Source organism: Amaranthus tricolor, chromosome 16 (genome assembly GCF_026212465.1).
Source record: "Amaranthus tricolor cultivar Red isolate AtriRed21 chromosome 16, ASM2621246v1, whole genome shotgun sequence".
Lineage (NCBI taxonomy): Eukaryota > Viridiplantae > Streptophyta > Magnoliopsida > Caryophyllales > Amaranthaceae > Amaranthus > Amaranthus tricolor.
The window spans coordinates 6,892,916-6,965,004 of record NC_080062.1 but is presented as its reverse complement, the minus strand read 5'-3'; the positions used below and the strand labels follow the sequence as shown (position 1 = coordinate 6,965,004).

Below are 72,089 nucleotides of genomic sequence, written 5' to 3'. Positions count from 1 at the left end.
GATTGTTCAAAGAAGTCACAATCCATGGTGGTATAAATTTTGTTATGGAGGGGATCATAACATCGATAGCCCTTCTGAGTAATGTCGTACCCAAGAAATACACACTTGACTGCCCATGGTTCAAACTTGGTTCGTACCCTAGAGGGAAGGTGGACATATACTACACACCCAAATATGCGAGGAGGAAGGGAATGAGAAGAGGGAACAAGGCAAAAGTATGGAGGGTGGCAAGAGGAGTTTGGAAATGGAGGGTTTTAGTAGGGAGACGGTTCATGAGATAGGTGGAAGTAGCAATAGCCTCGGGCTAACAGGCATACGAGCCTCAAACACGAGATCTCGTGATATCTCATGCAGAGTACGACTTTTGCGTTCAGCAACCCCATTTTGTTGGGGAGTTTCTGGGCAAGAGGTTTAGTGGACAAGACCATGATCGAGAAAAAATTGTTTCATAGCAACAAAAATATATTCACCACCAATATCTAAGCGAAGGATCTTAGGTTTGCATGGAATTGAGTAAGGATCATGTTATAGAATTTAACAAATACATCAAAAACTTCATATTTGTGTTTCAAGAAATAAACCCAGCATATACGGGAACAATCATCAACAAATAACACAACATACGGGAAAATAGGAATGTTTATGGCTCTTAGCCAGTACACAAGTTTCACAATCTAGGGACGTAGTACAACTATGAAGAGAAGGAAAAAGTCGTTTTAGATAACCTAGGGACGGATGACCTAAACGACGATGCCAAGTCCACAATTGGTGAGCAGGAGATTCGTGAGCAAGCATTGCACTACTATTTTGAATTACGCCATCGACATAGTATAGTCTACCTTGTTCAGTACCACGCCCAATGATCGTCCCTGTCTGAGCATCCTGCACAATATAATTTTCAGAGGTTAGGAGCACAGTACAATTTATTTCCTTGGTTAACTAACTAACACACAATAGTTTATGAGACAGACTGGGAATTAACAAATAATTTTTAAGATGAAGAGAAGGAGAAATATTGACAGGCCCAGCTTGGTCAACCGATACGCATCCCCCATTAGCTGTCTGGATATGGGTTCGGTTAGTAGGATGGGTTGATAAAAAATCATGGGGATCAAAAGTCATTGTATCAGTTGCCCCGCAATCAAATATCCATTGAGAGTGGGGTTTATGGCTAAGAAGGCTTGTGGATATTATGTGGTGTGGGCCAGAAATATTAGTGGGTTTTGTATTTGGGCCTAAAGGTATGGGTTGTATGTGGGATTTGGGAGTATGAGGAGGGTTGTGGGGTTATAAATAAGAGAGTGAGTGAGAAGGGGTGTGCTTCCCTCCCCATGTGTTGCGGCTGTTTCTCTCTCTTCCCTTCTCTGTTTCTCGCTGTTGTTTCTGTTGTCTATTTGGTTTGTGGTCACAGTTTCCTCTCCTTCCCCCTTGCTGCAGCCCCTCACTTTACCTAATTCCACACATGATGATGGTTGGTCGTCAGTAGTCAGGTAAGCCTGGCCGCCGGCCGGCCTTGCCGGTGCCTTGGTGGCGGCTTTCCGCTTCTGTAAATCGTTTCACCAATCGGGGTACCCCACAAGCTTGAAACATCCCTCCTTAGTATGCCTTGAGCCACCACAATGAGTACATCGGAGTTTTCTCCGATCATCCTCTTCTCAGTTTCTCTGGAGGGTCTTGTTTCGCATGGCTAAACCCGATCCGATCTCTGAGGGACTCGTTTCCAGTGATGAGACGCCGTTCATTATTCTCCGGCGTGCTATTTCCCGTCTGATTGTGGCGTAGGCTGCCTCCACAGTTGGTAAGGGGTCATTATTGAGGATGTCTCTTCTTTCTTTGTCTAGATTATCATTAATCCCAGTGAGAATTTGATAGTCTTTGCCTTTGTATATACTTGTTAAATTCTGTAATGTCCTTCGAGCATACCATTGGATTTGGCATTCTCCGGTCAATTTCTCTCCATAATATATTGAGTTTACCATAGTAAACCTCAATGGTGTCATTGGCTTGTCCTACAGTTGCTTCCTTTGAACTTAGATCAAAGATCTGGAGTTCGTCTCTACCACATCCCAAGAGACTTTCAATTCCTTGCCATAGGCTTGGTGCAGTTGTATAATCCAGGATTTGATTAACAATTTCTCCATCTATGTTTTCAATAATCCATGCTATGACCATGGTATCCCTCTGTTCTCATTGAGCATAATCAGGGCCTGACGGTGGTGGAGGTGCGGCAGTGATGTGACTGAGCCACCCTCGACCTCCAATGGCTACGTGCATTAACTTGCACCATTTTGTATAATTGTGATATGTAAGTTTTTCTGAGATTTTGACAGTGGTTGGATTTTCGATTTGGTTGGTTGTTTTGTTGAGTTTCTGAAACATCTAGAACATTTGTTCCATCTGTTCCATGGATATTACTTGTTTCTGTGTTTGTTCTTCTGAAAAAATCAGCCATTACAGGTAAAATACGGTAGATGATGAGTCCTTCCCGGATCTAAACCCTATGGCTCTAATACCATGAAGATTAAACAGTTGCGGAAATTAGGGTTTTGGAAATAGTTTTCTGTATATTTAAGGGGTAAACCATTCTCCAATATATACATGAACACTAGCTTCTATTCTAGGGAACTAATATTATATACATTAATTAAAATAATTTAAAATAACTTAAAATAATCTAAATATATGAAAGTTTTCCCACATATGCCAAAGTATATGTCAACATCTTGTAATCAATTAATTATGGACTTTGTTTAAGACATATCAACTTCGTTTTATAGATACTATCATTTAATAAGAAACTTACACCAATAAATCGTAATTGTGATTAAACATTTAATGATGTGTCTCAATGTTATGTTAGTACGTTTTTATACAACTAGCCTGGCATGTAACTTCACTCAAATTATTTTTAGGAGCATTGATTTCAACCCAACTACTTGGATTATGTATTAGGTATGGTGATACTTTATAACCTCAACAATTCCACGAATTAGAAAATCAATGTAATAATGGTACAAAGGTTAAAAAACAATGATAACAATTGATTTTAGTAATAATTAAAGAAAGTGATGGGAAATGGAAATAATGTTTAAAATGAAAATATTGCAAAGTAATAAAAATAAGCTAATATATAAATATTGGCAATCTTATGAGGACAAAATGAATATTGATTTAAAATTAGTTCTAGGCAAATTTAGATTTATAATATACTATTATTCTGAGCAAATCAAAATTCACTTTAACGTTAATCATGTTTTGCTCAAATCTATTGTGTTAATTTTTAGACTAAATTAAAACGAATTAGGCTTAATGGATTTAGAGTTCAAATGGGTTAAAGTTGGCAATCTTATGGGGACAGAGTGAGTATTGATTTCAAATTAGTTTTAGCAATATTCAGATTTATATTCTACTATTATTCTGAGCAAATTGAAATTCACTTTAAAGTTAATCATGTTTTACTCAAACCTATTGTGTTTAATGAATTTAAAATTTTTAGACTAAATTAAGACGAATTAGGCTTCATGGATTTAGAGTTCAAAATGGGTAAAAATTTGATCTTGTTTATTCTCTTATTTAAAAAGAATGTAGAAATGAGTCATGGATAAATTCAGTTTTAATAGGGATTTATGGGTTATGTTTAGGATTATGGGTCGGGCCTTGGTAGCCTTTAATTTGAAAATATTAGGCACTAAGGTTTTGTTTGGATGGAAAGAAATAAAGAAAAAGAAAAAAAAAATTTGAAGGAATAAAAATTCTTTTGTTTTGAATAGTAAAAAAGCAGGAAGAGAATTTGAATAGAAGGAATTTAGAAGTATTAAATCCCTTCATTTTTTTTACATTTAAAATTCTCTATAATAGGAAAGATTTGAAAAGAAAATAAAATTTCTTTCTTTTTCTTTCCCTTCTTATACAAATAATGGAGTATTTTTCCTCTTTTCTTCCCCTTTCTTTCTATTTTCTCCTAATTATTATCGGTAAGAAAGATAGAAAGTTGATACTTGATGATTTAAAAAGAGAGAGAAAAATCGATAATGTCTTAGAGGACAAAAATGGAAAATAATGTGACGAATTTAAATTTTTAGTTTGGATGGTAGAATGTGGAATGTGAAAATAAAGGAAGAAGGGAGAATCCGTTCAGAGCCACTATAATATATATTGATTCATGTAGTCGATCTTATTTTTTGATATAAAGGTTTTGGCATTATTAACGTATTGTTGTAAAAAATATATATAATCTAAATATCTAAATTACAAAATTGCAGCATAATGAATATTTGGATTACATACCTTAATAATTTAAATTCAATAAAGTTGAGTACTATCTTACTTAAATTTACACATGTTAATAAGTAATACCAATGCAACTAGTTAATAGGAGTATCAAAGAATTATGTGTTTGTCCGGTGATTGAAAAAATTTTCTTTCATTTTTGTGATAAAGGTGAGAGATTAATTTTCCTCTTCTTGTATGAGATTATCTCAATCAGTACTGAATCAGAAAAATTAAATACTAATTGTTACTCTCATTATCCTCATATTAAATAGATTTTCGTGCCAAGTACGATTTATGAGTTATTTAAATAAAAAATTATTTTATCTTATATACTTCATATAATTACGTTATTATATGACTCCTAAATTATATTAAAACTATAAATTGATTTGTTTAAAAAACTGTAAAGGTATTACTATTAAATTGAGATACATATTACTTATATATATAAAACATAATCATAAAATTATGCACTAAACAATACCTATTATAAGTAATTACATAGAAATAATAGAAAATATCAAGACATAGAAAATAATAAATAATTTAAATGTTTAATGTCTTTGTAAAACCTTAAAATAAATTTCCTGCCTGAAAAATAAATTTTTTACTATAATAATTAACATATAACCTAATTTATTTATTTATGTATTATAAACTTGTCAAACATAGGTGATAGAATTATCATTTGAAAATTATTTCACCGATATCTTATCCTAATTATTTACTTAAATAATGTGTAATCTATTTAATTTGTGTATTTTTTTAAAAAAAGTCATGTAAGTAATATAAAGGATTATTTATGAAATACTATTTCCAAATTATTTTCTTTACTTAATTTATCACAAAATTAGTTTAATGAAAATAAATTTTTTACATTTATTAATATGTTATCCGATAATTATCCATTATAATTAATAGATATTGCATATCTTAATTGATTGCATATGGTCAAAAATTAGTAAATATAGTACTCCCTCCGTCCCATTTAATTTGCAATATTTTTCATTTTGGTTCATCCCACTTAATTTGTATTATTTCTATTTTTAGATTATGGTCCACCACTTCCTTTTAATTTAATCCATATATTTTAGCTCTTTTTTAATTTTCTCCGCACAATTCATTTTCTCTCTTCATTTTATTACCATTATCCACATTTTTTTAAAAAAACAATAATTTTCTCTTTGATGCAAATTATACAAGACAGAGGGAGTATAGTTTAAAAACCATTTGTATCTAATCAATTAAACAAATCTAATCAATAAGATATTATATAATACGCTAAAAAATATTTGCCTTATAAGGACATGAAAAGAGCGAAAAAATATTTTTATCGTTCAGTCGACATGTGTCCTAATTGCTTTCTTCATTAGTATATTATATAAATATAAGACACTTTATTTTCGTCAATCATTTTAACTTTGTAATATTTCCTTTCATGGAAATATCCATGTCCGTACTTTTATCTCATTCACATATATAATATCTCTTTTACTATTGTCTGATAGACGGTGAAAATAAGTTTCTAAAAAGAATTCTTTTTGATCCTTGTAATATTTTGGTGCATTGCTTTATTTCTATTTAATTATTTCTATTTATAATTCAAAGTCCTAACTGAGGAAAAATATATTTCCATAAGACCATAACTAACTAAAAGATATCATACAATATATAGAAATTAATTCATTAATAATTGAAATTCTTATTATATTACTCCCTCCGTTCTTTTTTGATCTTCTACTTTGGGTTTTTCACACATATTAAAAAAGATAGAATCTTTGGGTTGTAGTGGGTATTATTTTGATTAAATAGTAGTGTGAAGTAGTTATTGTATTGGAAGTATGAGGTTGTAGTGGGTATTATTTTAATTAAATAGTAGTGTGAAGTAATGATTGTATTGAAAGTATGAGAGATAAAATAATTATAAATAAAAGAAAAGGGTATATTAAAAGAAAAGAGGGGTTTTAAGGGGTAAAAGTGGGATAAAAACTACCCGTTATAATAATGTAGAAGATCACAAAAGAACGGAAGGAGTATATTTTTTTCCATCTTTTCCTTAAATTTCCTTATAAAATCTTCAAAATCCAACTCGCATAAATATTTTTTCATCCTAGAATTAATATATGAAAATATTTTCTTCCTCAATATTATTATTGTTTATTGTTTATACTTCTATTAAAATCTCACATAAAATGATGAGAATAAAATCAAAGGCGCCATAATATATAATGGTCACCATCAAATTCCTCAACAGAAGTGTTTTTTTTTATTTCTAGAATTAGTATATGGAGGTGTGTAATTAACAATATACTAACATGCATAGTTGGTATAATTCCTAACATAATAGCTAGGCTGAAAGATACAGGTCACATAAGTCTCCCTCCAACCCATAGCATTTGCTACACATAAAATTCATAAATTTATAATTTTTTAAATGGGAGAGTCTCCTGATGTTATTTTTATTGGTTTAGCTCATAACTCATATACATTTAGAGTGTTAAAGTGATCACTTACAATATAAAAGTAATCAATTAGAATTTTAGTTTAATTATATGGACCCATCTAAAAGTGAGACGGTCTCATATAAGAAAATCTAAATAAATTAAAATAATTAAAAAAAATGAGTAAAAAGTCGTAATTTTTGGGGGAATTGGAACAAATATATGAATATGATGAAAAACATAATTAAATGTATAAACGGGAATTAAAGAAAGAGTGCTTCGTAATGGCTGCTTATGAAAATGAAACTAGCAGTCATCATGCAAGAATCAATTCTTAAAAGAATATTAAGAAATTTTAAAAAGGGTTGAAAATTAAGTTTGAATTAGAAATGTAATATGGTCAATTTTCATCATTATCATGTTGGATGTCTACAAATATGGAGAATATAATGATACATGTTTATACATCTAATAATTGGGATTATCTTTTGTTAGTCGATTTTGCATGAAAAAGAAAACAATGACTTCGAAAGGTTCATATTGAGACCTCATTGAAAACAATGTTTAATTATTATACAAAAACCATTAAATTCTATGTTTATTAGTCTCTACTTTTTATTAAAATACATTTTTTGCAATTTACATTAAACAAACATTCCTGCGAACACATGCACTTTGAAATTTAAGTTTATAATTACAATCAGATAAGGTCGATTTTAAGTTAGGTGTTTCAGTGACGTTCAAAATTGAAATCTTGTGTGCATTGGATCTTTACATAACTGTAAATACATATTTTTAAGTTGGATCAAATCGAATTCGTTTACGAGGTTTAATAAATTTCGGATCGCCTAATTTATTTTGAAACACCATTATTTACAATCAAAATTTATGATTCATTTATATATAAGTGTGAAAGAATAGAATAAATTAGGTCAGTGTGTGATACACAGTGATGATAATTTATTTTTAAAATTATTAAAGTATTCATTGTTAACTCACATATGTTATCAAAGAGAATAGACTAATACCACTATATAAACTTGAAAAATAGCTCCTATTACTACCAACTTATTTAAATATTAAACCTCTATTAAAATTGTAAGTGGATTATCTCTTCCACATTTGAGTTGTCTAGCTCCATTTTTTATAATATCCTAACAAAAACACTAGTGAAAATTAAGTAATGCAATTAGACACAACAACACCAAGATACTTCATATTATAACTATATTTTCACATATTTAGGAAATTAACATATAATTACTCTATAAATATATATAGACTTGATTAGGTTAAACACTTAAAACTACCCTATTAAGTATAAGCTTTATACTCTTTTGTTTCATAATACTTATAACTGAAACTAACACTTTTCAACATAATATGTTCATATCACTTGCAACTGTTATAGAACGGAGCATCAAATATACTAATATGCTAATATTACAATTGTTTAAGGTCTAAATCGTAGCATATAAGACCCCAAAAACCGCAACAAATGAGGTTTTTAATTTCAAGTAATTGGTGTAGAGGGAGGATTCCAATTAAGAAGCTCTTCTATCATTTGCAATGCAGCTTTATCTTCTTCATTCATTTCTCGACCTCCGTCTTCCACAACCGAGTTTGATGAAGAAGATAATGATAACGGAGAATTATCTACATAATCATGGTCATATTCAACTAAAACATTCGATTGATTAATGATTTTATCTTTCGATTTTCCAAGCTCGACCCTCATAACCCAACTAGAAGTAGAGCAAGTTCCGGGTCTTTTTTGCCATACACCAATGTGAGAATTATCAGTGTCTAATCGAAGACAAGTAAGGGAAGGAGAAGGATCTTTGCAGTATTTCTTAAGTTTAGCACTAAGTATATCTGATAATGATGAATTAGTGGCCTTAATCATGTTATTAGTTGTTGAATTAGTGTTGTTGTTTTCTCTTGGGAAATTGGTCTTTGCATTTTGGCCATTCATTAATATGGCTGCTTGATCATATGCTCTTGCTGCTTCTTCTGCCGTCTCAAATGTTCCTAACCACACCCTTTTCTTCCTACATTTTTTAAAAATTTAAATAAAAATTAATATTAGTGAATAAATCATCTAAGCTCAAGATGAATATGTATGCCGGTAGAGGTGTTCAAAAAATATCTGATGACTTGATATTAATTTGATTTTTAACAGAATTCAATTTGACTCGACATCAAAAATAAATTAACAATTATATAAAAATCAAAACGGATACAAGACCCAATTTTAAATCGACTTAAAATATTTTACCCGAAATCGACTCGAATGAACACCCTTTATTACTCCCTCTAATTCTTTTCAATTGTCTCATTTGGATTGGGCACGAATATTAAGAAAGTGGAGGGACCACCTTGAATAGTATACTCATGTGATGTAGTGTGTATTAGAGGGGTTAAATAGTGTAGTTTAGTAAAAAAAAATAAACGTGTTTTGATAATTACATAAATGGTATAAGGACAATTTGGTCTAAAAATTATGTTCTAAAATAAAAATGAGACAATTAAAGTGAATTGTCTAAATAAAAAAAAGGACAATTGAAAAGAATTGGAGGGAGTATTATATATGTTAATATAACAAAAAAACCCATATTTGAAAAATGTGGATTCACATTAATAATAGTAATAATCAACTCAACAAAAAGATTGAAAATCATGTAGCTAAACAATAATATGTTAACTCACATTCTTAAACATAAGAGCCCTTTCGTATATTACTTGAAAGACTGAAGGGTGGATGAAAATTGACTTGAAAGCATCAATGGTGAATGAGATTTAAACCATTATTTTTCATATAAATCAACTACTTATTATGTAAATCTTGTAAAAGTGATTGACCTATAATGAGTATTCTAGCTAGGATTATAATGATTACTTATAATTCTTAAAAGATTGATCAAAATGAGATAATCATTCTCCATAATCTAATATCATAGTATGTGAATATGACTTTATTGATCATATTTTTTCTGTTTTATATCGTTTGTTACATTTCATTGAGACTATAATTCTGAGAGCTTTTTGTATATATAACCAACAATATAAAACATATATAATAATAGTTCTCTAAATTTTGTAAAAGTGACTTACCTATAATGAGTACTCTAGCTAGAAATATAATGATTGACTTATAATTCTTGAAAGATCGAAACAAAATAACATGATCATACACCATAATCTAAGACCATAGTATGTGAATATAACCTCATTATAACAACATACTCCCTCCCTCCGTTTTATATCGTTCATTACACTTTGATCAGATCGATCATATTCATGTGAGTTTTTAATTAAATGTAACGAACAATATGATACAATAAAAACATGTTTGATAGGTTTGATAGGAGTATATATAATATTGGAAGGTAAATGGACTCACAATAAAGGGTGGCGAATTTCAGAAACCCAAGAGCCCCACTGGCGTTGCCTGACTCCTCTGAACTTCTTGGTAGGAAGTACCATGATATGATAATAATAAGTCTTTCTCTGATATTATCTCAGTTGTTAAACAGACAGAAACTAAAAACAATATTGATTTTTGCTCAGAGGGTTGTTGTGAAGTTATAGTATCACTCTATTGTAGCCGTACGAGGGAGAAATTTGTCATTAAAAATCATCAAACAAATAAAGGAAAATATAAATGAAATTTAAAGTATGAGTACTATTCAATCAGTATAATAAGTATTTGGATGAATGGATGTGATTTGTCGGTGGACTTATTATTATTATTATAGGTGTAGTAATGTAGCTTAATGTATGTGTACTATTTTGAGATGATGTTTGAGTTGGATGGCGGATTTACGATTTAAAATTATAAGTAGTATTAATTTATTAAAGTAAATAATAAAAAATTTATAGAGTTTTGTTTATAAAATGAATAATTAACAAAAATTTATTTCTTTAAATTGACATGTACATGCAAAATAATATAATAGTAATCCCAAGACGTGAAAAAGGAAGGAAAAAAAACCTAATTTCCAAAACAGTAAAAATGAAAATGTTAAAACTAATTTTATTTTAAAAAAATCATGGGTAGCCCGTGCTACCTGATGTTTAAGTGTAGATTCGCCTATGTTTGAGTTTAAGATATGAAGAAGTCTTGTATTGATTTCTATTTTATTGTGTAGTGAGTACTAATTTAAAAATAGTAAATATTTTTTAATGATTGTTCTTAAAATTATCAAGTGGAAAAACACATTATGTCCTTTTTAGGTTGCTCAAACAAGTTCATATAAGACATTCTCTTAAGATATTATTAGGAGATTTGAATTGTAGGGTTGCTTATTTTTTGGTTTTTGACATGATATCAAACGCTACGTGATAAAAAATTATATTTTAAATTTAATTCACCCCTCAGTTGAATATTTAGTTAGATAATCCCTAAAATTTCTCGTGTGATAGATAACATATTTTAGAATCTCTAACTACAGGTTAAGTTTATTAAATATCGCCTCTGTTACTTATGCTGGTGATGCTATATAATTTCATCGTTTTCTTATTAATAATAACATTTACAACGAGACTTTATTAAATATCTTTTATTAGCGAGCCACGATAATATTTTTCAAGCGATGGCTAATGGTTGTCATGGTCACTAATTACCCATGTATTGTTACGCATGAACATAGTATCAGAATCTAACGTCATAAAAGGGTTACGATCTCTGTTATTTTAAATGGAATATTTTACACCATGTATGAGTAAAATTTAGCCCAAATAGCTTTGTATTAAACATTGTACTAGCTTATCTACGATATTATTAAGTACTTGTTAATATAATTAGTATATACTCCTTCCGTTTTCTAATTTTCTTCTTATTTGGAAAATTCCACCTTAAGGAGAGAGAAATTTAATTTATGTTTTTAACACATATTTAGAAGAAATTTATCCATGTGAAATTTCATTAGATTCTTCTTAATGTATATTTTTTTATTGTGTATTTTTTATAATTTTTATTATGTATAATTAGAGCTATTAAAATTTAAATTAAAACTAAAAACTGTGCATAAAATAAATAAAAATAACAAAAAGAACGGAGGGAATAGGTTGTTAGCAAATAGTCCAGTTAGAATACTGTACTTTAAAATCATTTATAGTATCTATCTACCTGCCCTTAATAAATTTTTGGCACTATAAGCCCTAAGTTTGGTATATCTTGATAGTTCCAAAGTTTTGGTGGGACCCAATAGAAAAGCAAATGATAAATGAAGAGAGCAAAAGGATTTGTTTGCACCTAGTTATTTTCATATAGTGACTCACACCCAGAGGTGTTCATTCGAGTGATCGAGTCGGTTTCTGACAGGTATCATTCGATTTGATTGTATTTCGGATCAGTTATATTTCGGATGCGTGTTGTGACGGGTCACACTCGGGTCGGGTCGGTTAATCACGGTTCGGTTGAAGATCGGTTATTCGAGCTATCGGGTTAGCATCAATTCGGTGTCGGTTGAAGTTCGTGTCGAGTTTCAATCGGTCTCGGATTGTCGTCGATTAATAATTGGTTCGGTTTTACCGGGTACAGATTGGGTTCGGGTATTTTCAAGTAGAATTTGTCTACGAATTGCGAATTACTAATTACTATTGATCGAGTCAGTATTAGATTAAGTTATTAGTCATTTTTTAATTGATGATAAGGTTCCTTTACCTAAAGCAAAATAGTGAAAATGCAAATCAATTAGTGATCATTATTACATTGTTACTTTTACTTGTTTGATCATAAATTAAAATTATAAAGTTCTATCAATTTTCATCTAATTCGATTAAAAAGTAGTTAAATAAACATTGACCATTGATTATTAACTCTAAATATATAAAACCATGTATTTATAAAATTTATTTTATTAAAATATTTATCACTTTATTAAAATAACTAATAAGATGATTGAATATGAGTCGATCATTCTTCTATATGAAAAATTGGTTCAGGTTTACAGTAGTTCGATCTAAACTTCGTTCGGATTAAGTCGGTTTTAGCCGGATCGAGTTCAGTCGAGCATGATTTGGGTCGGATATGACTCGGGTCGATCATTATTAGATTCAGGTAATCTCGGTTAACGGTCATGTGTCGGTTAGAAAAATCGGTTACAGCTTGGGTTCAGTTTTCCCATTTTCGGTTGTCAATCGGTTCGGGTATAGCTTCGGGTCGGATAATGTCGGTTCGATAAACCTAAAAAAGGAACACATTTTCGGGTCGATTTAGTTTCGATTTCAGATTGGATTTTCGGATCGGGTCACTTTTGAACAGCTCTACCCACACGAGATAGTATCCAACCTATTTTTTATTTTGTGGTTGCAAATTCTTTATCAAAGTCAAGTTTACAAATACCATGTAAATACATAACTCTTTTTATTTGGACCAATGAAAATGGATGGTTAAGAGTATTGTAGAAGTATATAATAAACTATTGTTCATATTTAATTTTTTTAGTTATATGATAGGCTGAAGAGATGAAATGGATAAGTGATAATTAAACCTAACATATTTTTCTGAAAAAAATAGTATTTGCTCTCCATTAAAGAAAATCCCATTTTCATATTTAGATTTTGTAATTATGAAAACATGTGCTATACTTTGATGTACATGATCAAGGTGACCAATGAAAATCAAAAAATAATTTTCTTTTCATGTGTAATGTACCTTTTCAATTGATTCTATATGATATTGTTATTCATTTTATAACCTAGCTATATAGGAGGCTTTTACTTTTTTTTAAGAAAAGGAATTAAGCTTGATTCTAATTAATTAAGCAAATAACTTGGCTCAAGCATGTATTGTGAAAGTTATTAAAGTTTGTACTCTCCTTGAGATTAATTTTAAAAATTGTAGCACTAGCAATATATTCAATATAAACAAGTTTGAATCATTTAACAAAGATCTTTTTCTAGCTTGAATCATTCAATAAAGAGGTTAATCTCATGGTTGAAGTCTCAGAATATGTTATATATTCTAATGCGTCCCTTTATATAGGAATTCTTAGGGTTAGAAGTGTGGATGCTTACACATCTCGTCTTACCTGGTCGATATATTTCACTTTATATGAGGAGCGACTGAGAATCGAACTGGACTAAGGTTCTTGCTACGTTGTCTTTTGATTCCATGTCAAGGAGCTACCTCAACAAAAGTTTAAATTGATGGTTAAGGCCTTATGATATTTTATATACTCTAACAACTAAAAGTTTGAATAGCTTAAAGTGATCTTGTAATTTAGTAGTAAAAATCACCAACTACCAATAATAAAAGAAAAAGAAAATAACAAAAAAACTATTTATCAATAAAAGTAAGTCACTTCAGAGAATCAAGTCGTATCTCTATTTGTATGACTTTCTATTTTAGTTTGTTTTACTGATCCCCTTTTTTTATTGACAATGATTTTACTTCTTTTCTTTTAATTTCATACACAAGTTTTTATTCTGTTTATATCTTAACCACTTATTTTTATTATTTACTTAGTTTTTGTCTTATTTTTTAAATCGATTTCTCGTTTTACTAAATTTCAGACATTTTACAACTTAAACAAAATGAAAGTAGAGTATTATGATTTTTGTCTTTGTAAAGATATGACTTTGTAATAAATCTATAATCCATCAATAAAACATCCCTTTTTCCAAAAGTATGGCCGATGAAGATAAATGGCTAGGTTGTCACTCTTTATGCATATATATTTTCCTCCTTTTTTTGTGCATTTAGTTATATGTCATTTTTCATGGCAGATATATATTTATTAATATGAAATTAAGATGATTAAACTCGTAGGGTCAACACACTTTTTTGTGTGGAAAATTTCATCATCATTGAGACTACTATGATGCGTCACCATTCAAGAAATTAAGAAACTCAATTTTATTTCAGTAATTTATATTTGGATTGTATCAATTTCTCAAGCAATTCTAATAAATAAACAATTAATAAATAAACTATTATATCAGGTTACTAAATAAGAAATGTTCTTTAAATGAAAAACAAATATAAAGGTCAAATTTTTAATAAATAAAATAAAATATAAAAATTTTAAAAGCAAAATGCCGAAAAATTTAATAGTTGTATACATTTATCTATTTATGTATCGATTTATAAATAAGGAGTATTAAAACAATCCCCTTACATCATGAAACCCGAAAACATAATAAGTGTTAAATGTGGTGAGAACTTGTATTAATCAAATATTGAAAATGAAACTTACAAATATAACCATTACAATCGTAATCCATATATTCAAAACTTGGTTACTAAATTAGTAATATACTTAAATTAGTAATTTCATATTAATTTTCTATTGGTTAATTAAACTATTAGTAATATGTATTTTTGTCTTCATATAGATTATGACTACTAAGTCACTTATATTTCATAAAGTTTGTCTTTTTTATTTAAAACTTCTATAAAATATTTTTGAGAATTTTTTAATATTATTTTTTTAAAAGTGGGTTATTAAAGCTAAAACATTTGATATGAATTTAATTAGAAAAATTAGTAAGTTATTTTTTTAATTTAAAAAACTCATAATTTTGTATTGTATGGGTACTAGTCATTTTCTCTGTATTAATATAATAATTATATATTATATAATCTAATTTTATATATAATCAAATTTTTGGTTATTTAGTATGAAATAGTTAGAATGAACAAAATTTTCACAATCAACTGCTAAATAAAAATATAATACAATATATATACAATTTTGTGGAGTGCAAAACAAGTAATTAGAATGTACAACATATTTCTTTAAATGTTTTCTCTTACTTTATAAGAAAAAGTCATAAAAAATAAGTAAAATTATACATAGTAGCAAGATCAGATGTATTATCTGGCTTACCAAATTACCAATACTAAATAAAACTTTGTCTTTATTTATAGGATTAATGATAAAAGATCCTAAGTAAGAGACTATCATTCTTGTATATAAAGTTGAAGTCCAAAACTATGACGGCCCGTTTGGTACATAGTATTAGAGGGCGGTAATGGTAATAAAATTAAGTAATAAAAAATTTAGTTGTTTGGATGCCTTCAATGGTAATGGATGGTAATAAAATAAGGTAATGAAATTACCAAAAAGGGCCATTTTTATTACCATCAAACAATTTGGTATTAGGCTGTAATGGTAATGTAGTATTACTGTGGTAATAAAATAAGGTAATGTTGTTTCGAGCTGAAGAAAAAAACAATGAAGAAAAAAAAGGTAATGTATGTAATTATCAAAAAAAATATTATTATTAAAAAAAGAATCATTAGATACAATAATTTAGATACAATAATGCTTTTAGATACAAATATACAATAATAAAACTAAGAGTCATTACCATTTTTTATTACTAACAACCAAATGTAATCAATGGAATATTATCTTCCATTACCATTCTTTAGTCATGCACACCAAACAAAAGAATCTTCATTACCAATTCTCATATCCATTCCTTCATTACTATAGCCATTACAACATTTCATTCCTATTACTTCATTACCATCAACCAAACGGGCCGTGAAAGTAACATTTTTGTTTCACAAATTCTTGTAAGTCTCTAATTGGACCGACCCATTATATATTTTTTAAAATATTGTAAGTAGGTATTAAAAATAGTAGACATTTAAGATATTAAAAGTAGGCATCAAGGATACGGTAAATAATCATTAAAGATAATGTAAGTAGGCATTAAGAATACGGTAAGTAGACATTAATCTTTTATGGGTTAGATTTGAGATACGCCTCTTCTTAGAAATCAGAATACTTGAGCAAGAGATAGATGTGAAAGAATGATTTTTATTGATGTTTAATGTAATCTATTACAATACCCTCAAATGAACTACAGCAAAAGGTATATATAGAAGAATACAAAACAGCAAGTGATGACTCAACAATTAGATGATATAAAGTTAGTTATAACTAGCTATATATTCTAACAGCTTAACAATCCAATGATACAACCATTTGAATCAAGACCCTTCATTCAATCTGCATCTGAACCGTTGATGAGAAGATAACACGGATTACAAATAAAAGCACAATCCCTTTGCTTCTTCACTTCTGCTAGGAACACCTTACTGATTCACTTCTACTGGGAACAATACTTTGACATGGCACAAATCACAAATCATACCATATATTTTAACATCCCCCTCAAACTTGGAGTTAAAAACTCCTAGTTTGTTAAGGAGTTGATTAAACTGTTCAGAAGGTATAATCTTTGTAAAAATATCAGCAATTTGATTAGTCGTAGGCAAATAGGAAAGTTGTAAAAGTCCTTCAAGAACCTTTTCTCTAGTAAAATGACAATCTATCTCAATGTGTTTAGTTCGCTCATGGAATACAGGGTTTTTGCCGATGAATATGGCGGATTGATTGTCACAAAACAACGTAATAGGTTTCTGTATATGAACATTAAGTTCTTCAAGTAATCTAGTTAGCCAAATAACCTCAGCCGCAACACTAGACATAGCTCGATATTCTGCTTCTGAGCTGGATCTAGAAACTGTCTGTTGTTTCTTACGTTTCCAACTGATAGGTGAGTTACCTAACATCATGACATATCCTGTGATGGACTTTCTCGTATCAATACATGAACCCCAATCTGAATCAAAATAGGCTTGTAGGATAAGCTTATCTTGCCCTTTTAATTTGATACCTTGTCCACATGTTGAAGATACATAATTCAAAGTGTGCAACAGAGCTGTCCAATGAGAGGTCCTGGGATTTTGCATAAACTGGCTAAGACTTTGAACTGTATATGCTATATCAGCCCTGGTATTTGTCAAAAAATTTAATTTGCCTACTATACTTCTGTATAGTGTAGGATCATCAAGTAATGTCCGATCCCTTCATCAAGAGATAGTTTGGTATTGATAGATAATGGTGTTACAACAAGCTTAAAATCCTTTACACCACTTGCTATTAATAGTTCTTTAGTGAATTTCTTTTGAGTAAGAACTATACCATCTTCCTGATAACCTACTTCTATTCCAAGAAAGTAATGTAGATCTCCTAGATCTTTGATGGTAAACACTTTGTCAAGATGAGTTTTTAAGAATTCAATTTCATGACTATTATTTCTTGTAATAATAATATCGTCTACATAAACGGCTACAATAATGATTCTATCATCTTGTTTCTTAAGAAATAGAGAATAGTCATTTTCGATTGTTGATATCCCAAAGACTTTAATTCATCAAGAAGCTTATTGTGCCATTGCCTAGATGCCTGTTTAAGCCATATAAAGATTTCTTAAGAAGACAAACTTTGATAGGTGTATAAGACAACCCTTCAGGAATTTTCATAAAGACTTGTTCATGTAAGTCTCCATGTAAAAAAGCGTTATTGATGTCAAGTTGATGAACTCTCCATTTTGAGCTAGCTGCTATAGCTAAAATACATCTTATAGTAGACATTTTAACAACAGGGGAAAATGTGTCTTCATAATCAATGCCATGTTTTTAATTATAGCATTTAGCAATCAACCTGGCCTTATATCTCTCTAAAGTTCCATTAGATTTCAACTTTACTTTATATAACCATTTACAACCAATAGATTTCTTTCCTTTAGGCAAATCAACTATTTCCCAAGTGTTGTTTTTAATTAATGCCTCAATTTCTTTGTTCATAGCATTTATCTACTCAGGATTTTGACAAGCCTCTTTGTATGTGTGAGGTTCGGAAAACTGATCTTGTGATAAGGCTATTTTCTGAATTTCACTCGGCAAATTTTTATAATGGGCAATATTGCACCAAGATTGATTATGACTAGCACAAGCATAGTCTTGCAAATACTTGGGTAAAACTTTTTCCCTTTTTGTTCTTCTTGGTGATTGTTTTTCTTTATTAATAACTTCTTGCTTATCATAAAAATGATGATCAACTTCCTTAGGTACCTTGTCTCCAAAATTAATATCGCTGTCTTGAGGAAGAAAAAATTGTTTTAGAGGTTCCTTATTAGTTTTGAGATAATGAAAAGGAAAGAACTTCTCATGGAATTTTACATCTCTAGAGATATACACTCTCTTTGTGTTTAGGCAATACAATTTGTAGGCCTTTTGTTTTTGTGAATATCCAATGAAAACATTTGGTTGAGCTCTTGGATCAAACTTACTTCTTTCCCATTTTAAGGTAGAAGCATAGCACAAACATCCAAAAGCTCTCAACATGTCATATGATGGCTTTCTTTCATAGAGATTTTCATATGGTGTTATATTTCCTAAGATGCTCAGAGGCATCTTGTTTATTGCGTGAACTGCACTTTCAACACAATCACCCCAAAATTTTATTGGGAGTTTTGACTGAAAAAGGAATGCTCTTGACACCTCAATTAAGTGTCTATGTTTTCTTTCTACTACCCCATTTTGTTGAGGGGTGTAGATGCAACTTGATTGATGGCAAATTCCTTTTTTATTGTAGAAACATAGGGTGTCCCCTTGTGAAAGCCTTAATTTGCTTTTCAAATTGTGTTTCAACATAGTAGTAGAAATTCTTGAAACATTCCAAAGAATCTGATTTTTGCTTGATTAGGAATATCCAAGTATATCTAGTGAAATCATCCGCTATAGTCACAAACATAGTACAATTTGTTCTAGATGGAACTCTTAAAGGTCCCCAAATGTCAATGTGAATGAGTTGAAAAGCATTTCTAGTTTGTATGTGACTTTTATGAAAGCTAATCTAGTTTGTCTTGCTTTTGGACATATTGTACAGAAGAAGCTATTGTCTAGTTTATTACTATCTAGATCAGGAAAGATGTGCTTCAATTTATTGAATGGAAGATGTCCAAGTCTCAAGTGCCACATCTTTGCATCTTTGTTGTCAATACTTGATGTATATAAGCCTATCTTTTAATTTTCAACAGCTATGCACTGATTTGTGTGCCGGTAGTACAATCCATTCCTTGTATTACCAAGAAGTAAATGCTTCTTGAATGGCTCCTGCTGTAACAAGAGCGCCAATCTCGATACATAATTAGCATTTAATAATAATGTTTAATACAAAAAAAATATTGCTGAAGTCTCAAAATGCCGAATTGTTAAAAACTTTAAATCATAAAACTAAAACTGTTTAAAACAAAAGTGAAATATTATTACCTCTGATAAGAAATATTGTTTGATCAAAAAAAAAATACATCATCATCAAGTCATCAATAAAGATACAAAAAGCAGCTAAGTTCTCGATAAATAGTAATTGCTGCGGCCTAGATCGGAACCTGAACTAAATCCTGCAAAATGCTGCCATCCATGATACGGATGACAGCCGATTGAATCGGTAAGCGCTTAACGCCGAGCATGACTTCCTATCCAACTCAAAATATGGAAACTATACGCTACATTTACAAAATAATAATTTAAGTACGAACTTATACTTGATTGACACCATCGTATACTTTTTACCATGTTCGTTTTCTGTTACATACTTTTAAGTCATTAAGATACCATTCTCGATTCTGACAGAAGTACGTTACTGCCACTTATACAATTCGGTAATCTTAACACTTGAGTAAGTTCATTTGGTTAATACTCATAACCGTACCATGCATCATAGCATCAACACTAATCAAGTTTATCACTGATCAACAAGCACATCAATATGACACCTGATATATGTAGGGTCTGGTTAGGTGAGAACCGTAGTCCTAAACCCTAACTGTGGTGGGAGTCGTCACCCCTCCAATACAATATTTATGCTCGATCTCTACAGGATAGGTAGTGAACCCCCTGTCTTACACCGCATTTTACGTGCCGGCCAACACGGACGCCGGGATTTTACATGCCGGTCCATGGTTCGACATTACCTTACTATCAGGGTCATTCAATCAATACATTTCACACAAGTACATCACATTTTTATTACTCCATGTTGACTTTGAATTTGAATTTGACCAACCTAAGTGGTAACTTCATTTATTTAATATAATTCTTAATCATAACGTTTAATTTACCTTTACGTATTTATATGTTCATTACTTAATTTTTACACATTAAATTTTATTTATAACTTTATTTTAATAGGTCATTAAATTCACACTAATAACTTAATATTTTATTAATAGTCTCCAAATTAGTATTTTCCACAAGTAGCTACTATTCTCTTGAAATAAGTTCCCAAAATCAAATTTTCCAACTTTAAAATAAATAAAACTTTATTCTCCTCACAAAATCAAACATTCTAATTAAAATTCAAGTTAAACTGCAACCTTTGGATAAGTTTTCAAAATTCAACAAGTTTACCAAAAAATAATTATTTCAAGTTTCGAAAAACAAGTAAACTTATTAGATTCGCAAAAATCAACATTCTAGTAATAAAACAAATAAAACTTATAATTTCACAAAAATCAATATTTCACACATAGTTTAAGAACAAGTTTAAAAAATACTTTTACATCTTTTTATATAAATTTTGGTCAAATAGTTAGCAAATAAAATATTATATTGTACTAAATAGTAATCAAATGTCACAAAAGTTATTTTTTTTAATTTATGAAATCTAATATATTCAATAAAATCACTTCAATATTTAATAACTTATAAAGCTTTCTCAAAAATAACTTTTAAGATTTTATTTTAATATTATCATAAAATATCTTATAATAATATAAAAAAATAAATCAAACTCTTTTTCTTTTTAATATGATAATGGTCGAATAGTCTATGAGTATTTTAGAGCCTTTTTCACTAACAAAACAACTTCATTTGATTTATTATAGTGAATTCAAGATTTAAATAATTAACATAACCACTAAAAAAATAAAAACTTTACACAATAACTTAGAAATTTACTATAACTTTAAGGATAAACTTAAATCTCAGAATAAAGTATAATAATAATATTCTTAATATAATCATACTTAGTAAAAATACGTTCATAAAATAACTTAATATCTTATAAACTAGTTTGAATGCTAACATAAACATATTAATACAAAATTCTAACATAAAATAAATTCTTAAATATAATAACATTTCTAATGTAACACATAACTCATAAATATACTAGCACTAGTTTATAACATAAATCATGCTTAATGTCACTGGAATATAATTTTGCACTCAACTTCCTAAATTGTTCAAAGATTATTAAATTAACATACTAAAAATACTTTTAGCATACACATACTTAATATAATCTTGATCATAATTTCATTAAACTAAATTCCACTAAAATATATCAACATATTTCATACTTTGCATATTATAAAGTAAATATAATGTAAAATTCCACAAAAAGAGTAGGGTAAGAAGTTATACCATACTAACACCAAGGATTAGTACTAAGTACTAATTAGGAAAATAACAAGAAATAAGATCCTCCAAGATAGATAATAATGCTCCAAAGATAATTAATCCCAACTCCCAAAATAATGATGATGATTTAAGCTAAATAAAGAGTGTTCTAAGCTCCGTGTTCTTTAATTTCTTCAATTAATAAAGGTATTAATGTAGTAAGATTTTAATGAAGCAAAAGTATAAGAAAGAATGTTAGAAATATTTGATGATGGTGGTGTAAGTGATCTCATGGCTAAGGGGGTATTTATAATGGGTTTGGGCAACTTTGTAGTTCATTAGATTGTATGAAAAAGAGTGTTAGGAGTATAGAAGAAGGTTAACTTGTGTAAGTGATTTAGAGTGTGTAAGTGAATGTGTAAGAGTTGGAGTGTGTAAGTGAATGTGTAAGAGTTTGGAGTGTAGAAGAAGGTTAGCTTGTGTAAGAAAATGGTGATAGCTTGTGTAAGTGATGAACATCATGGGTTACCTTAGAAAAGATTTTGGTTCATCAAAATTTTGTTCTAGTATGTACAAGTGAATATACTTTAAAATAATGGGTAAATTTAATCATGAAAATATGTAGTTCATTTAAAATTTTTCTTAAACTATACTTAATGTTAATAATAAAAATACGACTCATTTTTATGTAAAAAATAATTACATCAAAATTATAAGGTTAAAATAATAAGTAGTAATGTTAGTTTAAGGAAGAAAGTTAAAAAGTAACGTTTTACAAAACCATGAATATAATAATAAAATTTATACTTTTTGTACTATAAAATAATAAAATAATATTTTAGTGCTTATAAAAAGATTTTAAACAAAATACTATTTTAAAGTTTAATATTTGAAAGAAATTACAAATCGGAAAAGATTTAGGAATTAAAGATGGTTTGAAATAGATAATCAAAGGATTAGAGATTTGAATTGAAAATTCAGAATAAATTAATCGGAAGATTAAAATTAAGAATTTTGAGTCTGTTACAACTCTTTCCTCCTTAAGATAGTTTCGTCCCGAAACTAGAACTTACAGAAAAGGTTAGGGTATCGTTCTCTCATGTCTGCCTCGTTCTCCCAAATAGCTTCCTCACTCTATGGTTTGACCACAAAACCTTGACCAATGGAATCCTATAGTTTCTCAATTCTTTGACTCGTGTATCCAAAATCTGATAGGTCTCTCCTCATAGGCTAAGGACTCATTGATCTGAAGGGGTTTATGGTTTAGCACATGTGATGGATCATGACATAATGAACTTTTACCAAACACGATGGTAAAGGCAACTAATAAACAACTTGTCTAACTCTTCTTAGAATTTCAAAACGTCTAATAAATTTCAGACTCACCTTTCCTCTTTCTTTTAACTCAAAAACATTAGTCTCATTTCCCTCAACTCTATGGATCAACTCAATAATCTCCGGATTCTGAAGTTGTGCCTCATTGATATGGTCAAACAAAGTTTATATGTATGGTCATCGCTCCCAAATACCGTCTAACCTCATGTTGGTTACAAATCTCTAAACTCAAACTCTGCATTTTACGGTAAAACTCCCAAGGTACAGATTCGACACTCTCTGTCTCCTCCTTAAAACATAAGACAACTTGTTTAACCTTCCTAGGGTGGTATAAAATTTCAAGACATAATCCTAATAACTCAAGCCATAGCCTTTGGCGCATGTTAAATTCCTTCTGGTTGAAGACATACCTCAAGTACACATCCCATACAAATAATGTCTCCGCAACTTTAGAGCAAGGTTTACTACAAGAAGTTTAATGTCGTGCAATGGGTAATTCACCTCACGTGGCCTCAACTGCCTCGATGGATAAGCTATGACATATATATCTTACATAAGTACACATCCCAAACCTTTAAATGAAGTATCCCAATAGACCTTGAATCATTTGCTACAATCATGCACTATTAATACATGAGTAGTAGTGATTCTCCTCTGTGATTCCTCAAAAGCAATCGTGTACCTCTCACTTTATTAAAGTCGAATTCTTTTCTTCAACAACTCGAACATGGGACAAGTAACCTTAGAGAAATGCTCAACATATTTCCTATAGTAACCAGCAAAACCCAAAAAGCTTCGAACTTCAGTTACATTCCTCGGAATCGAAAATTGGTTATCGTCTTAATCTTCTCCAGATCCATAGAAATTCCATCCTCACACACAATATGACCCAGAAAAAAAAAACTATTTCTTCAAGCCAAAACTCGTACTTAATAAATTTTCCTAAATATTTTTTTTTTTCAAAGTTTTAGCATAATCCTCAAATGTTCCTCATGTTCCTCCATGTTTCTCGAATCTACCAAAATTTCATAAAAACTATAAACTTATCCAAATAAGGACGAATGTATCTCTGCATCAAATCCATAAATGTTGTTGGCGTATTTGTAACCCTAAATGACATCATCGAAACTCATAAAGTCCATAACTGATGCAGTCTTTAGAATACCATTCTCGGCTATCCTTAATTGATGATACCTAGATCTCAAATAAATCATAGAAAACTCTTTAGTTCCTAACTTCTAACTAGTCGAAAATATCATCTATCCTAAACAAAGGGTAACTGTTCTTGATGGTAATCTTGTTAATCTCCCTATAGTCAATGCACAACCTCATTGTACCATCATTTTTACTAAAAAATAAAACAGGGGCTCTCCAAGGCGACACATTACTGCGAATAAAACTCTCTTTTTTTTCCTAGTAACTCATCCACTACTTCTATAATTTAGTGAACTCGTCTAGGATAAAATGGCTCTTTTTATGGTTCCATTAATCAAACCCAATTTATTCTTTCCAGATAGGGCAATTGTGACTGACCTTTTCCAGTTCTTGAATCCTGATCCAGAGAACACAGAAGTGACTATTTTGAGTCCAGTATCTATAGGATGTAAGAAATAGGGGCTTGAAGGATTCAATGTGGGATCAGTGTATTGTTGTTGTTGTTTATCTGTTTTGTTCACCATGTTGATGCTAGAGAAGCAAATCTTGATTCAGAAGCAAAGGATGGGAAGAACAAAACAAAAACAATCAGAAGGAAAGAAAAAAGGAAGCGTACGTGTATCAGATGCTGTATCGCTCTGATACCATCTTAGAAATCAGAATACTTGAGCAAGATATAGATATGAAAGAATGATTTTTATTGATGATGAATGTAATCTATTACAATACCCACAAATGAACTACAGCAAAGGTATATATAGAAGAATACAAAACAGCAAGTGATGACTCAACAATTAGATGATATAAAGTTAGTTATAACTAGCCTTATATTCTAACAGCCTAACAACCCAATGATACAACCATTTGAATCAAGACCCTTCGTTCAATCTGCATTTGAACCGTTGATGAGAAGAACACAGATTACAAATAAAAGCACAAATTAGACTTTCTTGATCATAGTTACACTGTTGTTGCTGGAGTCTTTTACTGGGAATCCTTTGCTTCTTCACTTCTGCTGGAAACACCTTACTGATTCACTTCTACTGGGAACAATACTTTGACATGGCACAAATCACAAATCATACCATATATCTTAACATCTCTCAAAGAGACTGCATCTAGCTATTTTTTTACCCACTTAAACTTCATAATATTAATTCTTTTAAATTAACGATTTCTGTTACAAATACTAAGGCTTGTTCCAATAAGTTTGTTCGTTAGATTTATTTGCGCTTGACTTTCAAACAAGTACAATTAAGCTTAGCTCGGACAACTAAGTAGCTACAAATTATTGTATGAGACGATTTCATCGAGGGACACACCTCATACTGAGTTAAATAGTCAATTTTAACACATATTATGAGAATATTAGCACCTTATTTGATGTCATCTCACTGAGAAACGGTTTCTCACAAGAGTAGTTCGATCACAAGTAGCTCGTATAATAAACAATGCTTGAACTAGTTATTTTTTGGCCCACTAGTTGTGAATGATCTACATTAGTGTGATATTATATGCTTTGGATTGAGCCCCCACGGGTTTTTTTGAGCACCTTCGCGAAAGGCCTTATAGTAATTTAGAGTGTGATCACTTACATAGTCATATGTTTGTCAACACTTTTCATATTTTTTGATGTGGAACTTGAGATGTATACTTAATAATTTCTCCCTTATGCCACATGCCAAGGAATATATCACTCCTGTCTTCTCCTCCAACGATATAATTTATCTCTAGACTTATTTTAAATTTTGAATCAAAAATGATTTCTTATTGTCAATAAAAAGAAATAAACTTTCTATAGATACTGATAAATAGAATCTTTATCACACATATAGAAGAAAAACCTTCTATAATTAAACAAATTCATTATTCACGCGATATATAGCAAACGATTGTTTGCCCAATATGGGGCAATAATTTTTGGAATCACATTGAGTAGGGTTTATAGTTGTCAAGAGACCAACTCAACCAAAAGGTTAAGCTGATGGTTGAGGCCCCAGGATATCTTATATACTCTAATACGCCCCCTCACATGAGAGCCTATTAGGCTAGAAGTGTGGATGCACATATGCGCTAAATATTTCACTTTAAATGAGGGGTGGTTTAGATTCGAACCTGTAACCTCTTGTTACGTTGGCTCTGAAACCATGTCAAGAGACCAACTCAACCAAAAGCTTAAACTGATGGTTGGGGCCCCAGGATATCTTATATACTCTAATAATAGTTAACTTAAATAAAAGTGATTGATTTGAAAATCTCTAGATAATTAGAAGTATTAAAGAAATGTCAATCCTAAACCAAAATAATAATTACAATAGATGACATGAAGGGCATCTTGTCACAGTTTAAGATTCTAATCACGAGAAGGAAATAAAAAAAATTAATAAAAAAATTAACCCCAAATGTACTTGCCCTATTGGCCATTGGCCAAAATCAAGTAATGGGAGCAGTTAGTTGGTGACTAGCTAGGAAAGGGTATATTCAAGTAACGGAAGTGGCCCTTAAATTTCTAGGTAAATTTATGACTCCCATTTCTCCTATGATGTGCCCTAAAATAATCAATTTAACTATGACTTCTATGCCAATACTTGTTATTTTTTTCATCTTTACAAAAGTGTATATTAATCATAACTTCAAGTATGATTAATTTAATAAAGTTTTTACATTATTGTTACGTTATAAAGTTTTTTTTACATACGAGTTCTGAGGATTTAATAAATAATTGATCCCACGTCTAACGACATCCTTTTACTCTTTCTCGAGTTGTCAATTCCATAGATGCTTGTAAGTTTATCCACCTTCTAACTAATATACACAAATAAATCCTAAGTTAGGCTTGACTAATATATTTATCCCCATTGTCAAAACAACACATTCCCCAGCATGCCTAATGAAGACTCCCCCAAAAATGCTTTGAGTGTGTAGAACAAATAAATGTAGGAACTTAAGCAGTTGCATTAGTGATTGATAATCTAGCATTCGGGACATCGGGCTGATTATTGGTTAGATGTTTCAGATCAGATCAAAATTAAGTCTTCTGTCCACATTGTTTTTTTTACTAAATTGTAAATCTATTTTGAAGTCGGGTTAAAGTTAGTTTTGATTACAAGGTTGGTAAATATCTGTTGAGAATAATGTGACTTGAGTGCACAATTGATGTATGCATTTATATGTGTAAGTAATGGGATGGAATCCTATGGGATTGGTTAATGGGTGAATTAAGTTAGTATAATGTTTGTGATTATGGTGGTGATTAAAGCTTGGTTAATTCATGAGTTATGAAGGTGATGAAGTATGACTTAACTATGGGAGTTATGGGACTTAATGAAGAAGTGTTAATGTTTGATTGAAGATTCTCTACTATGCTTAGTCGAGCAAAATTGTCAGAAAGCACACTGAAGGTCGCTCGACCGAGCGAGCTTCTGGGTGGGTCGAGTGAACAAACAAAATGTATTCAGTAACTACCTGTAGCCCCCTCGACCGAGCGAGCCCCTGATTTGGTCGAGCAGACCTTCTGACGTTCCTAGGATGTTGTTTTTGACTCTTCAAGTTCTTGGAGCAGTTTCATTGACATTTATTCTGAGCTTTAATGTGTTGAATGTTGCTTAGTATGATCCCCTACAAATAGGGAGCTCATTTGTTCATCCAAACACATCAAACACAAACCCCTAAGCCTAAACACATAGCCTTTGTTATTCTCTTACTCAATTGTGATACTTTGTTTGTAAGTGTAAGTTTTTACTCCATTGAAATAATATAAACAAGAAACTACACATCACGGAGGACATAGCCATCATTGGGTGAACCTCCTTAAATCATTGTGTCATTTTTGCATTTTAATTTCTTTCAAACATTGTTAAGTTCATTGAGTTTGTTATCGTTCATCAAGGTATTTCGAACCTCATCGATCTTAGCTCTCATTTTAATGTCAAATTGTTAGATCTATTTTAAACACATGTAGATAAATCTCTCATAGTTCTATTCAAAGTTCTATTTAGATCAATGGCTATTGGGAGTTACAATGACGAACAATTCAAGTACTTAAAAGGGAAAAAATACATCCTATACCTTAATACCTATATAACTATATAAGGTAAAATACTAATTAATAGTGATCTCCATCAAAATATTCTTCACTACCATAAAAGGAAGCAGAAATTAAGAATATAATTCCCAACTAACCTTACATAGACTACTAAAACTAGTGCTCGAAGAAGACAACCACTTGGAACACTTACTATTTAAAGTAACCACATACTACTGACTCTACAAAAGACATTTCAACAAAGTCATCAAGTTTAGGTTAGTATTAAGAAAATTATAAATGAAATGTACTTTCATTTCAGTGATTAGGGAATAATATTAATTAGACCATGCAAGATTAGGAAATTAAATTAAACAAAAGTGTCATGTATATTTGTGGCACTTTAGTTGGAGAGAATTCTAAATTACTATAGTGGTTAAGGATTTTCTCTTTCAATTTTGTGAAAGGGGTTTAATTTCACTATTTACAGTTTAAAATTAACTTCATTTTTCCCTTGTCTGTAGATTGGATTTTTCTTGCCCAACTCGAAATCAAAAAATATATATGGGTCATAGCCCTCATGGAAAATTCAAGATATTAATATAGAGGGAGTTCAATACTAATATCGCCTATTATCTTTGAGTGTTACTATAGAAACGTTGAGAGATAACAAGAGGGGGGTGAATTGTTATTTAATGAGTTTAAGCGTTTTTGCCTATTTTTGCGGAATTGAAACTTAAAGTTGATGCGCGAACTTAGAAAAAGACAACGCAATTTTTACGTGGAAATCTTCTAAGTCTAAATAGAAGAAAAAACCACGACCCTCGGGATTTCAAATCCTCCACTATGTTTTAAGCAATTTGTTATAATTACATAAATCAAACAAACCTAGGCCAACTTGAGTTTCTCACAAAACTTAGTTCTCTTTCTCTTTTTCTTTCTCTTGCTTCCCATGAAGCTCAAGCTTCCTCTATGAAGCTCTCTTTCTCCCCTAGACTTCCCCAAGTCTAGTTATAACAATTTTTTCAAAAACCCTTTTACAAAGGCCAAAAACCTTAGGATAAAATTAATGAGTTGCATAAGAAATATTTCTAAGTTAATTGGCAATTAAGGAGAAATGAATATTTCTTGTTTCACCAAATAATAACCGGTAGAAATAAACCGTTTTATATAGGAAAATCACGTAGCTTTGTTTCAAAAGAATAACTACCTACTTCGCTCCTTAATCCTAAAATTAAGGGGGAATGAGTAAAACTTGTTTTCCAAGTAATAAAAGCTACAGTTTTTATTTTCTAAATAAGGCAAGTTAATTTTTCTTAAATAAAACCTAGTAATTCAAGAAAGTAGTTATAATTAAAATTCCTTTGCCAACTAACTCAATTAATTTAATTATGCAACAAATTAATCTTACCCATACATCAACTAAGAAAAACTAGAAAACACTTTCTTCAAAACTTATCTGTTGACGCTGATTCTTCCAAACTTGAATTTTAGGAATAGAGCATTGTCTCCACTCATCAACAAGTATCATCAGATTATCAACTTAGGAATAGTAGACCTCATGTCTACATTTGACATCTTACAACGATCTTCCTATCTAACTTCCTTGGATATTTTAGACACGTACAAAGTCCATAGACCAAATCTTAGGTACTATCAACAATCCTTATCAAGACCGAATATCGACTTGCACACAATCTCTAAAATATAGTTGTTTATATTAAGTGTAGTCATCATAAAAACCTACAAAGGCCACTAGTTACTTAACTATGAATTTAGCCTTTTTTTTCAAATAACATACTATAAATAAAAGTTAATATTTTTGTTGGCAAATACCGCTTAAGTTTGTATCGTTCATGATTAATAAAAAGTTGATATTATCTCTTATGTATAGGAAGAGTGGGATACGGAAACCCTTCATAACAGGTGGGTTGCACTTCCATACTGATGCAATTAAGTAGGGCTGAGCTCCTAATTTTGTTTTTATTTTGATTTTCTTGGTAAATGAAAAAAAATCTTTTATTTACCAAAATAAAAAGTTGATATTATTATAAGCAAATTAATTAACATCTATATTATTCATACTAATTCTTCCTAAAATTCCATTCTACACATTGTGATATTGTCATTGTATAAATAAATATATACTATATAACACGGTCACTAGCTAGACACTAGGTGTAGTTCATTAATGCAAATGTCTCTGTGTAAACGTAAGCTGGTGAGAGGGATTTATCACCCTTAATTAATCACAAATTAATTATCAACTACACTAAAATGAAAATCTTAATTAAATAGAAGCAGTTAGTAAGAGTATATTATACTTCTAATTATCATGAGTTTATTAAGTCACCATGTTAAAATTTACCCTAATTTATATGCATTTCACCATGTTAAAATTAATCACAAATTCTTATTTAAGACAATTTTACCTTAAGACAGTTTTATATGAAGCTAAATAGTCTATTTAATTTAATTAAAATATTTACTTTAGCGGTCTGTTTGTTTAGTGGTACTAAATGGTGGTAATGAAAATTATTTATAGTGTAAAAATTCATCAAAAGTTTCATATCATTCCCATGGTAGTGAAACTTTGATCAAAAAAAAGTTTTTTTTTTCTTTTCAAATTTCCATTACCACCTAAATCCTAATATCATCTCTCCCAATGATAATACATTAGAATAAATTTTATGAAAAAAAATGAGATGGTTGAAGTTGGACAAGTATGACCATCAAGGTAATAAAGAGATCTTTTAACCAAAATTACACTAATTTTTCATTCTCATTGTCACCGTTTATTACCACATGTCAAACGGAATATAAAACAATCTTTTAGATTTTTACTCTTTTTATGTATATCTCACACAATGAGACACTCTTATATATGAAATTTACACTAAATTGATAAGTCATAATCATCTAGGACCACAATTCTTAACCTTGATTGAGCATATATCCTAACTAATCTGGGAAGGTATTAAATTAATTTTTACCGTAACCTTTTTTATACATGTAAAACAAATATTATTGTAGAATGGAATATGTGCTTTTGACGTTATATGTAGCATCACATGGCCATTGTTGACAAATACTATGGTTCATTGGGGTGTTATAAAATATTTGATTTTAAAAAATCCGATCTGAATTATTCGAAATTTAATTAATAGTTAGTAATTTGTTCAATATCTAAGAAAAATAAGTACATGGCAAATAAACAGTGCCAAATGCCAATAATTGTTGAGATTAATGATTAGTAATAATAATAATAAGAAAATCAAAATTTAACAATTTAATTTTTACCCTCTAAATTAATATGAAATCCCATATTCAGTTATTTTTTGTTGAATAGTAAAGCTTATATAGCTGCATCCTAACTTTTTCTTTTTTAATTGTACGATGAATCTACATTAATAAAGGGTCATCAGAACCAACATTAACGAGTAAAGCAACAAAAAGTACTTTAGAATTAAGGATATAAAAGTAAAAAATTTTATAATTTGGTTGTTTGACAATTAATTTTTTTGTTGGCTTTTGGTTTTTGTTTTTTAACTTTTTGATTGTTCAACAACTAATAAAGTTGTTGGGTAAATGATTTTTAAGTCAGCTAAAAATCTAATATTTAAGTCAAAACTAAAAAATTACTTTTATAGCTTTTTTCATTGGCTTTTGGCTATTAGCATATTTGTTTTCTAATAGACAGCCAACAACTAACTTATAATTTTTACCAACACAAATTGTTGCGAGAGACAGTCTCTCTGAGAGGGGCTAAATGGCCCAATTAATATAAAGAGAAAATTAGAATATAGACTTCTTATTTTGTGGTTGTTTCTTTAAGAGACGGTCTCTCACAAGATTAGTTATTTTACTAAACATCTTTATAACAGTTAGCTTAAATAGTTGGCTTATCAGTCAACACTTTAAAATGATCAAAGCAGCCAACAACATCATCCAATAGCTCTAGTGGTATCATCCAACACTTTAATCTAGTCAACCCAGACAACAACATTAGTCAATAACTCCGGTTAACATCTATTTGCTAAATTAAAAGGTGAAATTTTTATTTTTCGCTAAATAGGGTAAAGTTGAAAACTATAAATTATAATTTTTCCGTAACAATATATTCTTTAACCTAAATATTTTCAAATCATCTTGTATAAAAATGTCTCATCATGAGACGGATCCATATAATTAACTTAGTTTTTTAATTAATCACTTCATAACTGTAAGTGATCACTTTAACACACAAACTATATATGAATAAGCATAATAGAGATAGTCTCACCATGAGACTGTCTCATTTAAGAATTTGTGAAATATTTTATTATATGAATTTAATAATCACCTATTCACTTATGATGATATGATTATGACTTTATGATTTATCCAACATACAACAAAAAAAATAGGAAATACAGATACAATTCAAAACCAATTTTTTAAAAACTTTTTAGAATTAAATTTAATTTGTCGACCACACTCCTACATTTTCATTACATAAATTATAATTTAGTCTAATTTATTCATATAAATTCAATTTTTAAAAATTAGTTAGAAGTAGAAGTTGCCATGAGACTACTTATTAATTATTATCCATAAAATAATGCTCGTGTGGGCTCAATAACTTTGAACTTGTCTTATTTGGACATCTTAACCTATTTCTTTCTAATTAATTCTATTAAAAAATTATTGAATCTAATACATAAGCCCCCATACCAAATCCCATTCCATATCCATGTTTATTAGTAATATGATATGATGTAAATACAATACAAATTACAAATAAACAAATTTGTATAAGGTATCATAATGAATCTCCTTGTTGTGTGTGATTATCATGTTGTAGTTTGCCTTGAAGATTGGTTTGTGTTGGTATATGTCACTTGGAAACTTGATATAAGTTATAGGCTTATGAAAAATTCCTATTGTGATATTTCTCCCACAAAAGTAATAGGAAATATTTAACGAAATTCACAATAAAATATAAACAACTACACTAGCTTGACACTTAGTACGGTGAGTAGAATGAAATGATTATGTGCTTATGTAGATTATGAAATCAGAAAATAAACAAAGAGTTAATAATTCTCTTTGAAATTCATGCAAAGAAGAGAAAACAAGAATATACGTATTCCTTAAGAGAAGAAGAGAAATCGAAAATAATTTTCAACAAACTTCCCTTACATGCAACTCTCTCTATTTATAACAGACATTGAATGTATTTATCCCAACATTTCACTCATCAAATTGAAAGTTTAATCAGGTTTTAATGAATGGATCAATGAATATAACCTAATGAAACCATATTGACTATCATAACAGACAAACATTATCGAACATACACTTCCATTTACTGGTGCTCAAACGAGGAAATAAGGTGCTCGAACGAGCAAATGCCAAAAAATATTCCAATAACTTTCTGTCTCAAAAGTGCTCAAACGTGCAAGCTTGTTTACTGCAACTTCTTGTTTTGTTTGTTACATACTTTGCTTCGTATGTTTAAAGCACTTTAAATTTTAAGCATTAACACTTATATATCCCACTAAGCATAGTACATGAAATATATCCTATCTTATACTCTAATTGTTCAACAATATTTACCTTTTACAATAATTAACCAATATTAACTTGAACCAATTATGATCAACTTAAATTAATCGTTATCAAACCCCAAAATAAACTAGCTTTAAACTGACTTTACCCAAACAAACCTTGTCCCAAACCAAATCATAATTGACCAAATGACCCCATAAACCTTCTAGATACAATTGACCAAATGACCCAAAATAACCCAGCAGGAAATTTACCTAAAGGCTTATTTGGCAATTGTTGTATGTCATAGAACCTAGTTGGTGGTTCAAACTGTTGGTTAGTTTAATCGGTTAGAAAATCGATTGATAAGCCAACTGCATTAAGCTAACTACTTGTTTAACTCAACTTTAGAAATGTTCGGTAAAAATAATTTTTTAACTGTTGGCTTTTATTAGAGATCAAATAAATAATAAACCAAAACCAATAAAAAAATCTACTCGAGATAGCATTTTGAGTTTAGATTATACTAAATTTTTCATCAGATATAAAAATCATTTACCATTAAATTTTATAATTATTTAACCAATTAAAAAGACAAAAAAAATCAAAAAATTTTAAAAATTATTTACCAAAAACCTTCAAATTGCAAAAATATGGCTTTTTTGTGATGAACTTAAAACCTAGGCTAAGGCAACCATTCTATCCATTCTAGGTCTTTCGTAATTCTGACCCAATAACAAGGAAAGAATCTTCTAAAAAGAGTTGCGGAACAATTCTATTTTATTCCCTGATAATAGAATCTTCTTAATTAGATGAAGGAAGAATGAAGAATCATCCTAAGATATCCATTACTTTGCACCAACGTAGCTTATTCATGGACATTTTGGTTTTCTTCTACTACCTATTTCTATTGATTTATACAGTTTCCATGTACCAAAATTTCTGGGCACTTTGTAGTTCTTTAGAAATTCCATCTTTTCTGCAACTGCAATTAGGTTTTAGTTTGAGAAAAGGTTTCTAATTCTTGTTTTTTTCAATCTGTTTCACAAATATTTTCTGGGTTTTTCTTATAATGGTCTAATTTGTATTGTTTTCTTGAATTTTCAGGGATTGGTTAGTATTTGAGATATGACCAGATTGCTTCATGGGGTGCTTACTGCAAAAATAGATGGGATTGATAAGCTGCATTTGGGTTGTGGATTTCCCTTTAGACAGGTCAGTGCATGATCAGCTATCCTTGACCTTATTTTTAGATTATTGGCCTGCACGTGTTTATTTGGGTTATCGAGTCACTTTCGAGTCAAGTGTTTTGAGTCGATTTAAAATTAACTCTGCGTAATTATAAATTCATTTTTGAAGTCGAAAGTTGGGTTAAATCGAGTCTGATTAGAAGGTCAAATAAGTGTCGAATAGTTTGTTTTGAACACCTCTAATTTGCTTATTTATTATTGGCAGTTTTAACTATATCCCAATTTGATAGAAATAGTGAATCATAAAGAGTAGAGCTTATATATAGATTTGGATTTCAATAAATTATGTACATCTTTAAATCTTATTTATGTGCACCCCTCATTAAATCACGTGTACTTATTTACGTGAAGTTGCATATAACGTTTGTTATCCAGGTCAATAAAAAACAACACTTTGTCGGTTTTCTTATTAATGAATAAGGTTGCATATATCAGACCCTTTCACATAAATAAGAAGTTCATATTATTTAACAAGACATTTTACTAGTCCTTTGTAATCTAATACCAATGAATTATACATTTTTGATTGTATCAAAAAAGGATAGAAGTTCTATAATAGTGTGAGCAAAACAAAACGTAATTTCTTTCATGGGTTTTGAGTTAGTTTGCTCTTTTGCTTGAAATTAAACTGCAGATTCAAGGCTTTAGAATCATTCATAGTGTTAGACTGTGACAATTAGTTACATAATCAACCTAAGAGCCCACTCGTGTGGACACGCAAATGAACAGGTAATGAGGGTTAACTTGTATACAAGTTTAATGAAGTTAACTCTTTTCAAAAACCAAAATCATATGGTATTAGGAGGATTACCCACCAAATATTATATACAAGTCCACAACCTACTATTTTAGTGATGTAAAATCTTCCTTACATGTGAAGTATTTCCAACATATAGTCCATCTTCGTTTTCTTTCACTTTGAGTAAGATCAATTCATGGACATAGCTAGAGACTATTCTTAATTGTGACATGCTTCTTTTCTGCTGGAAACAAGTAGGGTATGGATGATCCGAAAAGGGTATGGCAAACATTATTGTACAGAATCAAAGCATATTGCTTCTGCAAGCCTCAACTGATGGACTATAGACTATATGCCACAGTTGATCTCGACAAGGCAAGAGTTGCACGCACAAAAATAATTCATACTCCTTCGAATCCTTCATGGTCTCAGTCCTTTCACATCTATTGTGCTCATGAAGTATCAAACATCATCTTTACTGTCAAAGATGAAAATCCTCTTAGTGCTACCTTGATCGGAAGAGCTTATTTGTCTGTCGAGGAAGTCTATAAGGGTCGTCCAGTGATAAGATGCCTTGAAATAATCGATGAGAGTGGTAAGCCCATACGATCCCAAATTTATGTTAATGTACAATATCGAGATGTATCTCTTGATCCAAACTGGTCTCGGGGCATCCTAGCTACAACTTATGGAGGAGTCCCTCACACTTTCTTTAGACAGAGACAGGGTTGTAAAGTCTCGTTTTACCAAGATGCACAAGTGTCCGACAAGTTCACCCTCGATTTTAGGCTTCCTGGAGGCAAGACTTATGATGCACAACGATGTTGGGAAGATATATTTGATGCTATTGTTAATGCAAAATACCTTATTTACATAGCTGGATGGTCGATTGACACCAACATTTCCTTAATACGGAACTCTAATAAGGTTCTTGCTAGCCCTACGCTAGGAGAACTTCTGAAAAAGAAAGCCGATGAGCCAAACATGAGAGTTCTTGTACTTGTTTGGGATGATATTACTTCGAATCCATACAAAAAACAAGGGTTAATGGGAACCCGCGATGAGGACACCTTCGCGTACTTTCAAAACACAAACGTACGTTGCTTCAAGTGTCCTCGGAAATCTGATCAAAGAAGTGTAGTTCAGGGTGTAAAGGTTGATACTGTGTTAACACACCATCAGAAGACTGTTGTGGTTGATTATGAGAGCCCCGAGTCACAAGGGCGGAGAATTGTGAGTTTTCTTGGAGGTATTGATCTTTGTGGTGGACGATATGACACCCAAGACCATTCTCTTTTCGGGACACTGAACACAGTTCACAAGGACGACTTTCATCAGCCTAACTTCCCAGGATCTTCGTTACAAAAAGGCGGTCCAAGAGAGCCATGGCATGATATTCATTGCCGACTAGAAGGCCCTGTCGCATGGGACGTGCTGTATAACTTTGAGCAGAGATGGACTAAACAAGTGGGAAAACGATTCCTATATACGCGAAATGAGCTTGCTGAAAGACTAGGTAAACCATCGGAAGTTAAGGTAGAAGACCAAGAAACTTGGAATGTTCAAATATTCAGGTCCATTGATGGAGGATCAGTGGTAATTGACGGAGAACAAGGGGTAGGTTTCCCTTCAGATCCTGAAAAGGCGGATCGACTTGGCCTCGTTTGTGATAAGGATAGCATCATAGATCGCAGCATACAGGACGGATACATAAATGCCATAAGACGAGCGAAGAACTTTATATACATTGAAAATCAGTACTTCCTTGGAAGTTCTTATGCTTGGAAACCCGATGAAGATATCGATGCATTGCATATCATACCGAAAGAATTGTCCTTAAAGATTATCAGCAAGATTGAAGCTGGCGAAAGGTTTTCCGTGTATGTTGTGATTCCTATGTGGCCTGAAGGAGAACCTGAAAGTGCTCCTGTTCAGGCAATTCTGTATTGGCAGAGGAGAACAATGGAGATGATGTACACTGATATTGCTGCCGCTATACAAAGAATGAAGATTGATGCACACCCACGAGATTATTTATCGTTCTTCTGTCTTGGCAATCGAGAGGTTTTGAAAGTCGGGGAGTATGAACCTATAGAGAAGCCAGCACCGGATTCTAACTATGCCAGAGCTCAACAAAATCGACGCTTCATGATTTATGTTCATGCCAAAATGATGATAGGTATATTGTGCTTATTGTTCCATCCTCTTTTATCTATGCTAAACTGATTTTTTGCCATCTTATTACTTTGGTTGAGTTATCTATTTTTAGTTTCATTATTTGGACTTTGTCATTCCTCTAAGTTCTGCCATCTTTGTTAAGATGTCTATCTTCTTTTGTGTTTTTAAACTACAAAAAATCCTCAGGCAACAATCTAAATAAAACAATGCAACATCGGGTGTGTTGAGCTTAGCAGTTTAAGTAGATGTTAGTGGTTTTATAAAGCCCAAAACGCTATTTACAAAATGTCACATAATAGCAGGTAGGATATAGTGGTGCATGTAGCTAGTTTCAAGATGTTACAACTTATTGTAGCATGCCAAATCAAAAGTAGTGGTTTAAGAATTTTTCTTCATTATTCTCAACAAATCATATTTCTACAACTATTTTCACCGAACAATATTAACTTACACAACTAATTAGAATATATAACTACAATTATATAGCTACAACTACTTAGACAACCAACACCTATTCGCCCCTCTACCTTACAGCTGACATCTTAGTTTGTCACTCTATGCCTCTATCATACTTGTATCTTTTCCTGATATTGTGTTTATGTATGTGTCTAGGTACGTCCAAGCCTAAATTCCATCTGTGTCCATCTTTTATATTTTGATGTTGGATTCTTTTAGGCTAGAAGTGTGGATGTAGTACAGACCTTCCTCATACTTGACGCTTAATATTCCACTTAAAATGAGGGGTGGTTGAGATTCGAACCAGTGACCTCCGACCATGCTGGCTTCTGATACCATGCAAGGAACCAACTCAACCAAAAGCTTAAACTGATAGTTTAGGCCCCATATTTTATATACTCTTACATTTAAAACCAAACAAAAACATTCCTGACTCTAATCTCAATAAATCAATGCAATATAGTCTCACAAACACCAAGTCCCCAACATCTTAGTTTGTCACTCTGTGCGTCTATCATACTTGTATTTTATCTGTACTGATCTTGAGTTTATGTCTGTGCCATTTAGTTGATGATGAGTACATAATCATTGGCTCCGCGAACATAAACCAGAGATCAATGGACGGGGGAAGAGACACAGAAATAGCGATGGGAGCCTACCAGCCGCATCATTTAGCAGCAAACTGGCCAGCAAAAGGGCAGATATTCGGTTTTCGTATGGCATTGTGGTACGAACATTTTCATCTGCTTGATTCATCATTTCTGTACCCCGAAACACTCGAATGTATGCAAAAAGTTAGCATGATTGCTGAGGATAATTGGAAAATTTATTCGAGTGAAGCTTTTGATCAAGACTTGCCTGGTCATATCCTTCGTTATCCTGTTGAAGTTACTAATGAAGGAAACATTACCATACTTTCGGATGCCCACAAGTTTTTCCCTGATACTAAAGCTTCTGTTCTTGGGAGCAAATCTGATGTTCTTCCTCCAATATTGACTACTTGAAATTTTTCGAAATGGTTGTTTTCGAATTCGATTTACAAGCCAGAAGAACAAATTTAAGTGTAGACATGTTTGAATGTTTAGAATGTTGTATGAATACAAGTATCATGGAATGCTAATGAGCGAATGATAGTCGCTTTGAGTCTGCCCAGTTCATGACTACGCATAATGAGCTTGTATGAATGCGAGAAACTTTTTTTTTGTTCGATTGCTTGTATTGTCCTCACCTAGTTATTTGTTGCAATTTGATTCCATCCTTGCTCAAGATCGGCTCTTAATTGATTATTTATCTGATTTTGCCTCTCCTCAAAGGTCGCGATTCTTGATTGGATGAGAGCGTAGTTATCTGAATTAAATCTGGATTGGTGAAGAAGAATTCATGTTGATTACCGTTAAAAATGATATAGGAGTAATAGTTTATGTAGCTGATCAAATTTTAGATTACGGTTTTGGCATAATTGATTATCCAAAAAATTTACTTAAAAATTTATTTATTTTCGTACTTGATATCAACAAATTGACAATATGGCTTCTATTGTAATTCCTCATCTGCCCTTTTAAATGTCCAACTTCTTTCCTATCTTCCCTTATTAATTACAAGTTAAATTTAAATAATATAAGTAAAAATAATAAAAAGACATTGAATTTAAAGTATCACTTTAAGTTTAACTTCTTAGAAAAATTATATTTACGATTCTGTTTGGCTAATAAAATACTAAATGAAAAACGACGATGTATTAGAGTTCGAACGATGTGTTTCAAACTCCAATATTACCAAGATCGAGTGTATGAAGTTTTAGTGACAAACAAGTTACGCTATCAACGATATCAATGTTTGTAGGAGAAAATAAAGCAATAAAACGACACAAAAATTTAACGAGGTTCACCCAACTAAGGCTACGTCCTCCGGTGTATAGTATCTCTTATATTATCAAAAGGAGTTTAAAGAACTCTCAAATATGGAGAATTACAATAGAGAAGAGATATAGGCTAGTGTTTGGCTTGGGGTGTATTTTTGTGGATGATTACAATGTGAATGAGAGCTCTCTATTTATAGGAGAGATCTCACTAAGTAACATTAAGTACATTAAAACTATGAATAAATGATAATGAAACATCCCCAAGTATATGAAGAGTCAAAAACAGCATCCTAGGAGCATCAAGAGTTAAACCTTTGCACTTCTTCATTAAGTCCCATAACTCCCATGAATAACTCATACTTCATTACCTCATCAATCCATACTTTTAATCATCATCATAAATCACAATCATCAAGACTCAACTTAATACACCCATTCATGACAAACTTATGGGATTTCATCCCAAGAGTCACTACATGAATGCACACACCAAATGTGCACTCAAGTCACACCATTCATAACATAGCTAATAAAATACTAAAAGTTATGCTTTTTGGTCCCATTGAGATCGGACATATTTGCTCAAAAGCTCTTCATATTGAATTCTTTAATAATATATCAATCTCAATATGTATGAGTATGAGAGTATAATTTAGAATTATTATTAAACTCATCCATTGGCTAAAATTCATATGGTATAGAAAATTAATTAGTGTCAAACAAACAATTGCGATAAAAATTTAAAAATTTAACTGAGAAATTACATTTCACATAACTTATTCTCCATGTTCCTTATTTGTAGATATTCTCGGCTTAACCCCTAATTAAAAAAAGTGTAACAAAATAAATCTATTCATTTTCCTACTTTTCACAATGAAATTTCTTTTTATTTGAAACTTTATTCCTCCTCCTCTCTTATTTGTTGGTCATTGAAATTACCACACAAAAAGGGCATAATAAATAAACCAATTAAAGGACACAATTTGTGGGTTGAGGAAACATACCAAATCAAACTTATTGCTCATGTCAAAAAAAATCGAACTTATTGCTAAAATTGTTTTATTTTTTTAGCTCACAATTTCAAAATATCTTCTCCATCTCTGTATAAATTTTTTCCTTTAAAAAAATTGAATCTTTATTTATTTGGGTTGTTGATATCACCAACCAGTAGACAATAGACATCACTGTTCACTAAATTTTCCTTTTTTTGGGTTTTGGTTTATATGAAGTATGAGTGTATGATATGATGATCTCTTTAATAGAGCTATTCAGTTTTTGGGTTTAATTGTTTTCCTTATTTATTGGTTGTTCTTCCTGTAATTGCAACCTTGGGAGTCGTCATCATCATCATCATTTCCTGCTTGGATTTTTAACATCTTTGCATGCATGGGGTGAGTCATTCTGCCTTCTTCCTTCCTTTTTAATTTTTGTTTTTCCCATTTTTTCAATTTATTTTTTGATAATATTATTCAAAGCTTGAATCTTTTTTACTTTTTTATCCAAATTTATTCCCTTTTGATTGAAATACTCTAATTTTGTTTAAGTTATTCTGGGTTTTTGATTATTCCCAATTTCCTTCCTGTTTTTAATTATCTTGTTGAATATGCTAATTTTCCTTTTGTTCTTTAGACAACTGATTTTGTTGTGTTCTCTTTAAGGTCTATCTAGGATTTAGGTTACTTATAAGTATAAATACCAAGACCCATAAGCTTAAATGGTTTTTAAATGTGGTACTATACAAGATTCTACAGCTGTGTATCACATATATTAGTTTCCCAATTAAGATGGTTTTATGTTGTTCCCATGACCTTGTGTTTTTTAGATGCTAGAATAGTATAACTGAAGTTTGCTTGCTCATTGGATTGGAATCTATTGTTCCTTGTGTTGTGAGGTAGCTTGTGACACATGATTTGAGAGACATTAGACTTTTTTTTTGGGTTGCTTTGAGAATTCTTAAGATGCTTAATCATAATTTGTGGTGCACCATCTCTTTCTTTCCCTTTCCACTCTCTTCATCACTTTCTCTATGTTCTTTGCCTCCATTGAGGCACAAGATATGAATTCAAGATGTTGTTTGATGATTGAGATTGAAAAATGTGTAGGGAGAAAGCCCTGTTGTTCTTTTCTTGGGCTTTCCCTTGCATATTTTGGCGCTCTCGTGTGTTTGGTGATGGCTAAGTTAAAAAATGTATGCACGATCCTTTTTAATGTAAGGTTTCTCATCATTTTTAGTGTTTCAACATTCAAATTCCCCCTTCATTTGTTTAGATTTTGAGAAGTGGGTTAGAGTTTAGGCATTAGTTACAAAGTATTTGTGTAGGTAGTAGGGCAAGTCTATTGTTACACGATTCAATATCCTCCTTGCAAATGGCGAATCAAAAGACGAATTACGGTTGGTTTTGGGCTATTTTAGGGTTATTTTGAGCAAATCGCAAATTTAAAAAGCGAATTAACCGGTAAAAACAACCTAGTAATTTTGTTTTGTGATGTTTTCATTATATGTGGTGCACAAATACACTTATGTTTAAATAGTTTCAATAAAAGAGAGGTAAATCATTTTAAGAGTTTATGATGCCTACTCGAGATTGCTCCATTAACTCAAAACATTTCAGAGCTTTTTCGAGTCAACGGGGGCACACTATGGTATGTAGTTGGATTTTAAATGCTAATTGAAGGATGAGGAGTTTTTGGTATTGTGAATGAAGTAAAATACATTATGAACATTGGATTATTCCTTCTCAAAAGTTTGTCTTCGTTTATTTGATCTATTGGTGACGTTAAGCCTCTAATTTCCGTTCATTGGATCCGTCTTTTCTATTTGTGGTGTTCTCTAAACGTCTTCGACCGTAGGCGCTTGCTTAATCGGCCGTCTGTTTGTTCACATCTTTCCCTCAGAGCTGAGCTTGAATCCTGAATATCATAATCTTGTTTAGGTTGTCCCTCTATTTCCTATATATCTGTGTGTCATAATCCGGTCATTTATTGCTCAAAATCGTTTTCCAAACATTCTCTCCGACTTGTTCAAAGATTTTTCCTTTCCCTCAGTCCCAGTTTTATATTGATTATTACTCTGTACAGCATGCACTTATTTAGTCTGCTGTGAATGGGCTCGATGAATTTTTCATATTCGAGGCATAGAGTTGTTCTTAGAACTCAAAATTATAAAGTGAAATGGGGACCAAACAGAGGGTATTGCAAAAGACAGCTTGGAAATGCAGAGTGCCCCAAAGAGATTTGGTCTCGTGTATGTATAGGCACTTATGGTTAAAAGAACTTTTATTTTAGTCTTAATTGGCTTTTCCTTCTACAAGTGAGTTACCGTAGATTTGTAGTGACTCCTATTTTTCCGTCTCAAAGATTAGACCATGTCACTCTAGGAATCTGATCGAGTTTTAGTGGTGTGCTGAAGATGATAATAAGCTCGATAGGTTTTATTCGCGGGATCCACCTAACCCACTAAGAATCCTCCTCCTGTATCACCGTCCCAACCATGACGAGCACCCGACCCACTCGCACCTACTCCAAGGCCGGCATCACTACTTTCCCTAATGCATCTCATAGCTGTTGGCAGGTCTCTTCAACGTCTTGCAAACGTTCTTACATTGTGTGCGTTGATTCCCTACGCGGGTTTTTCTCGTCAAGTTGAGCTTGCATGAAGACTCCATTGACCACTGGTGCTATTGCTTTCTAAAACCTTTTCTTTTGGGGGAGGGGAGGTGGTTGCCGAGTGTTTGCCTTAAGCATTAGATAGCTGCAATGTGAATGTCCGACCTTTCCATTGTTATAACATCATACCTAGGTTTGATGTCTACGATACTTGGGTTTAATAACTTTTTATCCATATGCTTTATATGACAATTGCAGGGTTGAATGTTTAAACGAGAAAATGGTACTAATCATTTTCATAAATGCCTGATTTGCAACAGAGCAGAGGTTGTCTTGGATGTTGTACTAAGCCCCAACTAATCATCGCTGTGGACAAACCATCGAAAGGACTGAAAATACAAGGTCGAGCAGTTAAGAAATCGAGCATACCCGAAGATATTTGGAGTAGTAGCACATATGAAATGGACAATAGTGCAGTTCAGTCACAAAGAAGCATTTCATCGACGAGCAATCAGAACCTCGAACCTCATGGTGGTCGTGGAAGCACTAGCAATCCATCTGAATTTGTAAATAACGGTAAGCTTAAAAATTATTTCTGTTCTCTTTGTGTTCCAACCCAAGTCCCCAAAAGCTGCAGGTTGATTCTTATTTCTTCATGCCCTGTGCCGGTACTGCCCCCTTCCCATCTTACGCTCTTGTAAAATTGTGTATCGTATTTCCCTATCAAAAAAAGTGGTTATGCTAGTTTTATATTTCAACGCTCATTATCATTGCGACTTCAACAGTCTTTACCTGATGCGAGGAAATTGTTTGCTCACAGGCCTTCTTTTATGGACCCAAATAAGGCAGCAGTGGGTTGGTGACAAAAAGGCTCGCAACCAGCCAAAAATGCGCGAACCCAGATTAAGGTATGGAAAAAAATCTGGATTTCAAAAAGTAAGCTTGATATGTGGTGAATTGAGTTTGATATGTGGCTTCTTTCTAAATTTGATTGGTGTGGAATACTCATTTGAATCATGAAAGAAAAAACGGAAAAGGGGGAGTTGTACTGTCGTAACTTTGTAGGAAGTTAGATGGGAGTTCTTGAAAGGGTTTTATGGTCAAGTATCGAGTGCCGGAAGGTTAATGATACAAAAACTTCTTAATATACTGAGAGCACTCTTGATATTGTCTGCTGAGAAGCTTTTGGGGTAAAAGATATTAACTAGACGTCATGTTCTATGCTCATTAACAATAGTATTCGTAGTTACTCCCTCTGTCCCGAAAGAATTGCTACAAGTATAAAGTGTGTTTGGGGAATTGGTGTATTTTATTGGGATTTGAGAGAAATGTGTAGATTTGATGAAAATATAAGTTAACTATATGGGTGAGATTCATGAGAAATTGAGAATTAAAGAAAGAATGTGGGTCATTGCCAAAAATAGAATTATACAAATTCTATGAGACATACTTAAAATGGAATTTCAGCTCGCCTTGTATGAGACTGTTGAGACTTTCTTATTTTGAGACGAGTTTATATAATAAGTCTATTTTCCTAATTGATCACTTTAAGATTGTAAGTAATCACTTTAAGACTATAGACGTTAAGATTATAGTTGATCAATTTAAGATTGTAAGTAATCATGTTAAGGCTATAATAAGTGATCAATTTAAGACTGAAAGTGTACATTAGACCAGCCTAATAGAGACGATCTCACCGTGAGATGTCTCATTTGAGGATTTGTGAAGGAAATTTTATCAATTGATTCAGGAATATATGTTTAAAACTCCTTTTGCTTGTTGTGGGCTTTTGAAGGTGAATTTTGAAGTGGTGAATTTCTGCCCGAACTCATATTCTAGTCTTGTTAACAATAGTTTTAATAGCTTGAAACATCGTTCCTTTCACCTATCTTGGGTTTTACATTGTCATGATGGTCAAGATGTATTAGAATTGTTAGTTCGAGCGAGCAAATGATAGGCTAAATTCCATTCCAATTAGGCAGCTCGTTTAATCTTGAGTTCTTGACTCATTAGTTTAGGATTTTGGATCCCCTCAAGTTGACGATTTTGGATCAATTCAAACTAGGTCTTGAATAACCTGGAAATTACATTTGAACTAGACCAAAGCCCGAAAATTTCCTAAAAAGTTCTGCCAGCTTTGAATATGCTCTCCATACTCTTGCCCGAATTCAACAGTGTCAACCGTGATAAAAGCTCCAAGAAATTGTCCTCATTCGCCACACCTTAGTATTTTCTTACTGCAGTTCCTACGAAATAATCGAAAATTTTTTTGTATCGTGCAGTTGGAATGCTACGTATGAGACTCTACTTGGGACAAATAAACCTTTTCCGCAACCAATTCCTCTGCCCGTAAGTATACACGAAACATAAACAATTATTTTCTCTTTTTTCTAACAATAGTTGTGTTTGTGAATTGGGATTGTTTCCCGACACCTTATTGCTATTTCATCTGCAGGAAATGGTAGATTTTCTTGTTGATATCTGGGAACAAGAAGGCTTATATGATTGAACAATCCCGATTCCAAAAACTGGGAAACTGATAACTTGTTTTTCGCATCTTTGCGCGTATTTTGTAAAGGTTTGGTGCCTGAAGGAGATAAATAGCAAAGCTATATAATCGCCTCTACAGCACAATCAATTCTCAAAAACTGGTCTGTATTCCAACTTAATTTTTAAAATTCATCGACTCTTAAACTTTACGATTAGCTTTGATTGCTAATATTGTGTCGTCGGGTCTCAGAACTCGTTAATTTGCATGATTAGTAGTTATTGGGTATCTTCTTTGATAATCTATTCTGCTGAAGATGATTGAATTTAGCATGTTTGATGGATTTTGTGATAAAAACTGTGTTAGGAAAGCATGTATTGTTGAAGGTAAATATTCATGTTGTGATTTTTAAGTTAATCTCGGTTAATAGTTATATGTCGGTTATCAAAATCGGTCACAATTTATCAACCGGTTCGAGTGCAATTTCAGTTCGGGTAATATCGGTTTGGTAAGCTTGATAAAATTACAAAATTTTCGAATTAGGTTTTTGGGTCGAACCACATTTGAACATCTCTAGATATGAGGTGATGTGAAAAATCGATCAAAATGGTAAATAAGGTAAGGTGATGTAAAGAATGATCAAGTATTAGCTTATTTATACTATGTTGGTCAACATTTATTTGATCTAAAGTTTACTCCATTGAATTCATTATAATTGTTTCATCAAGTATTTTGTCGATACACTATTGATAAAAATATGATATGATATTTACAACAGAGTAACAATTGATCAAATACATAATAATTTTAATCAAATAAAATTTTATATGTAGAAAGTCACGATCATTATAAAGGAGATATAATATTAAAGTTTTCCCCTTATCACATCGTTTTTTTATATAGACTCCTCCGATGAGGTCTTTAGATTTGGCTTGGTTTTGAAATAGAGATAAATTTGATAATATTGGCTTTATATACTTTTTTACCATCGAATTAATAACAAGACTCTAAACTCTCATCATGTGAAACATTAAAACCCAATATATGGGTAAATCTAATCCAATAATGGATATAACAACTCTATAATATATGGAGTATAAATTTTACTTGTAACTAAAAACGAAAAAAGCAAAATTAAAGAGATTGGAGGTTTAATATCAACAATAAGGTTGATAGTAGCTCCTAAATTAACAATGAAGGTTAGAGTTTTCTTAAGAGAAAAAGGAAAGAGAGAGAAAGAAGGGAGAGAATGGTGGGAGGTTATAAATAGTACTCCCTTCGTTCCATTTAATTTGCAGCATTTTTCATTTTGGTCCGTTCTACTGAATTTGTATTATTTATATTTTTGGGTAATGGTCCACCATTTTCTTTTAATCTCATCCATACATTTTAACTCTCTTTTAATTCATCCACACAGTTCATTCTCTTTCTTCATTTATTACCACATTCTTAAAAATTACCCTCTTTCTCTTTGATGTAAATCAAAGACGGCAGAGGGAGTACTACTTTCTTTTTCATTAAAAGAAACACTCTTTATGTTCCTCTTATTTTGCATCAATAGCCAAATAATTAAAATTTAGTGAAAAAGAAATTGAGTATCATTTTCAGATGCCACACTTATAAGTATAACATATATAGTCGAGAACGAGATAAAATATAAGTTTTTGCGAATAAGATCAATAAATGAAGAGCAAGATCATTGCCAAAAGTAAAAAGGGTGTAAAATTAGTATAATTTAAAATGAAAAATGGTGCAAATGAGAGAGACAAAAGAAATACTCTCTATGTTTCATTTCAAATTCCTCATTTGCTTTTTGCATGTTTGTCAATGCACTAATTTAATACTTAATAGTGATAATTTACGTATAATTAAAAATTATAAAAACTAGATATTAATAAACCTAATGTTGAAATGAATCATAAAAATTTCAATTGACTATATTTTAATGTGTGGATTAAAAATAAAATACAAATTAAAAGTAATTAATAAATAGTAATTCAAAAGCAAATGTAACATTTAAAAAGAAACGAAAGGAGTGTAAATATTTTCATTTTGGTGGGAAAGGGCTGTGGATTATGAAAGATCCATTGGATCATTACATGTTGGGGTGGAGGTAACATAGATTGGTTGAGATATGACACCACCATAAATTTGCATTAAAGGAAACATTTGGTCCAACCTGTTTTAAGAACAATTGAATGAGTGGGTCTTGGGTCCTCTCGTAATATGACTCAGATATCATATTAAAAATAATTTTTAATTTTAATTTAGATTTAGAGATAAATTCTTAAAATAGTTATATAGTCTATGAATAAGAAATGATACGAATATATATATATATATATATATATATATATATATATATATATATATATATATATATATATATATATATATATATATAATAATAATTTACGAATTACAGCCTTAAAGTGTAATGTTTTTGCGAATTACAGTTTTAATGTTATATTTTGCGAATTACAATTACCAAAGTATCAAAATTAGCAGGTTCAGGCCAAAATAGAGAATTCCGACCATTTTCGTGGTCGAAATTTTAGGTGAAGTGGTCGGAGTTTGTATTTTTGGCCTGAACCTGTAAACTTTGATACGTTTTGGCTGTAATTCGCAAATATATATATATATATATACACACACACACACATATATATATATATATACACACACACACACATATATATATATATATGATTAAGAACATTTTAAAAATTATTTCATAGTTACTTTTATAATTATGTATTTTTGGCTCAATTGTGACTATAAATATTTTTATTTTAGTGAAATCAAGAGTGTAGAGTCCTTCTTACCCTTCTCATTTTCAACCTCTTCTTAATAGATCCCTATGGCTATATATATATGCGAAAATAACAATTTTAATATATTAATTAGAGAAGGAAACTGAAGTAGTCTAGTGCAGTAGGCAATAGTGTATGTGGCATAGGAGTGTGCACAATTTAAGACAAACAAAAGTATCCAATTAAGTGAAGTTGTGTTTGAAATTATCCTACATAAAGTGGGCATATTAAGTCATCAACTACTACTTGTGAAAAAGATAGTAACAAATATTTGTGTGAGATCTAAATATTGTCATTTTCAATATAAAAACCTTTCTTTTTGAAATTATTGAAAAATTCTAGCATTTTAACTCTATTGGAATGTTGTGTTCAAGTTTTCTTAAAGAGTAAGATCAATTTTTTCAAATTAAGTATATAAATAAATTATTATATGGTAGACTGTGAAAAGGAGAGGGGTTATGTGAGAATCAAACTTAAAATTTTATCTAAAAAAAGCGGTATTTTTTTCAACTGATACAAAATCCATTTCTTTAATTAAGAGAAATTAAGGGATTATCCTATATTACCATTGTTTAATTAGATTATTTATGCAATAATTAAGATGTAAGCTAATAAATCAAAAATGTCTATTTTGTTGAATCTTAAACCTTTTCTAATTAGTTGTAATGCTACATGTTTGTGTCAAATAATTCTTCTAATCAACCCAATAATTAATTAAACCAAAAATAATCAAATCTTATAGGGAACATCAGCGCCGTATTTAGCTTCTTTTTGTGTCTAGAGAGAAAACTTCTTATAAGCTCATATATTTTACGGAAATCGGAAAATTGAGATGAAAATATAAATTAAAAATATATATAAAAATTAAGAAAAAATATCAAATATTATAAAAATAAAATACTTTGTGATAGAGAGTACTTTCATGAAAAAGTGCATCAATTCAGTATGAAGCACTATTTGTACACTTTTCTTTAATCATATTAGTAATTTATACATTATATGAAAATAGTTATGTACGGTCTTAGCTAAGTGATTCGAAATGTCCATCAACGAGAACTAAGAGTTAATGATTTTTGAAAGTGGAGAAAGTATTTACCAAATTCTTATCATTCTCTTTATAATTACTTCATGGTTCTTTTTTTAACTTCTCATTTGGAATTTGAGAAGAAACCAAGAAAAATACTAATAATAATTATACATTAGATACTATGAGACATGATTGACCTAATATAAAAATATAGAGATTCTGTTAATTAAAGTGTAAATGTAATAATGTCATTAAATTTTATTCGGTGTGTAAAAAATTAATATATTGGGAATTAAAATATTACTCCCTCCGTTTCTTTTTGTTTGTCTTGTTAGATTATACTTTAGGAAATTTAAATTTGATTTTTGAAATATATATTAAAGGCAAAATACATTCATGTGGGATCTTGTTAGATCTGTCTTGATGCAAAGAATTTTGAAATATAATTTTTACAATTTTTTACTATGCGTATTAAGAGATATCGAGACTTAAAATTTACTTTAAAATGCATGCAAAAAGTAAAGTAGACAAACAAAAAGAAACGAATGGAGTAGTTGATTTCTATAGATTAAAGTGTAAGTGGAATAATTTCCTTGAATTCTATTGGTTACTAAAATAGAATGATTTTAAATGAGAAGAACATTTTAAAATTTTCAAATGGAAAATATGAGAAAAACAAAATAGATAGGAGGGAGTTTTAATTTTTACTGTTAAATTAGATTTATTTTACTAAATTATTGAATGTTGTTGTAATAAAAAAAAACAATAAAAATATATAGTATGTTTATAACTCTTCATTTTCAATTTTGTGAAGCTCAAATGTGAGAATATCAAATCACCAATTAATAATGACAATACAGTTAATCCTGAAGGGTTTGCGAGATGATCGATCGTATAGGGTTCTCTCTTTCTCTCGTATATGAAAAAATTAATTAAGAAAAGAAATGTGTTAAGTTTATTAATAAAATTAATATATTTATTATAAATAAAACGTAAAATAAAAAATCTCCATAAGACCTCTAAATTTTTCAAGACAGTTGTGATTGAATTTGAATTAGGTTGAGGTGGACTCAACTTCAGATACGTTTTACACCAACTAAGTCAAGCTTGGTAAATTCTTTGAATATGGCCTATCATCATTAATCATGGTTTTAAGTCTTAATCATCACCTAAAGCAATGTCTAATAAGCAATATTAATTTGACCCATGCAAACCAAGATTTGATTATTTGAATACTCTCGCTAATGTAGGGCATGAGAACTGTTAAGTATATAATTTAGTAAGGAAATCCATGTAGATAGTATCTTAAACGAAAATCAATCGAGTGGAGCAAATATTTTTTTTTTCTCAGATAAAGTTTTAAGTTTAATTTTATTTAGTATGTTTCTTCCATCATCTATTATGTTAAAAAAAAAGTTGAAAATACTGAATCAATTGGAGCATAGTACTTTTCTCAATTAAAGTGTTGAGTTTGATTCTGACCTAGTCTATATCTTTTCTCGATATACGCTATAATATAATAATATCTTAATTAAATATGAAGAGTGATCTTGACCATGATTAGTTAGGTGTAAAGAATCAAACTCTATTGATTAAGCCTCAAAGGGGATAAAAAAGGAAAATCCCATGGAGATGTACACACGTGCCACTTACGTTTGAATGAGTTGGATGGAGTTGGACTCTTTGAGGACAAAATACCGACAAGTTCTTAGTAAATAACGGTTATTTGTGAAGTTAACAAATTATTCTTATGTAGTAGGATGTGATAAGGTGAGAGTTTTGGTATATTTAATTTATATTTTAGAATTTTATTTATTTTATTATTATTTCTTTTTGTCTTTTTATGGTGATTTAAATGATTAGAAATTTTTGCAAAATATTCTCTCCTATATTCCTATTCACATTAAATTTAAAAATTTTAATTGTGTATAATTACAAATTTTAAAAATTAATATTAATGAAACGTTACTACATAAACGAGTCAAACTAAATTTTATGTGATTATATTTTATTTTTTGGGAATAAAATCATACAATATAATAAAAGTGTTTAAAAATGACAAATAATAACTCTTTAAAGCCTTGTCAAATGGATTAAATTTGAAGCTAAATTAGGTCAAGTTTTTAGAAGACATTGCATATATATTGTATTTGATAAACGTAACTATAAATCTAACTTAGATATTGTATTCAGTTAGAAAAACGACATATAGTATAATGCATTCAATCTTGAGTATATAGATATTCATTGCTTAATTATATTTATTCGTATTTGTAAATGTTTTGTTAATTATAATGTTTTGTTAATTATATTGTCATTGTCATTTCATTTCTTTATTAATGAGTAAATAACTTAAAATTAAATTAAATACTTACTATGCTTTAAAGTGTAAAGTGTAAGCTAAATAAACCGTCAAACTTACACATACCGTGTACTAGAGGTAAACATGGTAATCAGTAATCGAAAAACTAACAAAAAAATAAATAGCACATTTTTTTAATTTGGATCTTGGTGGACTAATTAGAGATATCTATTTTGATACTAATCTATGATATTTAATAGCATTCGTTGTATTTATTTTCCTCCATTGTTGTACCAGTCATGCACACATCGAAGATTGTCATTTCTCTATAGCTTATTCATATACTTTTATACATGTACTTATTTCGTTTCACTATATATATATATATATGATACATTTAACTTTTTACGTAATATTTTTCGTATTCATTAACCACAATATATAAATTAAGCTTAAATGATGCATAGTGTCAAAAAATATTATATAACGAGTATTTAAGTACGGAGAAAGTATTAATGAGGGATAAATGTTAAATAATTGGTACTTGAAATTCCCCTAAAAGCATCTATAAATTTATTATTACAGTATGATTTTTTCAAGTTGCATAAATTGCCAGCTTTAGCATGCGATTCACAACGTGTAGGACATAAGAGAATGTGATAATTGTACTTTATTTTATTTGGTTCATTTGTTGTTTGTTAGAGCAAAGTTGAATATATATTTAGTTTTCCTATTTATAAACACAGATTCCAACTTGGATTAACTGGAAAATCCCCTCGAAAATAAAAAGAAAAAAGAATGATTCAGGTGAAAAAAACTTGGTAAGATACGTTGTGTATAAAATAAGTATACCTAGGGAACCACCTAGGAAAGATCATTTAATAATCAATATCCATTTGCCCCTCGTTTAATGACATTTTAAATTGGGTTAATTATCATTATTATTACCCTATAATAACAATTTTTTCATAAAAACAAATGTCGTAATCATCCATAATAATGGACATACTTTTTGAAAATATGTTTAAAATGAGTAAAACTTAATACTTTGTTTATCTCATTAAAACGTTGAAAGTTCAGGGTTATATACCACGTTAAAAATCAAAAACTTAAGATTATCACGTGAAAATTACCTTTTAAATTTTGAATGGTAAAATACACAATATATTACTTAATTAAGCAATTTGATTAATAATAATATATTCTTCCTCTATACTTATAAATTAACACTAAAATTTTTTTGGTTGTAAATTTAGCAGAAACGGAAAGTGAATCAAGAATAAGATAAAGTACAACTAAATGGTAAAAATGAGTAGTTAAGATTAAGAAAGAAAATAGGTTTGTGGTTAACTAAAAAAAAGAGCGAGATTATTAACAAAAATGAAATGATGCAAATTGATTGGACAAATCAAAATGAAAAATGGTGCTAATTCAAAAAGACGAAGGGAGAATTTTTATTTGATATTATAGTTCATAAATTATTGTATAAAGCGATATGAGCTAAATAGCTCAACATATACAAATTAGGAGAATATATAGCTCCTTAGTTTTAGGCTGTGTCGAGAATCTTTCACAAGTAGTTATTCTAGTTAATAAGATATAGGTTTAACTGAATCTTAATTAACTTTCCTCACATTAATTACTTTAACCTTTAAAAATAAAGTCAAACTTAAATTCACTATCAAAATTTATACTTTCTCTGTTTTATTATACTTATTATATTTGATTTTTTACGCAATTCAATGTGTTATTTTGATCATTTATATATTAAATTATACACATCTAAAAATTATAAAAAGTTAATATTACGAAAGTATGCGATTAGCCGACTCAAACAAGATCTTGCTTAAGTCTTGACTATATTTTTTCTTACACATTAACCATAATATATAAAAATAAGCTTAAATGATAAATAGTGTCAATAATCGTAACGTAGCAAGTATTTCAGAATGAAAAAAGTATACTTCCTCTGATTTTTAGTTAAAAATTTCACTATCTATACCCTAGGAAGCACGGACACGCCCCTGGACCTGCATGTCGCGTGTCGGACACGGACACGTGATGGACACGCGAAAGTCCGTGTCCGACACGCCAAATGAAGTGTCCAATATTTTAATATTTTTTCGGACACGTGGACACGGCAAGGACACGCGACGGACACGGCAAGGACACAGAAAGGACACGTGCCCCACGTGTTTTTTTTCTTTTTTTTTTTAAAAAAAAAAACTCTCTCAATTACTCCCTCTCGCAGACCCGTACTCTCTCTCACTCTAAACCTAAAAACTCTTCCTCCAGTCGCTGCCGCCCTTCCGCACGGCCGCACCACGCCACCGCCGGGCGCCGGCTGCTTCTCGTCTGCTCCATCACAGATGTTGTCGGTGCTGCTGCCTGCTGCCTGTTGTGGGTTGCTCGAGCCTCGAAGCGACGAAGCCTCGATTCGAATCGAAGTTTGATTATTGAGCCCGAGTTGGAAACTACTTTTGTAGCGGAGGATGATGATGGATGTCATATGGATGATGTGTGATGATGAAACTTAAATTTACCTATTTATTTGGTTTTCTTTGATTTAATTTGTATGACTATTTTTAAATACTCATGTTGTTTATTTGGTACTTATTTGCATTTTATGTGAGTTTTATGTTTTTAAAGTGTTTATTTACATATATCAAATGAAAGATTGTAAAATTATCTTTAATTTGATATATTTATTATATTACCATTTTCGTGTCCCCATGTCCGCCATTTTTAAGTTGGCGTTTTTTCGTATCTGTGTCGTGTCCGTGTCCGTGTCCGTGTCCGTTTTAGTGCAACTTAGTCTATACCAACTAATAAAAACCAGGCAATACGAGAGAACCTCTAACCTTTAAGATATTGATGCGCACTTCAGCTGAATTTTAAACTTGACTCAACCCATTTTCGTTATTTTTTTCTAATTTTTATCATATTATCTCTCACATTTAATACTATTAATTGTACATATTTTAATTTCCGCGTCAGTTTCTTATTATTTGAATCATTTGCCTAGCAACTTCATGAGGACGACAACACTAATCAAATTAAATTAAATATTTAAAAAAACCTTCAAAATGACCCACACTAAAAACTCCACCAAAATAACGCAGAAATTTCATGTAGAATTTCCACCTACCATATCAAGTTTAAAAAATAGAAAAAAGTAAAATTATGTAGAAAATTTATATATAAATCCACACACTGTACTCAACAAGATTTACTGTTTACAATGATATGTATAGTATATATCTAGAAAATTTATTCATAACTGTCAGGGAACTAACTCAACCAAAATTTTAAGCAGATAGTTTAAGTCTTAGGATATTTTATAGTAATATAAAACGTCCCTTCACACTAGAGCCCTTTGTGCTATAAGTGTAGATGTAGCATAGACTCTCTTCATACCTGGCGCTAAATATTGTACTTTAAATAAAAGGTGGTTAAGATGTTGGTAATACAAAATATGATGGATCTATTAGATACTAATAAGCTGATGTGGCATTGTAATAAATGTAGTATATATATATCTTTGTACCAATAAGGAATTTAATTGAAGTTTTTTTCTCAGATTTTGATTCAAGAACTATGTTTCTCCTTCTTCTGTTCTTCTCTCTCTTTGTTCTTCTCTAAACTCCTTCATTATTTCAATATGGTGTCAAGAGCTAGAAGGATTACTGATTGACATTGCCTTTCCTCTTCTTCTTCTCACAATGCAGATTGTTGTAAGTTGATTTTTTTTTTCTCTCCCGATCTGTTTTCTCATTACTGGCACATCGATTCTTCGATCTCTTGCGTCTGCCTCAACTGGGTTTTTCTTTCCTTTTCTGATTTCTGATTCAGCCTTTCTTTACCTTTTTCTATTCTTTTTCGATTCAAAGATCTTGATCTGTTTCTGATTTCTGTTTGCATCTCAAAAATAAAAAATGTCTTCTACTCCAATTAACCCTAATCAAGATCCTGGAAGTGTATATTTTATTCATCCATCAGATCAAACTTCCCTTCAATTAGTCTCTGTTAAGTTCAATGGCTCTAATTTTGCTGATTGGAAGAGATGCATGGTGATTGCCTTATCAGCCAAGAATAAATTGTCTTTCATCAATGGCAACGTTCCCAAACCATCTAATGACGATTCTTGTTATCAGCCTTGGATCAGATGCAATGACATGATCACTTCTTGGATTCTTTTCAATTTAGACACTCAAATTGCTAAAAGTGTAATGTATTTTGACACTGCTACAGCTATCTGGAATGACCTAGAAGAAAGATTTGGTCAAACTTTTGCAACTCAGATTTATTCCTTGGAGCAACAATTACATGATATTAGTCAAGGCAATTTTTCTGTAATGGAATTTTTCACTAAAATAAAAGTAGTTTGGGATGAACTTTCAGCTGTGAATCCTCTTCCTTACTGTACTTGTCAAAAATGTACTTGCAATCTGACCAAAAGAATTATCACACAACAACAAGATCAAAGACTCATGCAATTCATGATGAAGCTGAATGATCATTTCTCTGGAGTAAGAGGTAATATTCTCATGATGAGCCCTCTGCCTAATATTTCTCAAGCATACAGACTTTTCACTCAAGAAGAGATTCACAAAGAGTTATCTCATTCCAATACTGAGTCAATGGCTTTTCAAACTAACCGATCTCAAATTTTTGATTCTAGAAATTCCACCAATAGATGGAATTCTAGACAAAACAATGGTGGTAACAAATGGAATTCCGGTTCTAATTCCTTCTACAGTGGTGCTAACAATCCTAAAAACAGGTTCTCTAACCAAAACAAAAGGCCTGCTTCTTCTTATTATTGTACTCACTGCAAAATTCCTGGACATAGTTATGAGAGATGTTTTGAGGTTCATGGATTTCCTCCATCCTTTAAAGGTTTCAAAGACAAAAAAATAGCAGCAACTGTAGAAGGTGAAATTGGTGAATCTTCTAGACCTGATTCCACCCAGGCCATTCCTACTTATGAGCAGTACAAGCAGTATGTTCAACAGATGCATAAGAGTACATCTAGCACAGACACTCATGCTCCTGATCCAAAAATGATACATTCTGCCAATCTTGCAGGTAAACTTTGTTCTCTTACTTGCCTAAAAACCCCTTGGGTAATTGACAGTGGTGCTACTGATCATGTTAGTCATGATCTGAGCAATTTCTCTAGCTATGAGCCTCTTAATGCTACTATCCTTGTTCCTAATGGCAAAAGAGTTGAAATTACACATATTGGGACGATTTTTCTCAACAATGGCATCACCTTATATGAAGTCTTATATGCTCTCCTCTTTCAATTCAATTTGATTTCTGTAAATAAACTGTGTAAAGACATGAATGCTACCATGTCATTTACTCATGATGACTGTTATCTTCAGGGGCACTTCTTGAAAGGGCCACCACTTCTTCTTGGTAGCTTAGTTGGAGGATTATATCATTTGAAGAATTCTTTCAAAGTTCAGACAACATCATCAAATGCATCATCCCCATCACCAATGGTCTTGAAGTATGCTAATACAAGTATTGCAGATAATGCTCAATTATGGCATATTAGATTGGGTCATTTGCCTTTTTCTCAACTAAAATACTTGCTTGATGTAAATAGTTCACATAATCAACAAATTTGTCAGATTTGTCCTCTTGCCAAACAAGCAAGATTATCTTTTCCAGTAAGTAGTATAAAAACAACAAAGCCCTTTGAACTTCTTCATATTGATTTGTGGGGACCATATAAGGTCAAGAATCATAATAATTGTAATCAGTTTGTTACTATAGTTGATGATTTCAGCAGATTTACTTGGGTTCATTTGATAAAATACAAATCTGAAGTTTCAATTGTTATACCACAGTTTGTTATGTTTGTTGCTACACAATTTGATGCTACTATTAAATGCATAAGAACTGATAATGCATTGGAGCTCTGTGCAGGTACTATGAAAGATTTTTATTTGAGTAAAGGCATTAGACATGAATCAAGCTGCCCTCATACTCCCCAGCAAAATGGGGTAGTTGAGCGAAAACATAGGCACATTCTTGACACTGCCAGAGCATTATTTTTCCAAGCCAAATTGCCACCACATTATTGGGGAGAAGCCCTTCTTTGTGCTACCTATTTACTGAACAGAATGCCATTAAGACCTCTACATCATTCCACTCCATATCAACTTTTATACAATACACCTCCATCTCTTGATCATCTCAAAGCCTTTGGATGCTTGTGCTATGTCTCAACATCTCTAGTTTAGAGAACAAAATTTGATGCAAAGGCCACAGCTCATGTCTTCCTAGGCTATCCAGTGGGCCAAAAAGGGTACAAAGTCTTGGACTTAACCATATACAAAATAAAAATCTCAAGAGATGTGGACTTTCATGAGTCCCATTTCCCCTTCCATAATAAAGTCTCCTCTACACCTTCAACAAATCTCTTTTATTTGCCATCCATTACTTCCTTCACAACCTTGGAATATCAGGATATACCTGATATTTTTACCTTTCCCTTTCATTCCACATCTTCAACAGAAAATGATATCATAGACATTTCCTCTACTTCAGAAACATCCTATCTCCAAACCAATATATCCTCTGAACCTTCTTCACCTTCTCTCAATACACCCACAATTACCAGTTCACACCAACAAGTACATGAACAGCAAATTCCTCCCTTGAGGAGAACCTCCAGACTATCAAAACCTCCTGCCTATCTTGCAGATTACAAGTGCAACACTGTCACTAAACATTGGTGTAATCTTGTCTCCTTTGCACAATTACATAATCAGCACCATGCATATCTTACTACCTCAAGCATCATCTCTGAACCTACCACTTATTCCCAAGCTGCTACAGACCCTCTGTGGAATGAAGCAATGAACAAAGAACTTTCTGCTCTACAGGAAAACCAAACTTGGGAAGTTGTCAGCCTTCCAGCAAACAAAAAACCCATAGGCTGTAAGTGGGTTTATAAAGTGAAGTACAAAGCTGATGGAACCATAGAAAGGTATAAAGCTCGATTAGTAGCCAAGGGATATACTCAGAAATATGGCATCGATTTTAAAGAAACCTTTTCTCCTGTGGTTAAAATGCCAACAATAAGGGCAGTCTTGGCCCTAGCTGCATCTCATCAGTGGCCCATATACCAACTTGATGTAAATAACGCTTTTTTACATGGAGATTTGCATGAAGAAGTTTATATGAACATGCCACCAGGGATTCCAAACCCACATCACAAAGTTTGCAAACTTAAAAAATCTTTATATGGGCTTAAGCAAGCTTCAAGGCAATGGTATGCAAAATTATTGGCTGAGCTGCTTCTTCAAGGTTTTCAGCAATCTAAGGCTGACCATTCTCTCTTTATAAAAAAATTAGGTATTAATATCATTATTGCCACTGTATATGTTGATGATATTCTTCTCACAGGAACAGATGCTCTTGGTATAAATGACCTCAAAAAGCATCTGGATACTATATTTAGCATCAAAGACCTAGGTAAACTATCATATTTCCTAGGCATGGAGGTAACTTACACTAATCAAGGCATCATTCTTTCTCAAAAAAAGTTCACAAAAGAGCTCCTTCAAAATTGTGGTTTTGATCTACATACAGTTGCAGCTACTCCCCTTCCCATCAACCTCAAACTCCATTCTGAAGAAGGACCTTTATGTACTGATGCTGAACATTACAGATCTATCATTGGTAAATTAAATTTTTTGACAAATACAAGACCAGAACTTTCCTATGTTGTTCAAAGTCTGAGTCAATTCATGCAGGCACCACGTCAACCCCATTTACAGGCTCTACACCATGTCCTAAGATACATACATGGGACAGTTGGGCAAGGAATTTTGTTAAATGGTCACAATGAACTCAAGTTACAAGCTTTCTCTGATGCAGATTGGGCTTACTGTCCTTACTCCAGAAAATCCATCACTGGCTACTTAGTCCTACTAGGAGGTTCCCCTATCTCATGGAAAAGTAAAAAACAATCAACAGTCTCAAGAAGTTCTTCTGAATCAGAGTATAGGGCCATGGCATCAGCAGCTAGTGAAATCATTTGGGTACTCAGGCTACTCAGTGAGCTAGGAGTGCATCATCTTCAACCAGTTACTCTACATTGTGATAGTCAATCCGCCATTCACATTGCAAAAAACCCTGTTTTCCATGAAAGAACTAAGCATATAGAAGTGGATTGTCACTTCACTAGGGATAAAGTACTAGAAGGTCTCATCCAATTGACATATTTACCTACAAAGTCCCAAGTTGCAGACTTATTCACCAAGGCTTTACCTTCTCCTCATTTCAAAGAATTATTGGCCAAACTAGGAATGATTTCAAACACCCATTCCTAGTTTGAGGGGGGATGTTGGTAATACAAAATATGATGGATCTATTAGATACTAATAAGCTGATGTGGCATTGTAATAAATGTAGTATATATATATCTTTGTACTAATAAGGAATTTAATTGAAGTTTTTTTCTCAGATTTTGATTCAAGAACTATGTTTCTCCTTCTTCTGTTCTTCTCTCTTTTTGTTCTTCTATAAACTCCTTCATTATTTCAATATAAGATTTGAACCCGTGATCTCTTGTCACACAAACTTTTGATACCATGTTAAGGAACTAACTCAACCAAAAATTTAAGCTGATGATTGAAACCCAAGTATATATTAGAATACTGTTCTAACGATAATAATTTAGGTCAGAGTATAGGTACAACTAAGTTGCTAGCCAAATGAGTTGGACCAAGTTGATCATATTTATGATAGTACTTCCGCGTTTGATCAGAATTTCAATGACTTAGATAGCCCAAGTAAGATTTAAAAAGTAATTCAAAGAGAAAATAATAATAATAATAATAATAATAATATTAATATTATTATTATTATTATTATTATTATTATTATTATGATAGCGTACCACGTAATATCATTTGGAATAGCCTAGAAGCTAAGGGTATTTCATGGACATATATTGAAGCAATGAGGAACGTGTATGATGGAGTCATGGACAACATGTAAATACCAGTTGGGACAATAGAGCGTTTTCCAATAAAACTAGGTCTACATCAAAGATCAATGCTATGCCCATTTATTTTCGCCACCATTACTGATGAGCTTTCTAAAACTATCTTGAAAATTGCATCGTGAAGCATGCTTTTTGCTGATGATATTGTGCTTATAGGAGAATCTAGCGAAGAAGCTAGCACAAAATTAGAGGACCGGAGAGAAATTTTAGAAAGCAAAAGGTTGAGTATAAGTCGTACTAAAACAGAATATTAGACAAGGTGTAGTCGCTTGTACGACCAAGTTTAAATATCTATGATCTGTAATTATAGCAATGCTGAGATCACGAAGATGTAACCCATTAGATTCAAGTAGGTTGGATTAAGTGTAGAGCGATTCTGGGGTGTTGTGTGATTAGTAAGTTTCCCTCTAGACTAAAAGGTAAATTCTACCGAGTTGCAATTAGCCCGACTTTGTTATATGGGACGGAATTTTGGTCCCTTAATAAGTCTTTAGTACAAAAGATGGATGTAGCGGGCTTACGAGGATGGAAAAAATTAGGAATCAGGATGTGATAAAGAGGTAAGGGACGATTGCTCCATTATCATCGAATTTGCTTGAAAACTGGTAGAGGGGGTTGGAGAGACGAAAAACACTACTGACGCACCCGTGAGAATGGTGGAAATCTTTGTAGTAGAGGGTAAGAGACGTCGGGGTAGACTTAAGAGAAGAGCAATTAAAAATCGACTTGTATGAGCTGCACCTCCCTAAGGACCTAATGAGGGATATGAGTAGTTGGAGGTGTAGTACTCGTATTCCAGACTTTTGATAGTCCCCTTCCTTTTACCTCTTTCTGTTTTTGTAGTTTTTTTAATTTACTTTCTTTCTTAATTTTGTTATATATTTACTTTAAATTTATCTATGGGCTTAATCTTAGTCCAACATGTTTTGTGTTTTACATGTAACTTTTCTTAAATTATAGGTAAAAAAGTCAAGAAAGTTTAATTGAACGCAGATTTTGAAAAAGCTTTAGTTACCACGTGAAAAACTCAATATCTTAGGATTAGCGCGTAAAATTTCTCTAACAATAATAATAAAATGCATCTTCAAAAATGTCAAACTTTAAATGTTAATTCTGGTCTCTTTGCCTCTTGGCTTACTTTTGTATTGTGGGGATCACAATTCATTAAGGGGCATGGTTCAAACACTTGCAAACTCTTCCGAGGCTAGTAATATAGGCCATACGTGCTTCTATTCAACATGTATACATCACCATCATCTGTAAGAGGATCAAGTTCCAAACATATTAAAGAGATGTATACCTTGTCCTTGTAAATGACATGATTGCATGAGGGCTTGACAATCAAGAGGGAATTCAGAACTCAGAATGTTAATATAGGTGGGTTGAATGCTTATTTCTACAGAACTAGACGTATGTTGAACCAACTTGAATATTATTTTTTGTGTTATATATTATACAATTAGATACTATTAAGATTTTTTACCAAATGACATGGACTTATGTGAGACTCCGGGTTGAGCTTGAAAAAAATTGATAAACTACTCATATCAGCTAGGTGCATCTTCTTTTCAAGGGAACCCATTTTCTAAAAACTTTATAGATCACATTTAAGCATGCTTGATGGGGAGCAATCTTAGGATGAGTGAAAACCTGAGAAGTTTTCCCAAGTGCGTATGTGTGAGGTTAAAGTGCGCTGAAGAGACTTGTATTGGTCTATGAGGCCAATCTATAGTCTCTATCGGTAGTCACCGATGGTCTGATCGGACCAAGGTGTGATAGCATAGAATTCCCTTGTGATGGAACCTTTACATTTTTGTAAGGTGAAATAGAGGGTAGGCAAAAAAGACCCAACTAAAAGAGAGCAACCCCCAAATGAAACATGAGACAAGCAAAAAATAAATAAATAAAATAAAATAAAATGAATACTTCTACTAAACACATAAAACTAGAGCAAGCTTCACCACTTGAAAAACAAATTGTAATTAGTTGGTTTACTTAAGGTTTATTTCTATGTCAATTATTAATTGTTGGACATGTTCAACTTCACTCGGGGATAAGTTTGGTTTATTAGAGTCGTTTATGTTTAGGTTAAGTCATTTTGAGGAATATTCTCTTGAAAATTTAATCTTCATAAATTCAACTTAAATTATTTTTTTTGGTTTGGTTAATTTTAGGGTTAGTGTGATAGTATATTTAAAATATTTTAAGACTAAAATCATTAATTTAAATTTTTGAATTGATTCATTGATATAGTATTCAACGTAACAGAAGTTACGGATTCGAATTACATTAACTTCCTATTTCAAGTGAATATTTAGCGTCAAATATGAAGATGGTCGTTGATTATATTGCACCTGCATCCATACTTTTAGTTAGTACAAAAGGCTCTCGTGTGCGGAAACATAATTGAGAATATAACATATCATATGGCTATCCGCCTATAACTATATAAGCCAACTATATAAGCCGAAACTTTTTAATAGATTCGGTTCATTAATAATGTGTTTTATGATTTAGCCGCAAGATACGTTACATACACGCTTCATCAGGTTTGGCAAACTATAACACTAAAAATTTAATTCACTTCGGCTCCATTCAATCTGAGAGAACATACTCTATATAGAGCTTGGGCATGTTACCCCAATCTATATTCAATTAAGTTCTATTTTATTAATTTTAGTTTAGTTAATTATTTTTAGGCCCTGATTCATATTAACTTTACATAAATAAAATTTTAACTTAATTGAACCAAATATCATCAATTTAAGTTGAATTGAATACGATATTATTCTCATATAAGTCATAAAAGACTTGGCAACTAAGTCTATTGGAATGAATTCAATTTAAGTGGGATTAAATTAGTGTGGGGCATTTGGGGTCTTGGTTTATCTTAATAATGTCAATTTTTTATTATTTATAATCATTCAAAACTAAAATATTAAACTTCAAAAAATACATTAATTAAATAGCGTAAAAACAAAAACTATATAAGTAATAGATATTAAAACCAAATTAAGTATTATTAATGTACTTATTTTGTATTTTTAGTTTAGTGAAAATTTAAAGAAATAATCATTAATACTTAAATAGCGTCTCAAAAAGTAAAAGTAAAACCGAAAAAAGTGAAAAATAATAATAATAAAATTAAATAGAATTTATCTAACCTCTGCACAAAGGGATAGGTTAAGTGTCATTAACATAGATAAAATATCACTATGTCCGAGAGTATATCTAAGAGATTATTCTTAAATTAAATTGCTTGAATGCGATAATTAATGCCCTTAACTTATGTCTTATTGGTTGTGGTATAGGTTAGACAAATCGAATTAATAAATGAATACTAAAAACTAATAAGAAATGGGTTTATAAAAAATACCTTGGAAAATTATTTTTTAAAAAAAAGACCTTGGAAAATCTAATGGAAACATCCTAGTTGGAGTTAAAAATAACAGTTGGTTTTGAACGAGACGGCCTCATAATGACACTGTTAATTTGTGTCGGTCTAATTCGCGCGTGTATTAACTTGGACATTTTTGAATTTTGATCTTAAAAGGTATTAATTTTGACAATTTTTAAAATTGATACCTTTAAGGTCAAAATTGATAAATACCCAGAAAATTAAAATATTATTACACGTGCGAATTGAGAAGACCCAAATTGACGGTCTCATAATGAGACTGAGACTGTCTCGTCTAAGTTTTTGTGTAAAAATAAAAATCATGTTATACAATTTTTTTTAATTTTAATCTAATTAAAAAAAAAAAGTACACCTTGCACCAAACCTTCCACCTATAGTTAAGAGAAAATAAGGTAATTTAGACAAGTGGGAGATTTGGTGATAACTTAGGGAAGGGAGCATAGTATTCCAATTTTTAGGCACAATTCATTGAACTTGCATGTATGATGTATAATGCATCTCTTTCTCCCCCACACCTTCCAAATTCCTTGTATTTGAATTATGCATTTCCCCTCATTATTAATTTTTTTCCTTTTTTTAATTATACCCAAACCCAATACACATTTTTTATGGACCCACTTTCCTCTCTTCCTAAACATTGACGACATAAAAACACATTCACAACACCAAACCTTCCATTGTAGCATCCTTCTTCATTCCTTCATTTTCCCCCTTTTTTCCCTTTTTTAGGGTTTTCTTCTTCATGCTTCATTCTTTCATTTCATGAATTTTGCAAACCCACAATTCTCATTGATCGTTGCTGTTTTCTTGGCTTTTGGGTTATTGGGTTTTAATTCTGGTGGCTTCTTTCACTTCTCAAGTTCCCATCTTTTTTGCCTCTTTGAGGTTATTCTTCAGCTTTCATCATGTCTCAAATCTTCAATTACAGTGGTATGTTTTTTGATCTCTCTTTTTTCTCTTAATTTATTGATTTATATCTATTATTGAAATTGGGGTTTTTAATTTTGAGCTGTTTTGGGTTTATTCTAATTTGACATATTAGGTTGTTTGTTGCTGAAATTAGGGTTTTTGGTTGTTTTTCATGGTTTTAAATTTGGGTAATATCAAATTTTATTTCATAAGATTTTCCCTGTGTTGTTTGAGAGAGATTTTGTTCTGTAGATGTTTCTAATCTGTATGTTAAAGGACTTTAATTTTCTGTATAAAAATTGTGATAAATCGGTTTGAGATAAGCTACATGATTAGTTTTATTCAAGACCCTGATCATCGATTCTATGAGCGGATTATACTGGGTACGATAATGAATAACTTTGTGTTATATGAAATGATTCAATATATAGAGAGCTGTATCCTGATTTAAATGAAGTTATCTGTCCATGATTTAATTAATTTAGAGAATTATTTTTTTTTTTTTTTTGTAATTTCGTTTGTTTGAATGGAATTTTGATCATGTAAAAGTAGTGCTTATGGAAAATTGTAGACTGAATTTAGTTCTATTTGGATTCGCAGGAAATGATGATTTTCACCATGGGGGATCAATATACTCAAACCCCAAGGAAGCTGGTAGCTTTTTGTCCCTTGGTATTGTTAACCATGTGGATGTATACTTCCCTAACAAAAGGGCTAGGATCAGTGCCCCTTTTGTTTCTGGGGGAGACTTTTTAGAGCAGAAAAAACAAGTTTCTCTTGATCTTCTCCCAGATGAGTGTTTGTGTGAGATCTTCAGGTGTTTGCCCGGAGATCAAGAAAGGAGTTCTTGTGCTAGCGTCTCTAAGCGCTGGCTAATGCTCGTGAGCAGCATCCCGCGCAAGGATCTATGCAACAAGAACAAGGTTGTTGATGGGGATGAGGAGATTGAGAGCGATGGGTTTCTTACGAGGAGTTTGGAGGGTAAGAAAGCCACCGATGTTAGACTGGCGGCTGTAGCTGTAGGCAGTGGTGGTTGTGGTAAATTGGGTAAGCTGAATATCAGAGGAACGAACTCTGTTCGTGGCGTTACTGACCTTGGTTTGAAGGCTGTTGCTCGATGCTGCCCTTCACTTAAGAGTCTTTCCATTTGGAACATTTCTTCCGTTGGCGATGAAGGTCTTGTTGAGATTGCGAATAGATGCGATCGCCTTGAGAAACTTGACCTTTGCAACTGCCCATCAATTACCAGCAAGGCCTTGATTGCGATTGCGCAGAATTGTTCGGGTTTGACCTCATTGAGTATCGAGGGTTGCCAGTCTATTGGTGATGAAGGCTTGCAAGCTATTGGGAAGTTCTGTCCGAACCTCAAATCCATTACCATCGTGGACTGCTCACTTGTTGGTGATCAGGGTATTGCAAGTTTGATGTCATCGGCCTCGCTTGTCCTCGTCAAGGTGAAGCTTCAGGGTTTGAACGTCACCGACCTTTCTCTTGCTGTGATCGGTCACTATGGAAAAGCTATCACTGATCTTGCCATATCAAATCTTCAATATGTGAATGAAAAGGGTTTCTGGGTCATGGGTAATGCCCAGGGTCTTCATCATCTCAAGTCGTTAACCATTTCGTCATGCCGAGGAGTCACAGATGTTGCAGTCGAAGCTGTCGCAAAAGGTTGTCCCAATTTGAAACAATTTGTTCTAAAGAAGTGCGCTTTCTTGTCGGACAATGGCTTTGTATCTTTTGCCAAAGCCGCAAGGTCTCTCGAGAGCCTACAATTCGAAGAGTGCCACAGGATCACCCAAATCGGGTTTTTCGGTCTCTTGTTGAACTGTGGTCCTAAGTTGAAGGCTTTAACTATGTCTAGCTGCTTCGGTTTTAAGGACATGATTTTGGGGTTCCCCATTCCAAACCAATCCACCCCACTTCGTTCCGTAACAGTCAGCAACTGCCCCGGGCTTGGGGACATGACCTTAGCCATGATGGCAATGTTATGCCCTCATTTGCAATCTATCAACTTAAATGGACTTCCGTCCATCACCGATACCGGTCTTCTCTCGCTCGTCGAGAGCTGTGATGCGGGTTCTGGCCTTATCAAAGTTGGTCTTTCCGGCTGTGTTAACGTGACTGACAAAGTTGTGATGGCGTTGGTGAAATATCATGGCGGAACCCTAGAGGTGCTAAACCTCGAACGCTGTGGAAAGGTTACTGATGCAAGCTTAATGGCTATTGCTGATGATTGCCTTTTGCTCAATGAACTTGATGTTTCTAAGTGTGCCGTTACTGATTCTGGTGTTGCATCTCTCGCTCGCTCAAAGCAGCTGAGCTTGCAGATCCTCTCTCTATCTGGGTGCTCGACGATCTCAGACAAATCCCTACCTTTCTTGTCGAAGTTGGGTCAGTCTCTTATCGGACTCAACATCCAACACTGCAACTCAATCAGCACCACTGTCATCGACATGCTTATGGATCGGCTTTTTAGGTGCGACATCCTTTCCTAAGAGCCAAAAACATTCAATTTGATAGTCGGGGATTTCAAGTAGCCTCAGAAGTACATTTTAGCACGATTCGTTATAGGTTCCGTCTTTAGTTTTTTGGGTCCATCAATTTCGAAACAGCCTTACGTTTTGCTGGAGACACGGCCGATCGTACCCTCTTTTTGCTGGTTTCCTTAACATAGGAAATCTGTTGTTGATCGGTCGTAGAAGCCTGAGAACATTACTGCTTTCCGGGTTTAAAAGATTCAGCCTTTGTCCATCTTTTGCTGGGTTTTGGACCTTCATTAAAAAAACCGAAAAAAATCTTTTAGCTCGACCATAGGTTGAGTTCATCATGTTAATGTTTTTATCGAGTCTTAGTATCAGTTTTTACCAAGTCGTCCATGTCCGAGCAGTATAGGTTCCGATAGTGGGTGTTGGTCGCTGGTCAGCGTTTGTAGTAATACCGTTGCTTATGGAAGTTCGAAATATGGTGACCTTGTTTCGTTCGAAGCTTTGGCTATGGCAGTTGTTTCATTAGCTATAGCTGCCATTACAATCCTCCATTTTTATATGGTTGTGATTGTTTTTTTTCTAAGTTTTGCCAAACTTCATTTTTACAGGCACCTTTTGTATGGACTTGTATTTTGCAACAGCTTTTCATGTAAGAAATGATTATGAATAAATTGTTAAATCTCTATTATATGGTATTTATGATAGTTATTTGCTTAAATATGTTATTTATCTATTGTAGTTCCAAACTAAATACATTTAGCCAAACATTTCGAGTACTATAGAAGAAAAAGATTAGAGCAATTTTAAATTTATTTAGATTCATTTTGTTCTTTAATATTTTTTTCCATTTAGGACTCGGGGGAATTAAGGAAAATAATAAGGGATTAGATTTGATTAAAAGTAATTACAAATTAAAATAATTAGTGATTCTTGTTGCTTAATATCATAGAAAGTGATTATTATTGCTTAACATCATAGAAAGGATAGTGGGGTCTCATAATGAAAGTAGTGGTACTACTGCTATGAAAGAATCATTTACATTTTGAGCAATAGTATAAGAATGCGATTGTAGTAATGAAATACTGATGTAGTAATGAAAGTGATATTGTCGTATCGTCTAAATATTTGTTAAAATTAGAGGTGTTTATTCGGGTGATCGGGTTGGTTTTGGATAGGTGTCATTCGAATCGGTTATATTTCGGATACGTGTTGCGACGGGTCATATTCGGATCGGGTCGGTTAGTCACGGTTCGGTTGAAGATTGGTTATTCGAACTATCGGGTTAGCATCAGGTCGGTGTTGGTTAAAGTTCATGTCGAGTTTCAATCGGTCTCGAGTTGTCATCGATTAATAATTGGTTCGGTTTTACCAGGTACACATAGGGTTCGGGTATTTTCAAGTAGAATTCAGCTACGAATTGCGAATTACTAATTACTATTGATCGAGTCAGTATCAAATTAAGTTGTTAGCCATTTTTTAATTGATATTAAGGTTCCTTTACTTAAAGCAAAATAGTGAAATGCAAATCAATTAGTAATCATTATTACATTGTTACTTTTACTTGTTTGACCGGAAATTAAAATTATAAGGTTCTATCAATTTTAATCTTATTCGATTAAAAGTAGTTAAATAAACATTGACCATTGATTATTAACTCTAAATATATGAAACTATGTATTTATAAAATTTATTTTATTAAAATATTTATGACTTTATTAGAATAACTAATAAGATGATTGAATATTAGTCAATTATACTTCTATGTAAAAAATTGGTTCAGGTTTACAGCAATTCGATCTAAACTTCGTTCGGGTTAAGTCGATTTTAGACGGATCGAGTTCGGTTTTGAGCATGATTCGGGTCGAATATGACTCAAGTTGGTCATTATTAGGTTCGGATAATCTCGAATAACGGTTATGTGTCAGTTAGAAAAATCGGTTATTACTCGGGTTCAGTTTTTCCATTTTCGGTTGTCAACTTGTTCGAGTATAGCTTCGAGTCGGGTAATGTCAGTTCGATAAACCTAAAAAGGAACACATTTTCGGGTCGGTTCACTTTCGATTTCGGATCGGATTTTCGGGTCGGGTCACTTTTGAACAACTCTAGTTAAAATTATAAGATATCCCACAATACGATCTAAAATGTAGTTTTTTACATCTTTATAGCACATAATATATCGGTTCGTTTACTTTGAAAATCTTTACAACGGAACCGATATGATGTGATGCAGCCTTATTTTCACTCTATAATATGATTATATTATGCGTTTTTAGTGAAATGTCTTAGGCAAATAAAGTTATTTTTGTGTAAACAAACGTCTTAAAATGAAGATATTCATAATGCGAAGAACTTTATTAAATTTTCATTTGAGAAAAAAAAAAAAAGAAGTAAGAAGGAAGGGGAAGATAATATTTAAGAATTAAGTGAATCAATTTAAACTTATTGGCTACCTATAAATTCTTTTCACCTAATTGGAATGTGAAAATGTAAAAATAATTAAATATGAATAATTAAATTTAGATTAAATATAACCTTCTAAAATCATGAGATCCGATGTATAATTTTGGATATGTGCCGAATCCAAAGAAATTAAATAAATTTGAATCTGTGGTTGATTCTTGTTAAATTCGATTAAGACTCAAGATTCGAGCAATGATCATCTCTAATCCACCATATTTTTGTGCATAGACAGGAGAACATGGAATTCGCTGGCTGTCATATCTGACCGTGTAATAATAGAGTGGAAACTGGAAACTTCAATGCTTGAATAATTGACAATCATTTTATTTCTATCAACTACAAAATAATTTAAATCATAATAGTTTTTTATTATTAAACTCAAAACTCAAAACCTACTTGTATGACCGTGTAATAATATTATTCGTTAAAAATTATGCGGAGTTTTACTCTATATGTTAAGATAAATTGAAAAGATTTCACATGAATGTATTTTAATTTTTATGTATTCATAGAAAAAAACATGTTTAATTTATCTCTAATTATATAGCATATTCTAAACGTAACCAATAAAATGAAACAGAAAAAGTAGTAACTTTTATACATTTTAGCTTTAAATCTTTTGATTGTTACTATTAAATGGTGGAAATAATAATGAAATTCTAGTATAATTTTGATTGAAAAATCTCTTGACAAGTTTAAGGATCATGTTTATTTTTCTTCAATCATCTTATATTTTTCAATAAATTCATTCCAATGTATTATCACTAGAACAAGTGGTAGTGGAAAGTTGTAAATAAAAAAAAACTTTTTTATAATTAAAGTTTATCACCATAGATATGATATGATACACAATTTTATAAAAATTTATACTATATATTATTTTTATTACCACCATTTAGTACTAATAATCGAATTTAAAATTGTTTGTAAACTTTTAACAATACGTGTAAAATTACATGAGTGGAGAATCAATACTAACATTAAAAGATCAAAAATAAATTGAGCATCTCCTTGAAAAAAGGTAGTCAAAACCAAAAAAGATATCACATACGTTGAGTAAATCATCTGTTTATAATCTCAATGAATTTATTT

The 72,089-nt window shown here is 31.6% G+C and overlaps 4 protein-coding genes across 7 annotated transcripts; 3 read left to right on the top strand and 1 right to left on the bottom strand.

Moving 5' to 3' along the window:
• Positions 1–7,978: 7,978 nt before the first annotated feature.
• LOC130803247 (ethylene-responsive transcription factor WIN1-like) lies at positions 7,979–10,375 on the bottom strand. Its single transcript, XM_057667428.1, has 2 exons — positions 10,117–10,375; positions 7,979–8,764 (listed from the first exon to the last, which is right to left on the bottom strand). Exons 1-2 carry the CDS (start codon positions 10,197–10,199, stop codon positions 8,227–8,229), a joined length of 621 nt encoding a protein of 206 aa, XP_057523411.1. The 5' UTR covers positions 10,200–10,375; the 3' UTR covers positions 7,979–8,226.
• Positions 10,376–34,642: 24,267 nt separating this feature from the next.
• LOC130803246 (phospholipase D alpha 1-like) lies at positions 34,643–39,756 on the top strand. Of its 2 annotated transcripts, none has more exons than XM_057667426.1 (4): positions 34,643–34,983; positions 35,078–35,185; positions 36,218–38,138; positions 39,161–39,756. In XM_057667426.1, the coding sequence occupies exons 2-4, from the start codon at positions 35,099–35,101 to the stop codon at positions 39,595–39,597; spliced, it is 2,445 nt and encodes an 814-aa protein (XP_057523409.1). In that variant the 5' UTR covers positions 34,643–34,983; positions 35,078–35,098; the 3' UTR covers positions 39,598–39,756. The 2 variants fall into 2 exon arrangements, with proteins under 2 accessions (XP_057523409.1, XP_057523410.1); XM_057667427.1 differs by having other exon boundaries at positions 34,662–34,856.
• Positions 39,757–41,355: 1,599 nt separating this feature from the next.
• Positions 41,356–48,022, top strand: LOC130803245 (uncharacterized). Of its 3 annotated transcripts, none has more exons than XM_057667424.1 (5): positions 41,356–41,845; positions 44,381–44,636; positions 44,881–44,968; positions 46,343–46,409; positions 46,516–48,022. In XM_057667424.1, exons 1-5 carry the CDS (start codon positions 41,837–41,839, stop codon positions 46,567–46,569), a joined length of 474 nt encoding a protein of 157 aa, XP_057523407.1. In that variant the 5' UTR covers positions 41,356–41,836; the 3' UTR covers positions 46,570–48,022. The 3 variants fall into 3 exon arrangements, with proteins under 3 accessions (XP_057523407.1, XP_057523408.1, XP_057523406.1); XM_057667425.1 differs by having other exon boundaries at positions 41,413–41,845; positions 44,386–44,636; positions 46,516–47,465; XM_057667423.1 differs by lacking the exon at positions 41,356–41,845 and adding an exon at positions 41,889–42,663 and having other exon boundaries at positions 46,516–47,488.
• A 17,578-nt stretch (positions 48,023–65,600) lies between these two features.
• On the top strand, positions 65,601–69,324 carry LOC130803244 (EIN3-binding F-box protein 1-like). Its single transcript, XM_057667422.1, has 2 exons — positions 65,601–66,069; positions 66,649–69,324. The coding sequence occupies exons 1-2, from the start codon at positions 66,045–66,047 to the stop codon at positions 68,544–68,546; spliced, it is 1,923 nt and encodes a 640-aa protein (XP_057523405.1). The 5' UTR covers positions 65,601–66,044; the 3' UTR covers positions 68,547–69,324.
• Positions 69,325–72,089: the final 2,765 nt, after the last annotated feature.

What these genes read in the sequence shown, in the direction of transcription:
- LOC130803247 (XM_057667428.1), bottom strand. Translation starts at nt 10,199, where the DNA reads ATGGTACTTCCTACCAAGAAGTTCAGAGGAGTCAGGCAACGCCAGTGG. An exon ending in GAAATTCGCCACCCTTTATT is followed by an intron (nt 8,765 to 10,116) that starts GTGAGTCCATTT and finishes TAAAAAATGTAG; the next exon opens with GAAGAAAAGGGTGTGGTTAG.
- LOC130803246 (XM_057667426.1), top strand. Translation starts at nt 35,099, where the DNA reads ATGACCAGATTGCTTCATGGGGTGCTTACTGCAAAAATAGATGGGATT. An exon ending in GTGGATTTCCCTTTAGACAG is followed by an intron (nt 35,186 to 36,217) that starts GTCAGTGCATGA and finishes GGAAACAAGTAG; the next exon opens with GGTATGGATGATCCGAAAAG. An exon ending in TCATGCCAAAATGATGATAG is followed by an intron (nt 38,139 to 39,160) that starts GTATATTGTGCT and finishes TGTGCCATTTAG; the next exon opens with TTGATGATGAGTACATAATC.
- LOC130803245 (XM_057667423.1), top strand. Translation starts at nt 42,481, where the DNA reads ATGTTCTTTGCCTCCATTGAGGCACAAGATATGAATTCAAGATGTTGT. An exon ending in ATGCGCGAACCCAGATTAAG is followed by an intron (nt 44,969 to 46,342) that starts GTATGGAAAAAA and finishes TGTATCGTGCAG; the next exon opens with TTGGAATGCTACGTATGAGA. An exon ending in CGCAACCAATTCCTCTGCCC is followed by an intron (nt 46,410 to 46,515) that starts GTAAGTATACAC and finishes TTTCATCTGCAG; the next exon opens with GAAATGGTAGATTTTCTTGT.
- LOC130803244 (XM_057667422.1), top strand. Translation starts at nt 66,045, where the DNA reads ATGTCTCAAATCTTCAATTACAGTG. An exon ending in TCAAATCTTCAATTACAGTG is followed by an intron (nt 66,070 to 66,648) that starts GTATGTTTTTTG and finishes TTGGATTCGCAG; the next exon opens with GAAATGATGATTTTCACCAT.